Genomic DNA, 72,089 nt, shown 5'->3' with positions numbered 1-72,089 from the left:
GCTGCGCTTACAGGGAAGCTATGCTAGGCGCGTAACTAAAGCGTTCCGTTCGCGTTGCGTCTGCTGCAACAATTAGCTTACACTATAATCAATGGAAGTAGCTACAACAGACGTGATGGCGGCGCATACGTTTGAAAAAAATAGACCAGTCTTCTAAAATGGATTTTACGCGTCGCGAACGGAATTCTTCAGTTACACGCCTGGTGTAGCTTCCCTGTAAGGGTAAAGCTTAGCTGCATGTGTATATTCTAACCGCTAAAGTCAGAATTTATACATAATGAGATGTCCACATCTACAGTTGATTTGGATGCCACTGTTTGACGTTGTTTATGTATTTTACATAGAGGTGTTTTTATTTTCAGGTCATATTTGTTTAATATTTAGTTTTGCCTCAGTGTTTGGTTGGGCTCCTTACTACATTGATTAATCGATTAGTCTACTATTAAGTACTATTGACTTAATTGGCAAGTGTTGAAAATTCTGCAACTCCAGCTTCTTAAATCTGAATGTTTTCTGGTTTATTTATTGCTTGATGGTAATGACCTGAATATCTTTGGCGGGCGGACAAAATAAGGCCTTTGAAGATGTCATCTTGGGCTTCGAGGAACTCTGATTGACATTTTCGAACATTTTATCGACCAAACACCAAATTGACTTAACTGTGGATAATGGTGGTAAAAATTGGTCTCCTAGTTACTTATAATTTTGACAGTGTATTAAAGTACAGTGCTTTGTGTTGCAGTCCACAGTTTGTCCTACACTAGACAAGGTTCTTGAAAGTAACCCAGGCAAGTTAGATGGCATCATGGAAGAGATGAAACAGATTCTCACACCTATGTCACAAAAGTGAGTACAACATTTAAAATGTCTCTATTTATACAAATAATATTGTTACATTTTTTTATTCCTACAATACTCCTACAAGTTCTTTCTAGAATTCACTGAACACTGGAATTCTCTTTCTGTGTGAAACAGAGAAGCGGTTGTCAAACATTCCCTGGTTCATAAAGTGTTCCTGGATTTCTTTCTCCATGCCCCAGCCAAACAAAGAACGGTAAGCATCACACTCTGCTTTAACACTGTCACTGCTTTCCACTGCTGTTTAATGGGGCCGTAGGTTACTGTGCATCTCCTAACTGTGTTCCTTGTGTAGGAGATGATCGAGTCCATCAGGGAGTCGGTCGTGTACTTCGCCCACACACACGATGGGGCGCGGGTTGCCATGCACTGCCTGTGGCACGGAACACCCAAGGTGAGGCCGAATGGTCACATGCGGTCAAGCATCCATCCATCCGTGTTTGTCCGTCATGTAAATCGGTTGTATCTATTCTTTCAAATGAACATTCACTATGCTGTGCTTGCTTTTTCAGGACAGGAAAGTCATCGTCAAAACCATGAAGACCTACATAGACAAATTTGCCATGGTAAGTTAAGTGGTCTTAGATTGTTTTAAGTCTCAGCTCATAGAAAGCAGAGATTTTGTGCGATTTTATAATGTGATGCATATATGTGTGTTTTCTTTTTCTCTCTCCAGGGCGAGTATGCACACCTGGCACTCTTGGCTGCCTTCGACTGTATTGATGACACCAAATTAGTCAAGCAACTTATCATATCAGTGAGTCATTCCCAAGTTTGACCAAATGCTTGACTACTGTTACCTGTTTCACTGAAGTAATTACATGTTTGTGATCAAGAGTCGAAATTAAGGTTCCTTTCATAGAAGTCTAAATGTTTGGACAACATATTTGCACGAAATCACGCTTGTAATTAAATTCATGTGTTCATATTAGTCCTTACACACCAAGGATGACATTCTGACATTAATTTGTCATGGCAACAAATTTCGTCCTCGTTGTACAAAGACTAATAAGAACACGTATTTATTTACCATCATGATTTCATGCAAACATTATGTCCGAAAATTCAGACTTCGTGTGAAGGGGCCTTTAGTGTTTGTGACAGAGTGCACTCTGTTCTTCTACAGTATGATAGCATGCATATTCCAGCGTTAACCCAGCTTTTACCCTCTGACCTGCAGGAGATCATCTCTTCCCTCACTGACGTCATCAGTAACAAACATGGCAGGAAGGTGTTGCTGTATCTGCTCAGTCCTCGGGACCCAGCTCATCTGCTGCCCGAGATCATCCAGCTGCTGGAGAAGGGAGACGGCAACGCACACAGGTCTGGAACTGCGTGCCGCTGAATAAAACGTTCAGCGTTGTTATTACAAACAGGATGGACAAAAAGTTTCGTGGCACCTACATGTCGTGCTTTTAATGTGGGTGGTGGGGGTTATTATTTAGACCGTCACTCCAAATAGTTAATTCCAAGAACTGTCAGGCTAGTTTGTATTAATATCAATATAATGTCATGCTGTAATAATCTAATGAATATTGTGAAGTAAGGTAATAATAATCTAGATATAATATAGGAAAGTAATAATAGTCTAATCAATATAATATAGTAAGGTAATAATCTAATGAATATAATGTAATAATATAATAAATTAATGAATGTAATGTAATAATATCACAATGTAATGAATGTAATGTAATAATATCATAATTGAATGAATATAATGTAATAATGTTTTGAATGATGTTCATGTGCTCTGTGCTCCTGCAGTAAGAAGGACACGGCGGTGAGGCGGCGTGAGCTGCTGGAGGCCATCTCCCCAACGCTGCTAACACACCTGACGGAAAACGCACGCACCATGGCCACAGACAAGGCCTCCTGCGTCGCCGTGAGCGACATCCTGGGTGCAGCGCTCGGCGACCTTCGACCCGCCATGGAGGCAGTGGCCGATCTAGCTGCCGACGAGTTTGTTCCTGGTGGTGTGGACGGACAGGTGTGACCACTCAATATGTCTCCACTAAGCTCTCTTTCCCTGCCTCTGTTGTTTATTCCCCATTCTACGTCACGTAGTCTGTGAAGACGAGAGCGTTTAATACTTATTAGTGTCTGTTTTTACTGGGGCATTAGACAGCTGCTCGTAGCTGGTCCTTATGGATGTGACTGCATAATTAAATGGCTTCGAGGCCTGCGATATATTGTGTGATTCCATCCTGATGTCCTCTGTTGCAGCTGCACATGGTGGAACACCCTGCGGGTCATCTGGTGCTGAAGTGGCTGATTGAACAGGACTCCAAGATGAAGGAATCAGGCAGAGAAGGTGAGGGCTGGGGGACCACTTGCAGGCTGTAGCTGCAGCCAAACTGGTTATTTATCAAACGGAAATGTGTTCACATAGGTAGATGTTGCCAACTTGTTGCGCATGAAAATTGCCGAAATTACAAAGAAGTGTAAATACCTTTTGGATGTTTCATTAGATGGCCTGTGCAAATGCATTTTGAATATTAAATGTAGCACTGGAGGCCAAGGCAAGTCTTTATTTATACATCTTTGATGCAGAGCTAGTTCAGCTTCACCAGTTTTTGCTTGCAATGTGCCATGCAAGTAATGTGTACAAACTAGAACTCTGTAGAATTGAGTGCTAGGTTTTTAATGTATGAGGTAATAAAGGCAGTATAGTTGTGTGCCAGATGGAGCTATTTAGATGGAGCAGTTTAACACCACTAGAGATAAAGTTGATATGAATAACTATATTGGGCCTCTGGAGGGAGCTGTAACTCTAGAAAACAGCCAAAGTCTACACCGTCATTTGAGTTACTTTACAGCAACACAGTCAGCCTTCCATACTGTGCTCTGTTTTCTGTTTTCATTTTTCATGATTCAAAGAACCATTAAGTCCATTTGCTTTAAAAAGCAAATTTATCATGGCCGGTGTGTTATTTTCTTATTGTTAGAAGGGCTGCAACTGCAACTGATGATTATTTTCATAGTTGATAATCAATTAGTTGTTTGATTGATAAAATGATGGACAATTTTAAGAAAACTTTGAACAGTGTTTCCCAAAGCATGAGATTATTTCTTCAAATGCCTTGTTTTGTGCACAAGCCGCAGATATTAGTTGGAGATAGATTTAGTTTACTGTCATAGAGGTGTAAGTAAAACTGAAAATATTCAAGTTTAAGAATCTGCAATCAGAACGTTGAGGTATTTTACTGAACATAATGACCTAAACTGATTAACCGATTTCCGAAATAGTTGGCGATTAATTTCATAGTTGACCATTAATCGATTCACCGATTAATTGTTGCAGCCCTAATTGTTACACGTCTGATCACCGTCTGCTGTGTCTGGTCACTCTAAACCTGCTGAAATTTCTGAATTTTATTCCATTTCATCACTTCAACACCATTGATTATCTTTTAATGGAGTCTTGATCCCCATCGCATGTGTTGTGTTTAATTAGTAGAGGCACAGCCTTGAACTTGCATGACTTTGAACCCCTGGCTGCAGAATTGAGACCCTAAATCAGGGATGGTAACTTGTCATCTTTTGGCGAAATTCCCCTTTTTTACTTTAAAGGGATGGCGGAGGCTTGACCTGTCCTATTTTGCCTCCGATTGGCTGACCGTGATGTTCTTACCCCAACCCTAAGAAGTCTCACTTCTCATGTGTAAAACTAACCAACACATTAAACCATTTGCCCAGGGATGTGGGGATGGGCTGGTACACTCTTAAAAACGAATGTGTTGAAAATAACACGTGTGTTGTTGTTTTTTTTAAACACATCTCTATGTCTAGATAGGGACAACTCAGTTTGTGTTGTTTCTAACACATTAGTTTTAAGAGTGTAAGTGAGTGTTGACCAGAGAGTGTCAATCTAATGGACTATCTGTTCTGTCTGTCCACAGAACGTTTCTCCAGGGTGTTACTGGACAAGGTGGGGCTAGAGAAGATGAAGGGCTGGACTGCAGTCAACCGTGGAGCCATGGTCCTTGGCTGGTGAGTACACATCTACTCTACTGAGTAAAACACATGAAGTGAATGGAGTGGGATTGAGAAGACCCTTTTATCCAAAGCGACAGGGACTCACAACATGGGGTTTGGATTTCCAACCTGAGGTGCGTTCAAATTCCTTAAACGGAAGCAACGTGTTCGTCTAAACAGATGCATGTGAACTATTTTGTGTAAACATTCCATCTCAAGGGTAACTCTGTTCCACTCCCAACATGTTCACAGAGAACTACCTCCTCAAACGGTCGCGGAAAACTCGAGGCAAACAGTAAACTGTCTGCAGACGTTCGCCAATGTTCGACTGTGTTTGCAGATTTGTACGCATCCCTGTGCTGACCATTTTTCAGGCGATGATGTCTCCACCACTCCATAGGGGCCTCCTGCTACACGTTCAGTACTGCACAAACAACATAACTCTACGAATAGATACTACACGTAGCACACAGTCGATATGAAACAGTACATTATACTGCCATTCTCACAATAAGCACGCTACATCAACCACACAGAGGTTTTCAGTGAAGTGGAGCTACAAGTTTCAATTGTAAGAACAAGAGAAGAGTTCACAATCCTCCACCAAGCCAGATTTCTTGCCCTCCCTTAAGTTTCTAAGGATGGATTAATCATCCAGGCTTTATGTTTTTATCCTGAAAAGCTTCATTCCCAGCCATCAGTGCTGAGAGAAAAAGCGTCCGAGCATGCTCAGTTGCCCCACTTCTCAGGACTCGCACAATTACGCAGGCTCAGGATGCCAATCAGATGCCCGCCCCGAGCTGGGATTACCTTTTCTCCACTCCCCCCTTCTTTTCTTCGCTGCTCTCATCCTCGCCCCCTCTATTCATCCCTCTATTATTCACCTATCCCCTCTCTGACTCTCCCTCCTCCCCTCTCTAGTCCTCCTCTTCATGTAAAACAGACGTTGAGCAGTGTTTATGTTTTTCATGTTTTTTTTTTCTTTACTTTTCTCAAACATTTTTCAATTCAGGAAGTTTGTGATTCCAGAACAGACAGATCAGTATTTGTTGTTTTTGAAATTGAACTGATAATCTCACTGTTGAATGGCTTAAACCCCATTATTCTACACTGCACAATTTAAATGGTTACATGCAGTGTTGAATGGTCTTTTTTCCTATGAATTGCAGCGTAAACATTGTGTTTTGTGTTTGACTTACAGCCTACTTCAGAGTGCAGATGAGGGAGTGGCTGAAGAAGTCAAACAGGCTCTGAAGGCCATCGTCCCGGACCTCAAGGAGATCCAGAACTCTAAAGGAGTTGAGGCGCTACTGGAGAAGCTTGGCTGAGGGAGGCAGTTGTGAGAGACACTACCGTGTGTAAGTGATGGATGCTCCAACAGACGGATGCCTCGTTTTTCCAAAACATCTAAACAGGTCTGAAAAAACCTGGGTGCTGTTCACAGCAGGCGTTTGCATTTGTCAAGTGTCTCTGCCTGAGAGATGTCTCTCTTTGGACCTTCACTGCCACTTTGGTCCTGCCCTGCTGCCATTTGATGTGTGCAGTCTTGTCGTACATACAGTTATCTGCTATTGAATGGACACAGTTCTTGAACTATTTTTTTTTGTTTGTTTGAAATGTTGCCATGAAATAATGATTTTTATGTATTTAAATATAAAATACATCCATAACAATTTTGGTCCAGTCTTCCATTCTTAAAAGTTTGCATGTTACAAGTGGTTACAATCCCTATTAGGTTTTTCAGTATTTAAACATGTATCTGAAATTTGCCCCCCCTTATAATTACAATGAGAATGTTTTGCATTGTGTGCGCAGAGACCAGTTTAAGTCCAGCGCATACCACTGTATACTGGTTTTCAAAACTAGTCACATGGAAAAATACGTCACCACACCCTCATAGTTAGCTGAAATGGTGTATGAAATCTGGGCTCAATATCTGGATGTTTAGGCGCTCACAAATTTGATGTTTTACATACACATTTATTCATATTCATCTTCACCTTCATAGTGGGTGGAGTGAATGCAGTCATGACCTTGTAATTTAAATCTGGAGCATGTTGTCTGTTAGAAGTCTCATACAATCTGCTTGACTGAGTGCGGAGTGAGTAATTGCTTTTACTCTTGACATATCTTTCCCAATCCCTGGCATCCTTCTAGTTTTTACGGATTCATTTTTATTTTTTTTATAGGATCATCAATGCCTGCATGGATGCTGAACATACTTTTAAATCAAAAGTCAATAACTTTTAAAAGAAATCAATCGAGATGGCTATACTAATTGCGCAATGGCTATTGTAGAATGACTCGACATTTTACCCAATCGGAAAGCATGCATATCAAAACAGAATGTAATCATTAATGTTTTTTGTGGCCTGCTCATAAATCGGCTTTATGTGATCAGGTCTTCTGGACTGACAGATTTCCACAGAGCGGGGAAGTATTGGGTCTTTGTGTATGTCCACCAAATGTTGCCTTTCCAACTGATAATCTGAGCTACCCCCTCCTTCCACGACACAGGATTAGAATTAGGATAGTGATCCATCACATCAACCATATAAATATGTGGGGTTTTTTTATTGTTTGTTGAAGTAGCAAAAATAAAAATTATTTGAAACAGGCATATAGATTTGCCTCATATGTTCACATCATATAGGCTGAGAAGATTTATTTCACTGTGTAGAATATTAGACCCATATAGGCCTAAAATCCAAAGAGATTAGTTCCATATCACTATTCAGCATCAAAGATAATCTTGCAGAAATGAGGCAGGCCTCAGTGAATAGATTTATGACTGGTTTACAAATCTGTCCATGCAAATTATGTGAAAAAAAAGTAGTTCATAGCTGGTCACCCGATTGAAGTGAATAGGGTGCAAACTAATTCTCTAGCCATGACCATCTCAAACCTATACAGATATGTTATGTAATAGGCTAGTGCTTTCTAACGGTCCTAGGAATGGAATTGGCTTTCAGTAAGTGCAATACATAATGCCTCAATCAACCGGGAATTCTGTGATGGCAATTCTCTGCTCCCGGCTCGTTGTCGAACGTAGCATAATTTGGCGGCCAAGGCTCCTGCACCCGTCTAGCTTCTACGGAGCCGTCTGCGATCTTTTTAATAGCTCTCTTGACAAAGCGAAGCTTGCCACGGACCTTCTGAGTGGAGGTGAACTCGTGGGATTTCAGTTTGCTATAATAGTCTGAAAATTTGTTGTAGAGAATAGAGATAGGCATGCCGTTCAGAATGATCCCAAAGGAAATGCAGGCGAAGGCGAAGAGCCGGCCCAGGTGAGTCTCTGGGTACATATCTCCGTAGCCCACGGTAGAGATGCTTACCTAAAAGAAAATCATGGACCCATTAGAAAATGTAAGCGTTTGTCTGCAACATATTTAACAGAATAACAGAATATGCTAGGAGAGAGCACAACACAGAATTAATTTACATTGGGTGCTTAACTGCACAAACATCGATAGCCTTGACCTGTCCCTGACCTCAACACATCGAATTCTCGCTCACCACTGTTACTGTTAAGGACAAATTGGTTGGCAGCATACATTTAAATGGGAGAATTCTTAACTCTGAAGTGATCAAATATTACTGTATATTAATTGTCAGTAGGCTAATATGAAGGCAGGCCAATTACGAAAACGGAATCACCTACCAACCAGCTTATCCAATGCTAAAATGTTATACACACATACTGTATTGAACATCTTTTAAAAGTCAAAGGACCTTTTTCATTAAGACTGTATTTAATGTATATTTGGTTACTTGTAGGCGTGACTGGCCTGTTTGCTCACTTAAAGAAAATGTCATGGCATAGTAGCATTTTGGATTTCCCCTACATTTCTGTGACATGCAGTGGATTGGTTTTAACCTACAGTTTAACAGGAGCACAACTTCATGGACAGCCTTGGAATATGGATTACTTTTGTAAGGGACAAGCATGAGTGGCAGGGCCTATTAATGCTGTTACACTGAGACTTGCTCAAAGGAAGTGTTTAATAGCATTACAGAGTGCAGCCCAGAGACACAATCCTGCTCTGGCCCCTGGCCAGTTGATTTGTGCTTCAGCATCCTGACCACCAAGGATAAGGGAAACTGTAGGATTGGGTATATATCATTTTGATCAAATGAGTGAATTTTGCCATTTAAAAAAAAAAAGAAAAAAAAAAAACTATTCAACTTCTTATATAGAATGCAATGAGTAGTTATCCTCACATATTTGGAAATGCTGCATTCAAGGCTTTTTGAAGTTATCTGTGTCAGACAAAGATTATCTTAAGTCCCATAAGCTCCAAAGGGCAGACACTTATGTGCTACTGTTCCATGTAGAATTGTAGCCTAGACTTATTGTACTAATACTATTTCTACAGATAACAGAAACATAGCTAAAATGATAACTGCCAAAGGAAATAAAATATGATACTAAGAAAGTTATTTATTTAACAAATGAATCAAATATAAATCATTTGTTGATTCAATATGAAATTAATCAGTTATAATAAATCAAACTTTCTGGCATTGGTGTGCAACTATTCTTCTTTAAAACATAATACATAATTTGCTACAAATATGTTTTTGAATAATAATGTTGCACATCAGAAAACTGTAGTTTATTGTTAAAATCAACTGGTGCGTTTCCCAAAACCATAGTTGCTAACTTGTGGCAATGGGTAATTGGGTGGCAATGAGTAATTGCATTGCAACCGACAAAGTTGCTAACTTTAACTTAGTTAGCAACTATGGTTTTGGGAAACGCACCCCTGTAGTATTAAATTGTATTTTTTACAAATCAGATATGCAGTGCATGACAAAAAAAAAATGTTGATGATATTAATTGTGGAAGTGAGTAGGTTAGAATATAGCCTACTCACAAAAATATATATTTTGTTTATGTTAGCCTGTGAACCATATACTCCCTGAGACTAAGACCCCTATGCTTACGGTAATACTGTCAAACTGCCCTATAATGTTGGTCTACATACAGAATTGAACAACAACAACTGTATCTGTAAAAGTGTATCAGTCGCGCTGCTGTATGAAGGTAGGTGTAGGCATGTGTTAAGGTACTTACAGCAGCCCACCACCAGGCATGTGGTATACTGGTGAAGTTGGTCTTGTGGACATCGTGCTCCACCGTGTACACCATGGCGGAGAAGGTGAAGATGCCCATGGCGATGAAGAGGAAGAGGCAGCCCACCTGCTGGTAGCATTGGCGCAGCGTGAAGCCGAACGCCCGCAGTCCCGTGGAGTGGCGCGCCAGCTTGAGGATCCTGAAGATGCGCATGAGCCTCATGATGCGCAGCACCTGGCCGAGCTTGCCCACGCGGTTGACCGTCTCGATGTCGTCGTGGTGTGCACGGTCATCCTTCTCGAGGTACTCGAGGAACATCTGCAGGTACAGTGGCAGGATGGCGATGAGGTCGACCTGGTTGAGCATGCTCCGGCCGAAGCGCTTCAGGTCGGGTGTGGAGATCAGACGCAGGATGTACTCCATGGTGAAGAAGGCGATGCAGGTGGTCTCAACGTACTCCGCGTGCGAGTGACCGCTCAGCTGACCCGAGGGCGTGGTGTACTGCATCTCCTCCACCGTGCTGAGAGTCATAGCCACCAGGGACACGAGCACAAAGAAGCTGGAGGCCACGGCCATGAGCTTGGCTGTGACTGAGGAGAAGGGCATCTCCATCATGTTCCAGATCATCCGCCGTATTTCTCCAAAGGCCATCTCCTCGAACAGCTCCTCATGCTCCTCCGTCTCCACCTCGGCTTCGAGTTCCCTCTGGATCTTCAGCTGGTCGTTCAGCTCGTCCTGACGTTCCTCGAAGGAGATGCGGCAGCATCTGTGTGTGTTCTTGATCCGGACGCCCCAGTAGTTAATCTCCTCCAGGAAGTTGCGAGGGCACAACTCGTCCTTGATCCAGAGCACACCCGTCCGGTAGAAATTGAAAATGTTGTGGAAAATGTCTGGATCCCTGTCAAAGAAAAACTCATTGTTTTGGACAATGTAGTCATCGCATAGGTCCAGCTTCCTGTTGTGGTCGGTGTACGTTGCGAGACGACCTATCCTTGTCTTGGGGTACTTCGCTGCTGCCCGGTAGGAGATCTGGTACACCTTGCCTCCTACATTGATGTTGAGCATGTAGTTCTTGGCTGGAGAGGCTAGCCTCATCGGAGTCATAGCCATTATCTTGTCATCATCTTCATCCTCATATTCAGCATAGATATCGTAGATATCTTTGCTTAGCTCCGTCATGGAGTTCCATGGCTTTACCCAGCTGTGTTGGGCGAATGGCAGGTCGATGTCCTCCCCTGGGTCTTTCACTGTTGGGGTTGGACATCCCACCTTGTAGTTTGGAAAGAGGCTTTGCCTCCTATTCTTGAGCTTCTGCATCCTGCCGGACTTGTGACCAATGGGACTGGTAAGTTACTGTATGTCTGGAGGCATCCCTCAGTGTAACAATGCTCTCTAACACACACACAGGCACACACATAGAACATGTACAGGAGCAGGCTGCGGGTGTCTAATATGCTGACTGAGAGGATCTGGGTGCTTAAAGGTTTAAATACCATTATCCTCTTCCTCTGATCAACTCACTCTGTCTCCGCCCAACCTCTCTCATTCACCCATCGTGAGGAAATCCATAGGGGGTCACACAACATAGGGAGTAACACAACATAGGCCCACAGTTAAACATTACACTTGATAAACATGGGGATACACTCAAATACACACAAATATTGACCCACACAAAGTAATTTATCACTTAGGAATTATGTGTTGTATATGGCATATAGAAAGTGCATCTCATACACTCAATAAAACATTGACCAGTGAGGTGAATTGATTTGAGAAGTTAGTCCATTATGCACTTCTCAAAACACAGTGGCCCTTATGTTATGTAAGTATGGTCACTTACAATTATTCACACTTGATCAAATAATCAAATGAAATATTGAACATCTGACTCTATCCACTGCTGCATGTAGACTACGTATGACTGGAGCCTATGGTGTTTCAGGGAATTCTAGTATTTGTGTCACAAAAAGAAAGCACAAATCAATCAGCGATGGAAAGAGATTTATCACAATTCAGTATCTTTTGCCCTTGGGAATTATGCCCAGGCTTCTTGGGGCATGCAGATTACAAGGCTCAGATTACGAGTTTGTGATGTCATAGGTCAGGTGGCCAAAGCCCTCAAGGTCTTATTTACACTGCTTTGTAATGCCTGTGAACACATGAACCATACTCCATTGCTTATTGCAAACATTCCAAACAGAAAAAAAATAAGTGCTCACATTTAAAATGCTACTTCATGTTCATATTATATTTGTTTATGAGTGAATTTAAAACCACGCTGGCATCCAGATGTCCAGATCCAGGAAGCTTTTTCGTCATTGATTTGGATAATTAACAAACTCCATCTACTCATACCAGACAAGTCTAAACAGCACTTCCAGAAGTACAGTACATGTCAGTTAGATATTCAATTTAACATGAAATGTGTGACTGACTCCAGTAAATGCACTATAGCACACACAGTTAAGTGTTTTTTTACTTTATGTAGCTAAATTGCTTCATCTGTACAAATACATGCCACCAATATGACCAACCCGGTCAGGGACTGGTCTTTGCCACGTCAGTCTACATTAATAAGAACAAACTGGTTTATCCTGATCAAAAAGCATTGGGTCTCAGTATCCTCTATATGTATGCATATAATCTGCCCTGCCACATGGTTTATGCAGTTGACCTCTTAGACACAGGTTGTTATAGGGTAATTACATTGACGTGAACTAGTAGCTGCCTGAACTTCTAGCAGCTTAAAATGTGTAGGAATTTTACTAATACACAGAACATAGGCGATCAGAAGCAGCACTGGAGACTTAGTGGTACGAGAAATGGAAATGGCAATTCCCCACTTAAAATATAGAGCTCACACACCAAGACTTACATAGATATGTATGTATATGGTAAGCTATAGGAAACACAATGTAGCTATGACCACAATCTAAAAAGAGCTTGTGAATCTATAGAAGTTACCCACAACAACCAGACAGACAATATGCCAGGAAAAGGTTAAAGTGACTATACATGAATGTATTTAAAAGGAAGTAGAGGAAGTTCTCTAGAGTAGAGAAAAAACATGTATAGCCTACATCTGAGACATGGTGTATATTTAGAATAAATTCTCTGTTCAAGAAAGGTTCCTGTTCTGGGTGCTGCAGCTATGGGTAGGTGTTTTATTGACTACAGATTCATATTGTACTACCACAAATTAGACCCCATACTGTGAAGATGCTTTGAAGCTACTTGAAATAATTATAGCTTAGCATGAATAATACTAATCTTAACGAGACCCAGTTCATTCTGTATTGAAGTGGCAAAATTACTGTCTACCATCTACTATACAGCTTTGCTGAAATTATTGTGTACTGTAGATGCAATTCAACAAAAGAGGTAAAGTTTGAATGAGCTTTTGTCTGGTTTTATTTCATCTATTTGCAAATATGATCCCCGTCACAGTACAGAGCATGTTTCCCTGTACAATGCTAGAAAAGGTCACAGGTACAGCACACAAACATACAAAATATTTTAACAAATTCCTTTTTTTACTTCTTTAAATACGTTGTTTCCTTACCCCTGGTAGTTAACCCCACCATAGCAAAATTGATTCAGTGAAATGTATACAATCTTATTTACAGAGGAACATTTGATCAAAGTGCTTCAGAGTCCTGCTTGTGGTCTCCACTCAGGGACATTTATGTACACTTTTACAAATGGAGTGACAGCACTCACCTTATAAAGCTCCTTTTTGCCTTCATCACAGAAACACATAGAAAGCTTTATAAGAACACGCTAGGAGGTAAAGTTCATATGAAAAGAAGGAGAAAAAACATCTTATGGACATGAGCATCTAAAATATGAATTTCCTCTCTCAATCAATATTCACATGCGCAAATTAGCGCAGAGACGAATGTGGGGTCCTCAGCCAGGTGTCTTGAGATGACAGGACCTTAGACAGGAAGTGATGTGGGCCATTGGAAGCGGGCAGAAGGTACAGTTGATGTTGGTAAATCCAATAGCTCGTGTGTGATCCAACACTTTGAGGGTGGGGAGCAATTCAACTTATATTCTCAAAAATGTTCCTCCATCTCTTCTCCACCCGAAGAAAAGAAAAATACAACTCTCCAGAAGGCATCTGGTTGTAGCTCTGCTTGAGCAGCAGTCACTGGTAAACAGGAGGGGACACTGGCTAAGGGTGGAGGGTTAGGAGAGGTCATCGTCTGTGCTCACCACTGATATCTAGGAAGGACAGAGACAGGTCAGCATTAGTATTCTTTGTGGTATGGAATTAAAACCGAAACATGTTGACCTTTTTAAGGGCGATAATTACAATGACAACGGCAAAAAAGTATTGCTCTAGTTAATATGAATGACAATGGACACATAAAAACTATAACGATAAAGACGCTAATATCATTATATGGTGTTATTTTTATAGTTAGTTTCTTAAAAGGACCCAACATAATATAATATATAGGGCAATTCCACGCAAAACTTTCACATCCATAACGACAACACAATGCCATCGTATTTAGTTTACGTTATGGACGTGACAGTTTTACGTGGAATTGGCCTATTTACGTGGAATTGCCCTATTATACTAAAGTGTCAGTGAAACAGATAAGCTAAAATGATGATCGAAAATAGAGCTGAACAGCTGCAACTGAATCTTCTGGGGCAACAAAGTGCTGTGATGAGCAACTGCACATCATTTTTGTGGTTTTACTGCAGAAAATGCCAGCTCTCAAGAGAGGCCAGGGATTGTGTGAATTAAAAATACTGAATTCTACTCAAGCCCTATTGCCCTTACTGCTGGGTACGTGTGTCCGACGGAAGCTGTGTGTCTGCTGATGTCGATATTAAGGTCCTCCTCTGTGGTCTTCAGGTAAACTGGATTGTCAAAGTTCATGCTTTTCTTATTTTTCGTCTGCCAATTTCTCCACATAAGATAACCACCAGCAACAGCCATGGCAAGAAGCACTGCGGAGAACGCACAGGATTGACATTAATAATGGATGCCTAGTTCTACAAGTTATGCAAATCAAACATCTCAACTCAAAAACTGTAATTGAACATGAATACACCAACATCAATCGAAGTGATGCACTCCTAATGCACGTCAATATTTTATTTTCACACATATTGCTGAATGAGGCAATCAAGTAGCAATCCTTTGATGTGGAATGTCAGGGTTAACCCATTTCACAATTGTGACCGAAAAAAAAATGTGTAGGCTACTTATAAGCCTCTAAAACTGTAACTGGGGAATATCCCAATACTCTTTCAGTAAATATTGAAACAATAGTGTGTTTCAATAAAATGTGTGCACATGACCAGAGCTGTTTACTTCCTGTTTGCACCTTGAGAAGAGGATGACTGCCTCACTGCTCCCAAATAAAAGGTTTTTAAAGTATGTTAAAATAAAAGGTTTTTAAAGTATGTTAAAATAAACATAGGACAAATATTTTTTGTACACATGGTCTTTAAGGGTGTCTAGTTATGATATATACATGTATAATTATTCAAATGTCTTTGGTGTGTTTGCAGAATGAGTAAACATGTGGGGTAGAATGTTGTATCTAGATGCACACATACTTCTACACCCCCCCCCCCCCCCACACACACACACACACACACACAAATATACACACAGATATACACACACTCACACACAGACATACACATACACACACACATACACAGATATACACTCACATACACAGATATACACATTCAGACATACATGTACACACTCACACACACACACAGACACAAACACACACAGATACACACACACAGATATAGACTCACACACACACAGATATACACACTCAGACACACACACAGACACAAACACACACTGTGTCTGTGTGTTGTTTATTTATCAGGAGCTTCTGCTAGTTAAAATAGAACCCTGAATGTGTATGTCTGTGCGTGCGTGTCTGCATGTAGTTGTGAGAGTTGATGTATATGGTCTAGGGATCGACCGATATATCGGCCAGCCGATATATTGGGCCGATATTTGTTTTTTTTTTATGTGTATCGGCATCGGCCGATAAGCGGCTGCGTTCGCCAATTGTTTTTTCCCGCATTATTTACATACAGGCGTCCACAGGCAGGTCTGTGTTGCTGGAGATGCTGCAATTCACGTGCAGACTGCCCCTCCCCCAAGAGCAGAGAGCTGAAAGCCTGCTCTTCAAGACAACAGTAAACTTTAAACTTTCAAAGCATCTTAACTGTTTGACTTAGCTGAAATATTGCCATACACTTTGAAGGTGGAAGCAAGTTTGTGGGTCCAAATGGAAAATGCGAATGATATAGGGCCTACTTTATTTAATGCTTAATGCCTCGTTTATAAAACTGCTTGCCATTGTATTTAGGTAGCTGCAAATAGCTAAGTTGTGGGCTAGGCTATCCATATGCATGCGGTAGCTAGCTGTTACAAACACTGATCATATGTAAGGCCAACGTTGTTCCGTGGTATTTGTGGGAGTTTTATTCAGCGACCACCTGTGTTGGACGCGTGTGGTGTGTCTCCCTCCCTGAATGCCCCTCTTCTATAAAACTGCTTGCCATTGTATTTAGGGAGCTGCAAATAGCTAAGTTGTAGGCTATCCGTATGCATGGGGTAGCGGTGGTCAATCATATGATTACAGTAAGTAATGCCGACGTTGTTCCGAAGTATTTGTGGGAGTTTTATTCAGCGACCATCTGTGTCGAGTTTTGGACGCGTGGTGTGTGTCTCCCTTCGAGCGGGCGGAGTTGCCATCGCAGTGATATCAGAGCTTTAATAATGAGAGACGTATTATATGTAGTTGAATATTAATTCGTGTTGTTTAGAGCCGTTTGCTAATGTTATCATTATCAATCCAGTTCAATGGTGGTTCGTCAGCTACCAAACAGAAGTTTGTGTGTGCGTCTGGTCTCACTCGGTGGGACACACGCATCACAGCGATATGAGAGTGCTGCGCTACCTGAAGGAGAGATTTTAAAACTGAGAGATATGTTTTTATACCTTTTGACGTTTGACGTTGACGTTTAGAACAGAAACATTTGACACCACGTTATTTTCCTCTGCTGATTTATGTTCTGTGGTTGACAAATCTGGCAGCTTTTTTTTTAGAAAAATATAGACATAGAAAAATTGAAACCATGCAGTCTTAAATTACAAATCAAGTACTTTAGTTCAATAGCTAATTTTCAGGCTTATTGTTTTCTTAAAATTATTTAAATGTGTTGACAAAGGACATTTTGTGATGACCTGAATTAGGTCTTATAATATGTCAGCAAGCAATGCATCATCAAGGCTGTCTTGTAAGATGTTGATGAAAGCATTTTGCACAGTTAACCATTCAGTGCACCCATCCATAAGTTCAATGTTGCTTTTTTAAATTGAGACTTATAACATTTGTTATCATCATTTGTGTAATTATGTGTCATTTGTATGATGTAAATTTAGGGAGCAAAATAAAAGCAGTATCGGCTCCAAAAAATTGGTATCGGTATCGGCACTAAAAAATCCATATCGGTCGATCCCTAATATGGTCTGTGTGTGTATCTGCATGGGGTGTGAGAGTTAGTGTGCATATTGTGTGTGTGTGTGTGTGTGTGTGTGTGTGTGTGTGTGTGTGTGTGTGTGCGCATATACATACATATTTTTCAAGATTACCTTTATTTTAACAAAAAAGCAATTTGAGCAACCTTTAATTGAGTGACAATTGTGACCGGTAATAACTCATTTTCATCTACTTTTCTACATTTAAAAAAAAATAAATATTGATCACTTCAAAGGGTTGCTAATAACACAATGATTTGCATATTTGAACGTCTGGGAACAATTTGGGCTTAAATGGGTTAAGCCTCAAAGCATCAGGACCCAATTTACACAACTCTTAAAACTTGTCAGCAGAACCTCTGCACCAAATTATTCAGCTCAGCTTGTGAGTGGACTGAAAACGAGTCGGACCTAGGGCAGAGTGTTTCCACCGCTAGCTGGGGGGGGGGGGGGAGCAGATACTCACACACGGGCAAAATGGCCCAGGCAGCTGCGGATCCCTTAGCTGAAGAGCTGACCTCGTGCATTGATGCACTTACATTCCCTTCTGGGAATGGAGACGGATGGAGAGAGAGAGAGAGAGAGAGAGAGAGAGAGAGAGAGAGAGAGAGAGGACAGAGTTAATATGGGAAAACCCCAAGTAGCAGAAGAAAAAAAGGACAATATGCCACCTTTAATTCAGAAACAAAAGATCTATAGTATTTTGCAGGACAAAGACAAAAGGGCAGTATTAAGTTTAAAGCATTTCTGTGCCAGAAACAAGCTGGCCTGCTATGCGCTTAGACTATCAGTTTGATCAAAGCTTGGCTAGCCATGCTGATGCAGAGCCAACATTTCCACAAGAGCAAGTATTCAGCAAACACTAATGGAAGATATGAGTAAGGTAATCGACAGTATTTGATACTGTTACTGTTACCGATACTGTTCAAGGGTACACTCTATCCTATAAATGGACAGATTCGAGAAAACGTGCGTGTGAGGGTGAAGGTCTACTTATTATTGTGAGTCATTTGTGAGATTGTAGGCTTACTAAGCATGTTAAGGCAAGATCATTGGGTATAAATCTAGACTAATCAGCAGAGTGCATTAGGGATTACCTTGCATTGTGGAAAACAAATCATTACCACCACATTCACCATATTTACAACTGCCATTCTGTTTCTTTGGAGAATGCAAGAGCCGTTCTGTTCAGGAGAACACAGGATGGGAGGGGAAAAAATGACTTGCATGATAATTAAAAGCATGAGACAGCATTCCATCACCACCACTAATAAGAGAATCACCAAACCCCAGCAGCACACCACTAATTGAGTCAAGTCATTAACGGAGAGTGAGTACCTGCAACCTCTACAGGGTCATGCCGTGACCTCATTTACCTTGAGGGTGAGCCGAGGATGACTGTACCTTCCCAGCATCCTTTTGGGCAGTTGGGACATTGACTGTTTTGAGAGGGTAAGAGCCAGAGAGCAAAAGTCTCACGTAATGCCAGAACTGAGAAAAACTGTGGTACTGCGACTTGTTTCAACACTGTTATTTGCCACCTATATAGCTGTATTACAGTGTATGCACACCCTCAGTCAAATGACTGAAGAAACACTGTTCATCTGTGTGAAGACTGCAGTAGTAAATAAAAGATGAAGATAAAGAGGAGGAAGACGGGGCAGCAGAAGAGGAATCCGCACAGCAAACACTACAACACTTCCAAAACTGCAGCACAAACAAGGCACCCTGCTAGCTGAGCGAGGATGTCTCTAAACAGCGTCTTGGGAATTTCTTTCAGTTTAGGGTTATTTTTGTCTTCAAACAGAAATAACAATGTAGCAGGCAACAGCCAGAAAAAAATGCCACTACACATTGACTGTAACTTGTATGAATGTTTTGTTCCAATATAACATTAGCCATCTCGGGAATATGCTCGCTGTGCAATCAGGCGTTCAGTATGACCTGCAGAGCACACTCAAGCTCAAGTCAAGCTTTGGGCCGGGCTTGGCACAGGACTGACCTGAATCAACCACAACTCCTGGACACACACTCGTGCTTTTAGAGACCTCATGAATACAGCTCTGCGCCTGAGAAGAGGGCTACAGGAATCTCTGCATCAATTCATACAGCTTGTGCTTGACACCCCTATTGAATGTCTGCCTCTAGCGCAGGAGCTCAGGGCCTTTTGAGTCCTTTCTTATCCTAAACTGAAGGAATCCATGACAGAATACGCCATGGCATTCTCTAGCCATTGCCACCAAAGCAAATACAGGCCTTTCTGCAGCTGACAGTTCTATACTGCTGAAGAGCAGCGTGGGGATAAAAGACTGTTACAGCGCTGAATTTTAAACCATATATGCATTCATGAGGCAGCTGTGATCTCTTGGCCCTCAGTTTGCTACCCCCCCCCCCTCCAATCCCATCTCCAATAACCCCCCCACCCACCCTCTTTTTCCTTGGCTTTCCTTTCGTTCAGAACTCTTCCAACAAGCCTGAGATGCCAAGTGCTATCCCCTGTACTACTAAATGCTACAGGACTCCACAAGAGTGTGGGGAGGGGGAAGACGGGGGGTGAGGGAAAGGAAAACATGAAAAACAAATTCAAGCTGAAAGTGGAGCCATCACTCAACCCCGAGAAAGGGGTAGAGGGGGATGACGACACCGAGAGCTTGCACTGGGGAGCTCGTAGCAGAAAAGAACAGAAAAGGAGCTGGAAAGAATGCCCCCTTTAAAAAGGGAGACTTACACCCCTATTGCTTGAGCAGTTAACCTCCCACAACCAGTGGCTCTGTGCTGGGCTACTTGCCTGGCTTACACGTCCGGCCGTCGGCCCCAAGCTTCCAGCCATCGGGGCAGGCGCACGTGTATTTCGGGGAGTGCTTGTTGATCTGCGGAGCTGGCAGGCACATGTAAGAGCAGCCGCCGTTCTCTTGCTTCTCATTGCACCAGTTCGTTCCTGCAGGACAAGATCACATTGAAAAGGGGGAGGGTTTTGTTGTTGCGGCTGAAAGAACAAAGGATTCCGCCGAGTGGCGTTTGGGTTTTGTTGCTTTGCTTCTCAGCAGGAGGTTCTCCTCCACTGCTTTGACAGACAACATGTTGACTGAGGTGGTCTGTGCTGATGCTGTACTGATGTGGGCCGACTGCGGAGTTTCTCCTCCACTGCTTTGACAGACAACATGTTGACTGAGGTGGTCTGTGCTGATGCTGTACTGATGTGGGCCGACTGCGGAGTTTCTCCTTCACTGCTTCGACAGACAACATGTTGAGCATGAGGTGGTCTCCGCTGAGGGAAACAGACCCTGGACTGCTCCCAGCTCCGACTCAGACCAGATTGGTTCTGGTTCCGGCTGCCACACCGGTCACAATGTGCTACAGGGGGAGGGGGGACACCACCCGTATGGAAATCCTAGTCAACCAATTTTACACTGTACTTTCACTTGTCACTACGTGGACACAGTGTTCTGACACACTACATGGATTCTGTAAGTGGTAGGAAATGAGAGGCAAGGGGAATAAGAGGTCCAATTTAATAGTGTGTGACAGGGAGGACTACAGTAATTAAAATCTGTTCAACAAGACTGAACACGCTCTCAAGTTGAAGTCTCATATGGTCTGAGCCAATTCAGTAATTGAAACTGACAAAGTGATTGAAGTTTAAAGAGTAAGAGACAATTCCATGGTGAGGCATCATGTTACACTGAAAACAACAAGTTAAATATTTTAACAGTCAATTAAAAGGTGGACTCACCTGAGAGTTGAATAAGCTCATGATAAACTATAATGTCCTGAGGTTCATTTAAATTACTGGCCAAAACTGTGACATCAGCTCCCGTGAACTTGTTTGCACCATAAATAGCCTCATTCTCCCCATCTGTCCAGAACACACGATCCTGGTAGCAAAATAGATTAAAAAAAAATTAAAAAATCAGAATCTTACACGAGTTGTACGCAGTGCAATAGTTCCACTTTCAGTGAAATATCATACAAGGCTCTCAGTAATAGTCCGAAAATAAGTAGGTTACAGCAATACAATTCAATTAAGAGACTGACAAGATTCTTTGCATGAATCACTACAATGATACTAAATACATTCTCTCTTGCAATCAGTGGAGTACAAACAAAACATTGCTTTGAGACATTCATAGAAATAAAGTCACACCAAGGCACATCTGGTTGTGTTTTTTTTACCTCAAAGACAGTGAGGGCAAATGGGTGAGCCAGGTAGTTAGAGGACTGAAGTACTTTCTGGCGGTTGTCTCCATTGAAGTCAACGCTGCACAGCATGTGCAGCTTGGAATCCACCCAGTAGAGGCGGCTCTTGATCAGATCTGAGGATGAATTGTTTGTGTAGAGCACAATGTGGAAGATTAGTTTACAATACACAGTGAAATGAATGAGGATGTTAAAAACTAAACAGTGACCACAAAAACTAAATGAAAAACTAAATTGCTTTAGTGCACAACATTAGCCAAGTTTTTGATGCCCATTTGCTATGTTTTTTGAATTTAATACCATAGATTTGACACAAAAGTGAACTTCTCAGATATTGTGTTCTGACAGCAGCCCGTCACACAAGCACTGTGGCATCAGTTCACCCACCCAGAGTGATCCCATTGGGCCACTGAATGTCCGTCTCGACTAGCACCTGCCGGTCAACTCCATTCATGCCAGACTTCTCAATCGTCGCTGGCTCTCCCCAGTCTGACCAGTACAGAAACCTACAGCAGACCAACACAACGTTATGATCACATCATAGTCCCAGTCAACGCCGTTAAGGGCCATCCTCACCAGGAACAATAATGGCAAGAAAGTATCGCTCTAGCTAATGTGAACAACAATGTCCACATAGGATCAATAATGATATTAACAACATGAAAAACAATATCGTGGGGGTGATAACATGAAAAACAATATAGTTTTCAACGAAGCCAATCAGCCCTCCATGCATAGGAGGCACGTAACATACCTGAGTACATTTCAAGGCCTCTGAATATTGAGATCAGAGGCAGTACAACTCAATCAAGGCAACAAAAAAAAACAAGACATTATCTCAAAGTACGTATAATTAAGTATATATACTATTTTGATCCCGTGAGGGAAATTTGGTCTCTGCATTTATCCCAATCTGTGAATTAGTGAAATACAAACAGCACACAGTGAGGTGAAGTACACACTAACCCGGAGCAGTGAGCTGCCTGCTACTGCGGTTACAGGTTAGGTGCCTTGCTCAAGGGTACTTCAGCTGTGGATGTGGGCATGGGAGAGCAGTGCTCAACCACTTCCCCCGCCCACATTTTTCCTACTGGTCGGGGCTAGTAGACCACGGCTGCCCCCAAGGTCAATGGTTAACCAGGCTGCCATGTGTGATGTTGTACAATGATTGAAGGTAGAATGAATGGGATAATCCCCATTGATATCTGCTATGTGCTGTAGGATCAGGACATCCTTACTTACCCCGAGAGGGGATCAACAGCAATGGAGGCTGGCTCCTTCAGGCCACTGTCAAGCAGGACTCTCTTTTTGGTGCCATTGAAGTTTGCCACTGCAATGCTCTTGCTGCCCAGGTCAGACCAGTAGATGTTCTTATAAATCCAGTCCACAGCAACTCCAACAGGCATCTGAACATCCTCAATGACCTTGATGTGGCTCGAGATCTCCTCTCGCTTATCTAGTCGTGTGCTGAAACACAGTAGGATTCGTTTTTTTAAACACGGATACCATTGTAGTATGCTTTGATGCTATTTAAACATTAGGTGGTTGTCTTTGGACTGCAAAGCCAGGTGTGGGGAATTTCCTCCTGATGATTTATGCACATCTACTGCTTAAAAACAAGAGCTGTGAGCCTACAAGAATCACCTTATCACAACAACTTTCCTTATTAACCACTACCACGAAGAGCACCACTGCATTAGATTCATTCCCTTACTTTGAGTTATATAAAAGGTTTGAGGCAAGCCTCATAATTGTGGTCAGTGTTGCATAACAAGGCTTCATTGATATTTTCACTTGTATCAATTTTCATATTTGAATATCCTGACAAGATTGTCAGTGAAAATGCAGTCTTTGACCTCCCTAGGTTCTGTTATTCTAATCCTAGTTATTTAGACAGATTCATTTATGGATGATGATACTGATACTACTACTACTACTACTACTACTACTACTACTCACCTGAAGATGGCTTTCTGCCCAAGGTCTGCCCAGAAGATCCTCTGTTGGGTGAAATCAGCGTCTAAGGCCACAGTATTCCTCAGCTGCTCTACGATCTGAGTGTACTCCCTCCTCTCCAGGCCCAGCTTACGGATGTCCCTCCGATTGGTGAAGATCAAGCAGGGCTCCTTACCTGCAGGAACCCATGCCACAGGAAACACAAGCATGGTTGTGTGAAAAGGGTTCATAAGAGGAAAGGTTCATGCAGAGCCAGAGTAAGGGGCATATCAATCTCTCATCAGATTACCTTTTACATCACCATTTACAATATTTTATTAATTACACATTCATCCAGAGAAACTGAGCATATTTTAAAATCACACGTGTACTCTTTGATTCCATCAAACCCATGACCCACCTCATCAAGCACACCAAATTAAATCACAAAAAATAATTACATTTTCAAAACTGTTACAAAGATGGCCTGGAGAAAGCCTGCACGTTTGGGCAAATGGTTACTTCAATAGCACACAAACAAAATAAATACAACAACTTTTATTCACTCAAGTTCTCCTCTATCTATCTATCTAGTTTATCCTCTGTGGTCCATTTACAAAAAGATAAGTAGAAAGTGCCGGAATATTACTTTCTTGATAGAGCCGAGAAGCCGCTTGTGTTACCCCACAGATGCATGGGACAGCAGATTTCACAGCTTTATGGCCATCTCCCAATTAGACAGTTGTGGCAATTACGGGCAAACCCCGATCGACAACAAAATGTACCAGAGAGGACTTTTAATATGTGGCCATTGATCAGACGCATCTGTTACACTGGGACGTGGGGAACAGATGGAAACAGGTTAACTGCTAAAACTGACTGGCTCGGGTGCTTATACAGAAGGCATGGGGTTACTTACCGACAGCCTTGCAGACTCCTGTGGTGGGGTCCATCTGGTAGCCACTGTGGCACTCGCACTTGTACCCTCCTTTCAGGTTAATGCAGATCTGGCTGCAGATCCCTGGGTTCTGACATTCATTGATATCTGTGGAGAGATGGAGGAAGATTACATTGATGGAGATTTATTGTGTAAATTCATGTACACACAGTTTTTGTTAAGCAAGTAATGTGAAGATGCTCTGGCTAGCGCTGACGTCGCTTTTTCTTATTAACTGATACATTATGTCACCTCTGTAGCTACAAGGCTCTCAGGAAGTTTAGATTAGATTACAGATATAACCACATTTTGATCTTCTCTATTCCTCATGTCGAGACAGACTGGGACAATTGAGGAAGACCATTTACATTTTCAGTGTTTTACCAGGAATTACTGTTCTCAGAAATGATTACAGGGTATTCTACAGTGATTATTTAGGTTTAAGAATCTGAGGCTTTTCTGAATTTAAACTGACTAAACACACACACACACACACACACACCTCCACAGGTCTTGCGATCAATGAGCTGAAGGCCTGGAGTGCAGTCACACTCATAACCAATCACCATGTCCCGGCAGATATGGGAACAGCCGCCATTGTTGAGCAGACATTCGTTGAGATCTACAGCAGAGAGAAGGCAGATGTGACACATTGTTGGCACCTGTCTAAAGATGTACAGCATTTGAGGGAACAGTTATTATGATATTAACATAATGCATTCCACACACTTACTGTAGTCTCTGAGCAAAACTGCATGCATCACATTATGAAAGACATACCACTCCTGTGACTGACACCCATTCATTCCTTCATAATTCAACATTTAAACTTTGCTTCGGCTGCCTATTAGAGCCATTTTGTTAGGCTTTAAGCCACAAAATGGCCATTAAGGTCTGTTTTACCTCATTTTGATGGACCGTAAGCACATTTCAAGATTGAAACTCCAAATTACCTAAGTGCGTTGCTTAGCCTACACTATGTGCACTCTTGCTTTGAATGCCATGGAAACCAAGGGTACTGTACGCCCACAAGGACCTGTTCAATCAAGGCAAAACCCAACCAGTCTTTTAATGTTTCATATGAATGGGCAACAGACTATTGATAAATTGCCAGTCCAGTGTGTTCATGTCTGTTGCTCAAAAAAAAAAAATTACTGAAGTTTTATTATTTAAATATTTTTTTAAAATAAACTTTAATAAAGGATGCTCTGACTAAATTGGACCAGTTTTCCCACTGACCAACAGCTTGAAATAAGTACTACTGTGTAATTTCTGTAAAGATCCACACCAGATTTAGTAATAATCCATTGAAGACTCAGTGACACAGAGACTGTAATAAAAACAATTTAACAATTGGCCATTTGGGAGGTGAAGTGTCCTTGAAAGTGAGCAATAAGCATTATGCAAAAATACCTGTACTGAAAGGCAGAGGTGGTGGACTGGTAGAGATAGTGTGTCCTTGAACCATTAAAGCAAACATGCACCTATAGGGCAAATATTAATCCTAACTGTATGTAGGCCACGGTCCAAAGACAGGTTTGCCCCTCGGCTCAAAAGGTGTGATAAAATAAATAAATAAATAAATAAATAAATAAATAATAAAATAAGAATACAAAAAAGCTCCAAACGCCCACATGCGCACAGTGTGCTCTCTAATAACACAAACAGCGCCAGCCTGGCAGGCTGCTGAGTCGGATCCCCATTCCTTAAAACCCCTCATAACTATTGATGACTCCCCGTTCCCCTCGCCGTTCATTTTTAAAGGCTTAACATTCTGCTAGTGCGACGGTTCTCTACTCCAGTGGTAATGCACAAGAGTGCAGCGACATGGAGAAACACATCCAGACTAACGCTACTCACTGCACTCCTTGATGGGTTCGTCGCTCCAGTCGGGACAGTCTCGCGCCTTGTTGCACACTTTACTCATCTCGATGCACTCCCCGCTCCGGCACTTGAACTTGTCTTGGCCGTGGCACTGGGTCACTAAACACAGACAGAGGGGACACCGAGGATGACGACTATTCATTACAACCTACACAATTACCGCATCTTGATTCTAGTTACGGTTTAACAATGTGAGCAATATATTGAACTGACCAGCTGATTGTATTGCATTTGTTGTTGTGCTCATTAATTCAACCATAAAGTATATTGGACTTGGGCTGTAAAAATTTACACATTTTTAACTCTCCATGTCTCGTATGTAGGTGTACAACAAAAATTATAGGACATGTGAAACAGTAAGGCTGGATGCCTTGGATTTCAAACATTTGAGACATCCCTGCTTCAGGGGACACCATGATGAAATATGTATGGCACGTACAGTAAGTGCGTATCAACCTGACCTGCAAAAACGTCATTTCAGTAGCAATCCAACATGGGCTTCTGACCTGACCCACTTTTTAGGCAGCAACAATTCACGCAACCTCAATTTCACCAAAACCACATTTAACCTCAATTGGGCCTCAAGTGTGAAACGAGATGCGTTCTTTGATATTTTTTTTTATTTCCATGTAGCCTAGCTTTGAAAAACATTAGAGAAATGATTCCCCACTCAGCTTTGCCATTCCAGCTGAGACACACGATTAGACACACGGCCTGACGCTGTGGCTGAAAGCAGAGAGAGAGAGGACGTGATTACTCACGGTTTTTACAGTTTACTTCATCAGAGCCATCAGTGCAGTCGCGGATGCCGTTGCACTGCCTGCTGCCGTGGATACAGATGCTGTCCTCACACTTGAATTGGTCGGGCCTGCAGGAGCGGACAGCTGGGGAGGACAAACAGAGGAGGTAAACACACACGCTGACGCTCCTGCAGGGTGATGACCTCTCATCACCACAGCCCCACACTCACGCTTAAGAAATCCCACCATATGGACTCATGTTTGCTTTTCTGTCTAGTCATTTGTTTTAGTTTCACTGCAGTCATAAGGGTCATGGCTACAATTGCATACATCTGTTAATAAATTCCAGTCAGTAACCACGGAAATCAGTACACCTACTGCAGTCTCAGATACAGCCCCAAGTGACTTCCTTTGAGACCACATGCGGTGCAGAGAATAACAACTTCTGGGCAGTTGTTATGCTCCCAGGTGGAAGACACGCCAATATGACCTTTGCCACTGCTGCCAATGTAATCTTCTGACAACAGGAATGCCTACTTCAGCACTCCTCCCCACAGAGGTGCCTGCTACTCCTGGAGATCCGTTCCTCATTCAGAATTCAGTTGCAGTCTTAATCCCCACATACCCTTGTGTTCAGCAAGTGGCTTTACCATCTGAATCAGGTGTATTATTATAGGGATTAGACCAACTCCGTGGGGGGTGGGGGCCTCCTGGAGGTAACCTTTAACCTCTGCCACATCCCACAACGGTTCCCAGAAGACTTACGGCAGTTCTTCTCGTCGCTGCCGTCCTTGCAGTCCGGGTCGCCATCGCAGCGCCATTTCCTGTGGATGCACTCGCCCGAGCTGCACTGGACCTCGCTGGACGAGCACTTGGCGGGCGGTGTGGGCCGTCCGCAGCGCTGAGGCGACTCGTCCGACTGGTCCTGGCAGTCCACGTCGTCGTCGCACACCCAGTTGCCCGGGATACAGGTGGCGTTGCCGCACTGGAACTCGGTGGGGCCACAGGAGGACGGTGGGCAGTCCTGCTCGTCGCTGCCGTCCCCGCAATCGTCCTCGCCGTTGCACACGAAGTTGGCCGAGATGCAGCGGCCACTGGCACAGGTGAACTCCAGAGGAGCACAGGTAATGTTACCTGAACAAAACACCATAGGAAGATGCATCAAATTATAATAAAGAACAAACTAATTATAATATACATATACAACAAAACTACTGATGCATTAGCTACGTATACAGATGTATACGTATATGTATACCAGCATGGCTTGTCCAACCACAACTAACTGCTGTCTATGCTTCATCAACTGCACAATCTCAAGGTGGACTTCAGGTGACATGACCAGAAAAGGGAAGACTGCTCAGTGCTCAGGGGAAAGAAACTAAATTTGACACAGACTAGCACTACATCAATGGTCTATGAATAAGTCACTGGCCTTTAAAGCAGACGTTGGTGTGAAATTATATCCATGACATTTGCCTTCACACAAAAGCCTGAGAGGAATATATATGGCATCTTGATGAGATAAAATTGGACATTAATAATACATATTGTTAACATACATAACAAGTTCAGGATAGACGTTGACAATCTTCGGATGGTCAGTCTTACCACAGAGCAGCTCATCCTCTCCGTTGTCGCAGTCCTTCTCTCCATCACACTTCCAGGAGACGGGGATGCATTGCGTCGAGCCGGCCCCACAGCTGAACTCATTCACACGACACGTCCGGGTGTCTGCGTGACCAACACACAGCAATTAATGCACTCTCTCATTCATTCATTCATTCATTCAACACACACACACACACACCATTTATTCAGACACTAAGGTTTTATGAATCCTTCATTCAAAAACCTTTCAGAAAAAGTCTGCATGGTCTCCACAGAGGTGCACTAATGTTCAGTATAATTAGCATCAATGGACATTTAAAAGGCTTTTAAAAGGCTGGATTGGACTCAGATTAAAGTGGGCCCCACGCCACCTCACACCCTGAGGACGTGCAACAGGCCCACACCTCCCACAGTGTCCAACACATGCCACAAGCTATTAGTGCACAGGGAATGCCTAAACCTCCCAGGGTTAATCATGCCAGCCTTCTTAGACAAACACAACTATGCTTGTGCGGTCGGGGAGCACTGTTACACAATCAGCTGGAAAATTTCTACTTCTTTACTGTCTGCCGTGTGTTTGTCAACAAATTCAGTGAAGTGGGTAGGTGTGGTGTCATTCCAGCATATTTCTAAGAAAAGTCATCAATCATTATGCACACAGCAAATATCTAACAGGAAGAATGGATGGCCCAGTCAGTCAAATTGCCCACTCAAAAAGGGTAGAGGCTTGAAGAAATTGGCAGTGACTCATTTGCTATCTCGTAGGGGAATTACATACAGACGGTAGCTTTCCTGACAATAAAGCACAAGACACACCACAGTGACACTCCCACATATACACACACACGCCAGCGACTTTATTTAATTTGTTGCTGACAAACCACTCCAAAGTGCTGATTAGCCACTATACAGTACGAGGTCTCGTGGAGTGCACCCACACACACAGACCGGGGGAAAGGTGTTGCCATGGACCCAACACGTGGCTGTGTGGAGTACAAGCACACATACAGTATATTAAGCCAAATGTTCTGGTCCTCAACATAAAGTGGTAGTTGATGACTAAGGTTTGAGCTCTCCGAGGAACTGGTGTAACCTGAGCTAATGCACTGTTGATCTACAGCCATTTCCACAGGCTGGAACAGCTGTTGCTTTTTCACAGCCAAGGGCTGACCGCGTGACCGGACTGTTCCTCAGGCGCCTTTTGTATGTGCGATAATGCACGTTTGTCAGAGAGGAAGGCTCATTCATACCCCGTTATCACTGCACATTGGCAAAATAAAAGCAGACAGCACTCCCTGAGGCCTGTTTGAAAATCAATAGTCAGCTCTGCATCCAGAGACGCAGTGGTCTCACGTCCAAGACATGATCAAGACGGATGTATGGTTAAAAGACCAGGGAGGATTTTAAACAACAAACAAGCTAATAGGATTGGGTTACCCCAAAACGGTAGGCAACACAATTAACTAGGATAAATTATATGTGATTAATGCTGTTATTCCTTGGACTCTCTTGGCAGGCTAACAGAAGTAATGCCTAATTGATAGGAGGCCAGGAGCCAGAGGAACAACCCCACAAAAGACAAACAAGCATCACTTACGGCACACTTCAATGCTCTCGTCGGTGCCATCTTCACAGTCAGGTTCGCCATCACAGTGCCATCGCTTGGGGATGCACTGGCCATTCCGACAGACAAAGTCCACCTGCTCACATGTTTTCCTTACTATATCCATGAAACAAAAGCACACATAGAATTTATATTTACATTTATTTTTTAAAAAACAAAAAAAAAAAAAAAAAAAACAATACTTCAAAGCGACCCACAGAATGAGGAGTAACATTCAAGCTACAGTGCAAAGGAGAGCAGGGATCGACATTAATGGTTGCCCGGTTGCCCTTGGCTACCAAATTGTTACAAGTGGTGCTACGCTCTAGAATCTTTAGTGGGAACCGGACTTGGTTGGCTTTGGCCATCAAAACCTTACCTATAAAAGTTAACATTGAGCCTTGGAGGGAGGAGGAGGAGGGGGGGGGGGGGATCATTATTATGATCAAGTACAGTAAGTACATATAGGTATTTATATAATCTGAATTCAAATGAATGCATAAAGTAAATACAAAACACACACATACACACTTTTAGGCCTCACTTCAAAAACATAATGCAGGGAAAAACACCATGCACACACACACACACACACACACACACAAACTCTTACAAGCATTAGTCTTCTGAATCACAATGAAGGAAAACAAAGGCATGAAAATGTCACAAACCCTTAAGCACCTGATCTGAAATCAGGATAAACATGTTCACAGTTTGTGTTTGCGTCTGAGTCATCAGGACCTTGGAGCAACAACTGGTGCCCGAGCTGCTTGTATGCCAACATCTTATGAATCGTGAGCCCCAGAGTTAGTGCCAAAATTAAGTCAGACTCTGTCTGTTTCAATTCCACACTCAGCCTTGCAAATCTCTTTCCTGAGACCCGTGGGCACAGTCACAAACAGTGGATTTGCAAAGACATTATCTTTGTTCTGAGGATGTTCTTTGGATGTTCATTATCCTTGTTCTGAGGTTCATTTCAATGCTTATTCCTTCTGTAGGCTATGCCTTGTTTACAGAGGAGTGTAATTAATTTCAGGGTAATTTAACAAGGTAAACACACTGAATACACATTAACTGAATTCAGCAACAATGTCTAAGAGTATCAAAGTCTTCCATACTTAGCTTGTATGGAAAATATGAGGTCAACTGTTCTGAATGGCAGACGGCAAACAGCCATAAGGCAGGCAGCCAAAGTAACTGTTGGGGCCGGCCAGCACCTGATATTTACACCTGCTCACTCAACGGAGACACCCTGGGCAAGGGCACTGAAGTTAGCACTGGCGGCCAGCTTTGAGGAGAACTGTGCCTTCCTTACGCTACGAGGCCCCGGGTTTTTAGGGGTCTTTTTCCTGTCTGCTTTTGTGCCCCGAGAGCATACTCAGAGGCCGTTGTGGCCTGTGGCTGGAATGGTAATAAGTGTCAGGAGTTGTTCCTCTGCCATCGATCAGTATTCATGTCACAGGAGGGACACTCGGAGAGGAGTGCTGAAGAGGGGGCAAATTGGGAACAGCTTTTCCAGTCGCATCCCAAATGCAAATGTCACAATAGTCAACGTTTCCTGGCTCAATACAGTATTTACTACACATTTTTATGCAGTATTTTTTATATTCAAATGTATTGAAATATACAACAACACGATGAATTCATGTCCACTATAAAGCTGCAAATACACAATTAATGACCCACACATTAAAGGCACACTATGCAAGAGTTTCACCTTTATGAAGCCAATTTGATGGTAAACGAACTTGTAATAGGCAAATTGTTCACCTAGCTATACAGCATAGACGTAGCGAATCCCTACCGAGAAAACAAGCCATGCAACTTTCAAGAGTTGCACCCCGCCAAACCTCGCGAGAATCGTGAAACATTACCTTGTCAGTAGATATAGCTCGAGATAGTTTTTGCCTGTTGTTAATCCTTCACCTCCACAACAAAAGCATTTGCACTGTGTACAGGGGGGATAAGTCGGGAGAAGTTTGCTATTCACAATAGCAGAGGAACATATAAATACATCCCGACTCTAGAGGGAGCTGTACACTCGCCAAAAATACCTAAACCTGCATAGTATACCTTTAATGACAAATGACCCACATCTGAATTTGAAAAATTTCTTACAAAGGATCTGCAGCATTGTGAACAGAGTGGTGTTGACAGCCTATAACAATTTGATACAACCAGCTGAGCAGAGACCTTGAATTTGCATAGAGCAGGATCAAAGCAGGCAGGAACAGCAGCGCTCACACACCACATGGAAGTCCCAGGAGAGCCCTGCTCTGGTGCATGGAGACGTTCATGCAGAGAGAGAGACACACACACACACATCTTTTGCTGTGCCTGAACGCGTGCCTCTATATGCTTCATGTTGCTTCAGATAAAAGCTTCTGCTAAATGTATCAAGGTAAAAAGCTGGCAGAATTTCTTAGCAATTCAGCATGGAAATGCCAACATTTCCAATCATATTTTTGCTTAAACTTAAACTTAAGAATCCTTGCCATTTTCCTCAGACAGTCAAACTAGTTCAAATGAGCTGAAATGTTTTTTGCAACTCTGGGAAGATCCCCACTTTTGTCACCCAACTGCAAAGTCACATGCGCACTTTTGGAAGGGGAGGCAAACTCCATGTACGGATAAGGCCCAGTCAGTCAGCTGATCTTTACTCAACACAGTGGACGGCATCCAAAGCAAAAACAACCAGCTGCAGCCTGGCGTTTCTCACGGCGGTTCAACAATGCACGTGTGGAATCCTTCTATCAAACACACACTGCACTTCGTCTCATTCTCATTTCGGTGCCAGGCCCTTCCTCCTCCTTTCATATTTGTTCATTTATCCCTCCCTCCATCCCTCAGCCCAGATTCCCTCCCTTTTTCACCCTCCTCCCAAGATTCATGACCCAGAAAACACATAGATGGAAGATGTGCCTCATACAGATGGAAACCTCTGCACTGATGCCATTTTTAGCACTCGTTTAACATCCAGGAAGAACATGGGATTTGGGGTTTGGGGGGGGGGGGGTATTGGCTCACTATCGAACTACTGGGCTGGCAGTGCACAGGGGCATCATGCTGACCGGTCAATACAATGCTCACTCGTGAGGGACACAGGTGCTGAGCTGCTCGACTGAGCGGCGAAGCAGAAAACCCTGCAGAGGACCGGGGGGGGGGGGGGGGGGGGCTACAGTGCACAGCCAAACCTGTAATGACCTTCTGCAGCAGTTAGAGATGGGGGCAAATTACTTCTGTGTCCCTCTATGTATAGTAACAAAGGTGGCTTGTCTCTCTCTCTGTGTCTGTGTGTGCACGTGTGTTTGTGTGTGTGTGTGTGTGTGTGTGTGTGTGTGAGATTATGTATACCTTACTCTCAATTGATTGAATTTTTTTTTTAAAGAATGTTTTGCCATGCATTTCTGATTGACTAAAAGGGTACATGAGTGAGGTGTGCACAGAGAGAGAAAGAAAAAAAAAGAAAAAAGAAAGAAAGAAAGAAAGAAAGAAAGAAAGAAAGAAAGAAAGAAAGAGATATAAGACTCACCACAGGTGTTCTCGTCGCTGCCATCGGTGCAGTCCTCGTCTCCATCACACTTCCACACAGAGGGGATGCAGCGGCCGTTCCCACACTGGAACTGCGAGGGCTCGCACTGCGTCTGCGTCTGCATGCCTGAGGAAGTGGAGGGGAGACGGAGGAGAGTACCTGATTACTTCCAGAAAGACCCATCCACAGCCCCAGTGACCACAGTTAATGTGGTGTTATTAAGGTCTCAGTACTGGACAGGGACCCAACAGAACACTGAACAATGAGCGAAAAGACGGAAGACAGTGACTGCATTATAAGGAACACTGGGGCAGATATCTCCATGTTTTTGTGCTCAGTGTAGCAACTATATAATGTTGCATAGGCTCATATTTGTGCTCAGTGTAGCAACTATATAATGTTGCATAGGCTCATATTTGTGCACAGTGTAGCAACTATATAATGTTGCATAGGCTCATATTTGTGCACAGTGTAGCAACTATATAATGTTGCATAGGCTCATATTTGTGCACAGTGTAGCAACTATATAATGTTTCATAGGCTCATATTTGTGCACAGTGTAGCAACTATATAATGTTGCATAGGGTCATATTTGTGCACAGTGTAGCAACTATATAATGTTGCATAGGCTCATATTTGTGCACAGTGTAGCAACTATATAATGTTGCATAGGCTCATATTTGTGCAGTGTAACAACTATATAATGTTGCATAGGCTCATATTTGTGGCTCTGGATATTTGACCCCTGTTATATCCAGCCAATAGCATAAATCCAGGGATGCCTAGACTATAAAGGAATATTTAAACAAGTTGTTGCATATAATTGAAATGATTAAGCTGTGTTGCAATCACATGGAACAAATATCAGGGCAGCACACCAGTTTAGAATGAGATGTGCTGTTAAGTTCAATACCTTAATTATCAGAAGGAAAGATACACGTCCTTCATTTCATGCTCTTGCAAAAAAAAAGAATGAACCTATAAATGTTTTAATCAAACAAAACACCTGTTTTCAGATCTGTCCACTGAAGGATCTGTACCTAGTGAGCAGTTAAGGTCATAACTGAAAATTCAATTAACAATCTGATCAGGGCACATTTTAAATATTCATAGCAAACTACCCACAGTACAGCTCCGCAATCTTGCATGTCTGCATTATTTAAATGTAAGATTTTACTGTATTTTTTTATGGCAAACTTATGATTTGTGCGGACCCAATGATAGGGAGTAGCCCAACTCAAAAAATGTTGTTAGTATTGTAATATTTACTTAAGCCATTCTCAGCTCTGACAGATGTTTTGCCACTACAAAACTGAGGGAATACTGATGTGGCCTGAGGGTCAAGCGCCATATGCAGTCTAAACTAGCGTGAGCAATGTCATGTGACATTCTCCCCTAGAACCATGGATGGCCATAAAAAGGAAAAGTTGTTTATTTGGGATGTTCATCCAAGAGGAAGCACAGCAAGACTAAAACCTACCACAAACATCAATCGTCTTGAACTCTCAAGGAGACGTCTTGATTTGGCTGATTACTACTGTTCGTTTCTGCTAGTAGGTGTATTGGTTGAAATAAATCAAAAAGCACCTTTTATTTCGCAAAGGTAGGCCTACGCCATTGGCGCTTGAGGAGTGTGGTGATTTCCACTACTCTGGTTTAACTTTAAAGACAGACCCTTTTTTTTTGATCTCGTGCGAATTGCTCAGTCTTCCGTTGACTGAACAGCTGTCCGGAGGTGTAGGCTACCTAACGTTTGTGTTGATTCACAATAGGCTTTGTTGCGACAACATCCCTCCCATTTTATGGTTGGTAAGCTGCGTATTCTACATTGATACCTGTAGGCTATTGGTTACCGAACATGAAGAGCCTGCTTTTTATAAGAATTATAGACTAGGCTAGGCCTACTTTACAACTCAATATCAAGTAAGCCTACCGTAATCAAAAGGGCAACCATGCTTTTGCCTGGTTTCAGTTTACCATGCAGCCAAGACACGTTGTTTGGGAAATGATCACACAAACAGGTTACCTGACTAACCTGTAGTGTTCCAGTGGCGTGGACCTGCCCCGCCTCCGTTTGCAGAATGTGAAAAATAGTGCGGTGCAGAGAATGTGATTAGGCTACTGACGTGTGAAAATTATTCAAGGACGCAACTTCAGCAGTCTGATCTTGGCTACATAGGCCTACGTTAAGTTATGCAACAGGCCTCCGACAAGTCAATCTGCCAACTAATTTTGTTCAAAGGGAGGAAGTTTGAATCAAAATTATTCAGGTAGTGGCCTGGAAATGCTGCCCAGCTACAGGGCCTACTATCATAGGCTAATACAGAACTGCGAGGGTAGCGGAATCGGAGACTGGCCCTGGTTATTCTCTTGGGATTCCAAACCAGGGCAAACGACCCACTAATTGAAGTTACCTGCTTCTTAATTAGACAACACCCTCCTCATTCACCTTGGCACCTTCAACTCAATGAAGCTAAATATGGGGTAAGCCCACGGACTGGGCATTTAATAAGCTAACCAAATCAATGTAGACTCGGCCCCATCTTGGCGAATAAATAAATAAATTATCCCGAGTGTGAACTAAGCTAAAATAGACTATGAAAAATAAACGTATTAAAGCCAACGCACACAAACATCAATAGGATAAATGCATTCAGTTTTGGATGAAAAGAAAACGCCCCTACAAGCTCTGCATTTTGTGCGTCTTTTGTATTGAAGATTTAATGTGCAAATTGCAATCAGGCCTATGTTCCGTCGCATTTAACAGAGTCGGTGATCCATTTATAAAATTAAAGACTGCCTGAGTCAAGTCCAGCGCACAAATGAAGATATCTTCGCACAGCAAACACATGCTACTGTGTAGACGTTGGGTATAACGCAGGCTTTACATTTAGGCTACTCGTTGCACTGATTTAATGCCTTCACCATATTCCCACGCCGAAGGCAGCTTAACACTAGGAAATGAGAGCTTTCGATCCTTCGTCAAGTGTGGCTAAAGAATAAGAAACACATTCCCCGTGCGCAAGAAATGAATGTAATGCTGAGTCTTCGTTAACGGCAGCGGTTTGTGTTCATCTTCTAGGCAGGCTACTCACCTCGAACATATCCACACAGACATACTGGCAGAATAAGAAATCCCAGAATAGACGTGACCATTTCGTGGTATTGCTGAGCAGTGCGCCCGTGGCCTCGTCCTCCGCTGATATTGTGGCACAACCGATCCGTCCGTGTGGCGACAAACAGAAACGCCCGCAGACCACGCGCCTTTATCTCATTTAGATCCCCTTTAATAGCTCCAACCTCTTAAGTTGGCCATACAACTGCAGTCCATGTCCTAATTTAATGATAGCGTGAACCTGCAGCAAATAACCGCGCCGGTAGAGTCCAGGCTTTCCTCCTCTCAGTGTCATGTATTTAACTTAACCCTTTGTTCCCCTCTCCCGCATATTAAACAGTTCACACACACTACCTAGACACCCATTCATTGCCTGCCGTTCAGCATCCACATACACATACTCATGCAGAGCACTGTAATTGATGAGATCTCAGGGGATATGCCTACATCTTAAAGTGTTAGGATAAAAGAAAATGTTTTGATTTCATATGAGGTAAAAGCATTGTGTGGGGTACATAATTATCTGTATTTTGTCGAGGATGCTATGGTTTTGTTGTGGTAATTTATAGCCCTGCAATTCATATAAATATGATATTTCTTGCCGAATTATATAAGGAGTGATTGCTATTGGCATTAGAGTCAGGCAGTGGTAATCAGGAGCCTACATTTGCAGATGGAGAACATTTAGCTTACGTTGTTGATTCACCAGACTGACTTGATCAGAAAAGCCTGAAATCAAAATGAGTGTTTTTTTTTGTCAACCCAGTCTACATATTCAGCCACTTCAGGACAGAGGGGTGACATGCTACCCTAATCAGTGCTGTTCTGCTTATCTGGAACAGATGTTTGGTGACGGAGAATGCACAAGAATAACAGTTATATAATGACCTTGAAGGCAGACATCCAGCAGTCAGTGGAAACATACTAAGTTTAACACACCAAACCCTGGTGGTTAGCCAGGTAGGCCTACATCAGAATATGCTTTGCTCTTTGATTATGAAACTGAACCGTCAAGTGTTGCCCTAACACTGTTGACATGTTGTACTCAGATAATATTTAATATAAAAAATATTAAAAGTGGATCAAGAAATTAGAATTTATTCCTCATGTACAAGTTACTGAATCATAAACATGTGTAATAATAAGACAAACATTCAGAGTATTGAACATACCTGGTTGCTTGCTCAGCCTCAGACACAGAATGTCCACACAGAATAGGATGGTTTTACTATCTTTCCCTTAAACACCCCGTTTAGTTAATGATTTCAGACATAGGGTATTAATGACTACATGGAATGTTGTGTTTACACTTGTCGGGATCTATGTAAGTATCTATGAATGGTTGGTCTATCACCTCTAGGAGTTGCCTGCAGCCGGATCAGAATGCCAATGTTTCTGAGATGTTTACTAATCTCTGAGACCATTAGGCCACTCACTCTTGAGACCATTCAAATGAATCCAAGCACAGCAACAAAGAAAGTCACACAGTACTTGATACCCTTAATTTAATTTCCTTGCCTTTAGTTTACCTCTGTGAAAATGCATGATAGAGAAACAAGGAGACAAAGAATAGAGATATACGAAAAGACAGATGGGGAGTGAGAAAAGTCAACGAAGTGGAACGTAGCAACCCTGGAGTGGTTGTAAAGGCATGCTCTTTAAACAACTGATTACTGCAGAGCAATGAATGCATAGGGGCCAGGGCTCTTAGTTTAAAAGGCGGGCAAAGGGCAAAATCTACAAACAAAAAATCTACAAACAAAAAATCTACAAAGTCAAAAATATTTGGTTCATACAGAAATCTGAAAAGCAAGAGACTTACGCCTAAATCTCATGTTGTTTGAGGGAAACTGAAGAGATGATAAGGGGATCTCCTTTAAAATGTTCTTTTGATATGGGAATATCATCTCGTGAACAGTTCCAGCTCTCATCTGGCACAGGTCTACTGAAGTCTTATACTCCTGGGCCAGGCCTACCATCTATAAAAAATGAACACAGGATTAGTTTTTTGTTTTTTTAATTATATTTTATGGTTTTTTTTTGCTTTTATTGAGATAGAACAGTGAACAGAGTGACAGGAAGTGAGTGGGAGAGAGACATGGGACGGGTTCCGGAAATGACCGGGTCTGACTCAAACCCTTGTTCCCGTGGGCACCGTGGGCCCAAATGTGGCGTGGACGCTGTAGCCAGTTGCACCACAGCGCCTCCTTGAACACAAAATCTGTTGTGAGCCTGTATTTTGTAATGGATCTGATAGAGAGAATTATGCATAAGACTGGTCAACTAACGCACCTAGAGTATGAACATAGTTAGCGGTGGTAGTGTAGTGTTTCAGGAGCTGGGCTAGCATGCAGTAACCTGAACGTTGTGGGTTCAATTCCCGGCTTCCACCGTTGTGCCCTTGAGCAAGGTACTTAAAGCAACACCAAAGAGTTTTTTGTACCTTAAAATAATGTTTCCAAAATTGTTTCCGTGGTTCATCAACTCGTAACAGGGTGAACGGCACTTCTGCATTCGCTTCGCGGGCCTCTATCGGCTATATCCGCACTATGTAAGTTTGCCAGATCGGGTAGCGGGTTTGTAGTTCGATGGAATGAGACATAAGAAACTACAAATTTGACTTGTATGATGTTGCAATACATCGTACTTTCATAAAATCATGCAACATATTCTACCTTGTCTATGGACATCGTTATTTGCAAAGCCGTTGCTGGATAAACAAATAGCGTGCGTGCGACAGAGGAAAAATTCTTTGGTGTTGCTTTAACCTCAAGTTGCTCTGTAATCCCTTGTAATATAGTTGACATATGTCAGTCACTTTGGACAACAGTGTCTGCTAAATGAATAAATGTACATGTTAACCAGCATGTTGGTATGTATGCCTCTGTGTGGGTTTGGTTCCCCCAGGAAAGACTGCACCTAAGTCTGCCTCCATCCTGTACTGTGCTGCACTCCAGCCTCTCCTCTGCCTGCCTGCCAGTCACCTTGCTGTCTTGTGCTCATCTCACTGCAATTTGCAATAGGTTTCTTTGTTCATCGTTAGAGTGGACATACAGTATATACAGTTTCAGTTAATCTAAATGAACATGAACACTTTTCTTTATGATGTATCATAATGAAAAACAATATATGTTTCCTTCATTCTGAACCTATACATTATACATATACATACTAAATTGCATTATTATATATATTTAGCAGAAATGTACAATGACCTAGTATTGCTAAATTGCAAATGCAATGTGTAACATTTCTGTGTTTGAGTAGAAAAGGATAAGGGATTGGAGGCAATATAGACAGCCTGTTCATCTATTCATTGACATAGAAGCTGCTTCTTTGCATATTTGATTTATGATAATAAGAAATAGAAATTATTATACCAAGGCTTTTCAAGAGAAGCCACTCTGATGTTAGTGTGATAACACATTTTTGCTCAGATTTACTATACAAATCCTTTAATTTACAAATATTATTATTAAAATATACTGTAATAATGTACATACTGTTTTGCTAGCACACTTACAAATGCATGTATTTACATAACAGTACAAAGTATGTTTACATTTTACCAGTGTCTGTGTGTCTGAACTCTATGACCTTGGCATTACTTGCAAGTTGCTCCACTAGCAGAGCTACAGGAGAGTGTGTGTCAGTACATGAACCTGTAACCCAGAATAGATAGCGTCCTTCTGATATGAATATATAGGACACCTTAAATGTCCCCTCTATTCAAAAGTAATTTCTCAATGAGCTACAGGCGTTACACCTCAGCAGATCTGTAATGTTATGTGCGGCGTTTCAAATACGCAAAGAACACACACATTTTCAAACAACATAACACTGTGATGTCCTCATAATGCTCCTTCCTTTGTCTTTCTTGAACATCTGTTCCAGCTCAACCTTTTTAACGGGGTCCAGTCAAGGCAGTCAACAGCAGTTTGTATTGCCTTGGCATTTGAGCCCTTGGCCTTTTCAACCCCACGACAAATCTGACATGATTCATCGCCACTTGCAGTTTCCAGACCCTTCTTCAGTCCACTGCGGAGAATGTGGGTATTCAGAGGGAATGAACATAACAGTATATCCTGTTCCTCTGTCCCTGCAGCGTCCACACACACTCACACACACACACACACAGACATTATATGTGTCCTCCCACGTGACGGGGTGATGATGAGGGGGCCATCTGTAGTGACAAGTCTCATCCTGCAGGGGGTGCTTGACTCCAGGCATGGGAGTCTGGAGCCGCTGTGCACAGGCAGGCAGCCAGTTAGTCACTGGTATGTGACATGAGTCCCTTGCAGGCAGATAGGTGAGGTCACCTGGGTGGAGTGTAGCCGTATGGCTTCTGCAAACAGAGCGAACCGTGGTTGGGAAGCGGATGGCCGTGGTAGTACTCTACCAGTTCGGCCAGCGAGGTAAAGGTGCAGTCCGTCTCCAGGAAGAACTTTGAGTCCTGGGAGGGAAGGAACAACAGTCAGGTGGGAGCTCAGAGTGACATGCAGGCTACACATGTATGATTACTGAGCTGTATTAGGATGTCATGGTATTGCACTGTTAAATATCATCACTACATGACACATACATTATGGTTGTTTTGACACGTCACCTTGTCTGGGTTTAGAATGATGATGGATGTTATTCCCACAACAACTCACCTCTTCAAAGAGTCTGTAGTTCCTTGCTTTTATTAAGCTCACATCCCACACAACAAGCACCTATGTATAGAAACAAAAGTGGTGAATAGATGCACATTTTCTCTCACATACACCACACACACACACACACACAGACACACACACACACACACACACACACACACACACACACTCAACCTTGCACAAACAGTACAAATAATAGTATTGAGAGAAATGAACCTTGGATGTTTTAGTTCCTGACTTGCGGAAGCAGTAAAGTCCATCTTGCGGACAGCTACCACACCAATCTTTAAACATTCTGTAGGAGACAACAAATGAAGGTTAATTTAAGCACCAGAGGGCACTATGAGAACCTTTGTTTGTGTACATACACACACACAAAGAGTCCTATTAGAGAGTCCATTTAGGGTTAGAATTATTCATGATCTATGTACTTTTCCAAACAAACTGCTAGGCAAGCATAGTCCTCACTAAAATTTGTGAATGGTGCAAGCTAAAACTCCCCCTAAGGGCTTGTTTATGTAACTCCTCTCCTGCACCAGTAGGTAGCAGTATAGTGGCAGAGTGGAAACAAGGTTTCGCATCTGCCTACATCAGGATGTTTGTGCATTGAAATAACAGTGGAATTTCCATTCATTTTTAAATATACTCACTGACGTAAATGGCACTGTCATTTAACATATACTAACATCCGTGCACACAATCTTTGCAAAAACAGTTTTGCAGGGCAATAGTTCATACACCACACTGTCAAAGGTCAACAGTCCAGGCTTGTAATGGAAATTAATTAACTGTTCATTTGGGTGTATTTTGACATAAATTGTAAGTCATGACATCCTGTGTTAATACTGGCTCTAGAAAAAAAAACTTCCCCAAACTATGGTATAACCTTATGGTGTGGAGTACAGTGGAAGGCCTTACCTTTCAACAATGCTGGTTTCGGTTGTCTCCACAAACACTGAATCTGGCAGTTGCACCTAAATAGATATATGTAAAGTAAAAATGAAAACAGATATACCGGTACATGATGTACAGTATAAAGTAAACATGCAAAAGATCTGCAAACACCCTATATTAATGTCCAAAGAACTACAGACGTCCCTTCACATTCCTAACTCCGTGTATACATTCAGTGACACTGTAGTGCACCCCTATGGTTCAGTGTTCAGTGCCAAATCAACTCCAACAATGCTTCTAACCTGAACAGTTCTAGTCTTGCTCAACACGCCTTGCTAAATGTTCCACTTGATGTGCTCTCAGACTCAAATGTGCATGTAAACCACATATGAGAGCTTAGGTCTTATTTTGATATAGTCTCGGCATATGCAGCTTTGACATATATTGGTTTCCTCCAGAGTAAGATTAGGCCATGGTTTCTCTGTAGCGTCTTTATGGCTGACACACATCAATAAAAATGTGTGAGTGTGCAGCTGAGCTGCAGTGTGGACAGGAAGCCCCTCTGTGTGTGTGTGTGTGTGTGTGTGTGTGTGTGTGTGTGTGTGTGTGTGTGTGTGTGTGTGTGTGTGTGTGTGTGTGTGTGTGTGTGTGCGTGCGTGCGTGCGTGCGTGCGAGTAGGTATATGTAAGTGTGCATGTGTGTGTGTGTGTGTTTGTGTGTGTGTGTGTGTGTGTGTGTGTACGTATGTGCGTGAGTGTGTGTGTATGTGGGTGTGTGTGAGTGTGTGTAGGTATATAAGTGTGTGTGTGTGAGCTTCACTTACGTTCTCATAGTCGTCGTCAGAGTCGTCCTCCGCTCCCCTCTTCAGCTTCGCTAGCTTCTTCACCACGCCGGGCATCTCGTCTCCCAAGGAGCGAAAGCTCTGCCCATCTGGAGACGATCTTCTGGAGAGAAAGGCAAGTGTTGACCATGACCTCAGTCCCATTTCTGGTGGACCAACATATTTTTAAACATTTACAGCCTCGTAGAAATAATACGACTATTTCAGTCATGTTATGACAAAGATTTCCTCATTGAGGGCCATCAAAAGTTCAGCTGAAGAATAAACCTCTGGTTCCTTTAGATGTTTATGTAGATTTTATATGCAAGTACTCTACATTTAAAGCTTATTTATTTTTGTATCTTTACCATCTAATATAAATACCTCAGACATACTGTAAAACTGACCTTGTGAAAATAACTCCTCTATATTTTATTTCATTATTGCTGTTTGCCATTCATTAAATATATTGAACATGGCCTATGGGTGGTCTTTAGCAGTGTTTGTTCTACAGACATTAAAAAAAAGGTGCCTACTGCAGTGAAGGTCCTCTTGGAGTGAGCATGGCTTGGCCCGGAAGAGGAGGTTTGGGAGGAGTTAGCTTGGGTTTGACCAGAGAGAGGTTGGGCGAGGTGGCGTGCGGCTGGCTCGGGGGCTTGGCACCTGGGTTGGGAGGCATGGGAGGTGGGGGCTTGTGGAGGAGGGCGTGGTTGGATACAGAAGGAGGAGGGGGTCTGTTGGGTGGAGCGAAGGGGGGCGGCTTCTTGACGAACGGAAGTGTGGCCGGGGCCGGAGCAAACTCGGAGGGACTGGGCTTCCGGTCCCGGCTCTCCATGAGGGGCATAGTGGAGGCCGTCCGTGTGCTGATCTGCTTCTTCAGGCTGTCCAGGGATGGAAGGGGAGGGCCCCGCAAGGCCGCGGGTTTGGGCACGGGGGGTGTTGGCGTGTGGGGCATTGGTGGGAGAAAGCTCGGGGGTAGGCTACATGGGGTGGGCACAGGGTAGGATGGGGGCGGCTTCTTCGGGACGGGTGGAGGTGTGGGTGGGGGCCCCTTAGAGAAAGCGGACAGTGAGTTTGGGTGGGGATGGTAGGGCACGGGAGGAGGGGGGTACGAGGGAGGGGGCGCAATGGGTCGACCTAAACAACAAATAAAAACAACTAAAGTTAACCTTTGACCTGAATCAGTACTCAAGTAATGTAGGCATTTACTCATGAAAAAACAGACTGCAATGCACAATACAGTATTTATTTTCATGGTTATGGTTATGGTTATATGATTTAGCAGATGCTTTTGAAGACTACATTAAGGAAAATAGCAATAATTAACAATAATGTCAACGCAATATCAATGATCAATAGCCTAATAGAAATAAACATCATAATATACAGACCATAACTAAGAACCACTTAATTAAGTGTATGCTAGACCCCTCTTGAAAGACCCATTTTCATATATGCACCATAAATGTTTTCCCAGTTCCGTTGATTGTACCTGAAGTTGGAGATGGTCCATCAGGCTTCAGGTAATCCTCTTCATCGGAGTCCTCCTCCAGGAGGTAATCTAAATGAAAAACATTAACTAATGAAGATTTGACACCTGAACAACCCAATTAAAGTACTAATGAAAGTACTTTCTTTCAAGTAATTGCACATCTCAGAGAGAAATGCATTGCACAATTACGTAATGATCTCTGATTATGCACTTGAATACAGCATTCCAGTATCAAAATGAGAAGACTACAAGTGATGATACATGGAGCAACTTTTTGAGCAATCTTGCTGAGCAACCACATAAATGTTTCCATATGTCCATATGTCACTGGATGATCACAACAACTTGCCTTCTGATGATTAATGCTCTCCAGAGAAACATTTGCTTCCCAATATCAATGCCAGTACAACGTTTGGCCAGCAACATTGCTCAAAAGGCTGGCTTGTGTTTCCTCAGCTCAGGAGCCCATTACATTCTATTATGACATCATGGTGAACTTTAGAGAACTTACCACCTTCAGGATTCTCAGCAGTGTGAGTGATGTCCAGTGGACACTCAATTGGCCCATAGAAACTCTCCGCATCAGAGTCTGAGTCACTGTCCAGGGAACAGTAACAGTCAGTAACATTAAACCATTAAACCCATCCATTCATCCATCCATCCATCCATCCATCCATCCATCCATCCATCCATCAAACCCTGCATCCAACCATCCATCCATGCATCCATCAAACCCTGCATCCATCCATCCATCCATCCATCCATCCATCAAACCATCCATCCATCCATCCATCCATCCATCCATCCATCCATTTGAAAACAAAAGTGTTGATTGTGTGCATAGGCGAAGAGGGAAGTGAAAGCTCAAGAGATCTAAAACCTCTATCCAGCAGAAGATAGAGTGCACATTAAGCAAACATTCAGTGATCGGAAACTGTGTGTGCGTAGTTTCCATGACTCCCTAGAGAAAGCTGCTCGGAACAGAAACGGTCACCACAGCATGTGTCATTTATGTGCAACAACTCAAGCTGCCCCCAGGGGTCTCTTTTTCCCCATGTCCCATTTGTAAGAAGGTAGTAGCTTCTGGAACTGCATTATGGGGGTGAAAAACATATTCTGGAGTACAAATGCACTATGAAATTAAACAACTTATTTGTCCAGTTCAGATGTCCAGATGCAAAAGCAAACTGCTAAATACATTCTCTCAGGTAGGCAAAGGCAATGCAAAGCAGAGGGTGTGTGACGACTTCAGCCGAGGACTAGCTCATTAGTTGAACTATGTCAGATCTCAGTATGCATGCATGTGTGTGTGTGTGTGTGTGTGTGTGTGTGTGTGTGTGTGTGTGTGAGTGAGGAGGGGAGAGGGGTTGTGTTTTTCACCTCGGAACACAGGTGTCTCTGCGGTCATTATAGTGGTCGATTTCTCTCCTCAAATGACACATCCATTTCTGTCAACAAATCAAATAAATTGAAACATATGACTAATATGTAACAAATGACTAGTTTTTTAATCATGCCTTGAAAATGACTATTCTATGGCCTCAACATGTACCCTCTTTAGTGAACACAGATGCGGCCCTTACCCTTCTCTCATCCTCGCTGGCTGCAGAGAAGTACCAGGTTCTGTGTCTCTTACTGAAGTGCACGACCTTGAAGGGGAACACGTTACTGGATGTTGTCTCTTCCGCTGCTCTCATAACCCTGCAAATCCAATCACAGTACATGAAAAATGAGAATTCTAGAAGGAACAACGAAATAGTTCACTCCTCAACCGGTTAAGGTATTACTTTGTAACTTGACTTATGCTCACGATTTCATGCTAAAACACATGTTCGTCTTAAGACACAAAACAACATGTGAGGGCATACTGTCAGATACAATCCTTCTCTGTCTTCAATTATTTGGTTGTTCTTTGCTGTGATATGTCTTGCTTTAGGCCTACACAGCCTAGCTATGGAAACAGGCTACGCAGGCAAAGCCCAGCATGATGCAACCATGTGAAATGGCTATTTATACACCGCTGCCGCCGCGTAGGAGTAGTTGTGGTCAATAATTAGCCACGCTGCCTTTGACCCCCGTGCTCACAACAGGGAGGAAGGAAAAGACAAACTGGAGTGAACTATGGACAGGGACAGAAACTTTTCTTCAGAAAGTACCCTGCTTGACGGGGATATTTCTTGTTTAATTCGGGGGAAATCTTGCCAGTGGTCTCAAACAGCACCCTTTGCTGGCTCAGTAGGCCTACTTTTGAAACATCGAAACATAAAACCATACGCATGTAGGTGTTAAAATAATACACACTCCTTTTGAGCAAAGCGTTGCATGGCTTAAGTTAAATGCAAATTAACATCTTCAGTGAATATGTTTTGGTGTCTGTTGCAAGTTGCATAACAAGATGACTGCATCACCTCAGAAGTTTCATCATGATCATGCCCATCTGCCCATTTAGTCAGTAATAAGACACTAATGTCTCTCCCACAAACATAAAGATCTAATCAAAATGCCCCTACTTTTTTGAGTGGCAGTGCACATATGTGCTCATATATGCACTGCACTTACAGTGGGTCTAATGTACACTGTTCTCTGCACTGCAGAGGAGCAGAACATGTTCAGATGACTAAAACCGGACACATTCCATCAAGTCACGATGCCAAAAGGACTCATATGTAGCTCCACCAAATGCATTGAAATGAAACTGGTTGGCACTATAACCTATGTCGTAAGAGGAAGTTCCATCTATATAAAAAAAGTAACAGTAATGTGGTTAGTCCAAACAGCATCCTGTCAAAGAACCAGAGATAGCCTACACTTGTAGAGTATAGACGTAAATTAAATGTCACGGATGTAATGCTAAAATTCCTATAGATTACACCTATAGATTACACCATATTTGAGACCACATTCTGAAACGTTATTTGTCTAGGAGGTACAGTGCCTATAAAAAGTATTCAGCCCCATGCTAAAGTTGACTAAAAAGAGGAATAAAAAAAAAATCATCTTTTGCACATGGATCTTAATGCCTTAATTAAAAAAATGAGGAAACATCCAACCTTTAAGGACACCAATTTTCTTTGTGTCTTAATGTATTGTAAATAAATATATGTTCTTCATTAAAATACATGGTGCATAAGTATTCAGGCCAGTTATTTAATGGATCCAGGTATACTATGCTTCCTGATAAAGTTCCCTTGGCCTTTGGAATTAAAATAACCACACATCATCACATACCCTTCACCATACCTAGAGATGGGCATGGTGTGTATTTCAGTTAGCCTATTAGCTGGTTTGATGCTCATTGAGCTCAATGCAAATCAAACCAGATAATAGGCTAACTGAAATACACACATGCACCTTGCAATCACATGTCCACAAGGAAGCCCTGGCTCACTAGAACACTCTGCCTATAGCAAACTGTAGGCATTTCTCAAAACAGAGGTATTGCAACAAATTGATCCACTTATCACACACGGTCATGCCAACAGTGGAGTTAGTTCTCTACAGTAAGATCATGTTCAACAAAATAAAATGGAAAGCTTCATGTGAATCTGAGTCAGCCCAACAGCTCTGCAGGTAGGCTCTAATAGAAACAGTTTGTTTCTGTAGTTCCCCCTCAAATGCATATTCAAAGTAAATGAGGCATTAGTACAAACCAGACTTAGTACAGCTTGTACAGCCCAATATGTGTGTGTGTGTGTGTGTCTCTGTGTGTGTGAGTGTGTGTGTGTGTGTGTGTGTGTGTGTGTGTGTGTGTGTGTGGCATGTGTGTGTGTGTGTGTCTGTGTGGCGTGTGTGTGTGTGTGTGTGTGTGTGTGTGTGTGTGGCATGTGTTTGTGTGTGTGTATGTGTGGCGTGTGTGTGTGTGTGTGTGTGTGTGTGTGGAATGTGTATGGTGTGTGTGTGTGTGTGTGTGTGTGTGTGGCTGCAATACAGCCCACTAACAAACTGCTGAACAGGACCCTCAGCTTGACAGAGTTCAGAAACGTTCTCCTTCAGTCGCATACTGACCTGTTGTAACCACTGAGTGAGAAAGCCCCTTGTGGTGTGGCGGAGGTGCTGGTTTTAAAGTAGTACACACATCCTTTGTGAATTATTATGTAGCGTAAGGGCCCTGAGAACAGGAGCAAGAGAAGAAAGATGCTGCATCAGATACAAATGTTGTATTACACTTTTTCTATTACAGACTGACAATACTCAAACAGGATAAAATGGAATGAACTGAATGGGTGATATAATAACAGACAGACATCAGGAATCTTAAAATGTATTAATTTAGAGTACTGGAAGACTACTTAATAATTGTTACAAATATGAGAGACATTAATGAATCCTAAAGTTACAAACTTGAGAGAGAGAGAGTGACCAAACTTGACCAAAAGACTCACATTTCATGAGACTAAACTGGCTCCCGCCTTTCTTGTGGAGGTATCCGGATGTGGTGACGCCCCCGGGCATTGTCAGAAGGTTCTGGGCCCCGATGGCCCTCATGGGAACGGGCCAGGAAAGCTGAGGTGCTGACATGTTCCTGCGGAAAAGGTGGACAAACGCTGGATTAGAACATGCTCAGATTCTATTGACAAGATTGAATTGCTAAGATTCTATTGACACATGATATGATACCCGTATGGTGATTCACAAAACAAATCTAACATCATGGTCAAATTATATATATTAGCCTATATAATATTGACCATTGACAGAGAGCTCAAGAAAACAGTCTCTCTCTCTCTCTCTCAAGTTCACAAACGCAACTTTATAGGCACAGTGAAATAACTTACTGGAATGCAAACGCTTACTCTCGGGTTTCCTCTTATCTTAGCAACAACAATGACTAAAAAAGGCGACAAAGGAGACAATATGTCGTTGTAACAGGACTAACTCTGTGTGGAAGATCAAGCCCTGTCTTTGTCTTCAGAGCTTCAGAAGACACTTGTGGTCAGTGAGTTCATCCCAAGCCCATCATTTGTTTATCAGAGGAGAGAAGCTCACCAAGGGCACCTCCCAGACCAACTCACCACTATTTCAGCTCCGAGCATGAAGAGGAAATCTACACTTAGTCATTTGACTGAAAATAAAAATGCATGTCATTATGCTGTAAGCATTTCTCATACTCCGGTTAAATATACAAAGTAAACAAAGGCATTGTAGATATGAATGAAGTGTAAGAGAAAGGAAAGACAGCCTTTCATTTGAAACTGCATTAATTTGTGCCTGATCCGCCATTTAAGCCATTCCTCAACTCTCTCTCTCAGGAGGATACATGACCACAGAGCCTCAGTTGACTAGTTATTTACAGCAAATTAGATTAAGAAGATAGGCGCCGTTCAACCACGTTACTTTTAGTCTTGTGCATTTGCGCACGCCGTCAGGCAACCACACAGCACCGCTCTCACTCTCTCTGGGCCACAGGGCCCGTCTCAGTCGCTCAGACACGTCAGAACGCTGACTCACCAGTGCCAGGGGTTAAGAATAACACTCCGTCTGTTCCCTTTTCCCCCCTCTCTCCATCCACTGAGGTTCTTACCTCCTGCTCCTCTGTCTCCTCACACTCGGAACTGGGGAATTCTCGCCCATTCTGCTCCTGCCTCTCCGCTCTGCTGCTGCTGCTGCCTCTGCTGCCTCTGCGCCTCAGGCAGGGCGGAGGACTGCGTGCGTGTACGAGCGAGAGAGTTTTTTCCACCACAAAATAAGGGCCCGGTGTAAGTCAGAGTGCCTAGTGCCTGGACCCAGCCAGCCAGCGCGAGCTGCTGTTAGCGCCGGAGCCCCCTCAAGCTGACTAACCTGAGCCTAAAGCGGATGCGTGCGCTCAGTCAGGAAGCTGGGACGCTTCCCCTGGAATGCGCGTGCCCCCTTTGGAGTTGCTGATTGTTTCGCTAGGTCTCCCACTTCCCGTCTCCCTGATGACTCTGGCTGTGGGTCTACTCAGTTTTGCGGCGGCGCTGGGTAGCTCCGAGCAAGACCTGAGACCAAACCGATGACGGAGGCCCGAAAAAATCCCCTAGACTGACCCGAGAGGTATCTGATTTCCCCTTGACATGAGCCTGGAGATGCTGGGTGGGGTGGATAAGGAAGATTAAATGCTATGGGACAAACACAGTCAGGCTTTCTGACTGAACATGGGCCCAGATTGCAGGGGTAATTTAACCCAGTAAGCAGAACAAAGGCTTAAACCTCTCAGAAGAATGCAGGAATGTAGACTACTCCTCCGAGTAACGGAGTCTCTAACGGGAAACATTTAAGGGCCTCAAGCTTTCTGTTATCTCCAAATCAGTCTGAACTTAAGGGATAACGACGGATGTCTTATAGTGGACTGTGAGACTAAAATAATAAGATGAGTTTAGTCTATGCTAAACACTTGGGGCTGTCCAGCGGAACTTCAGGGCCAAAAGCAACATCCATTTCTACTCCTGTGACAGTTTTTGAAACGCTGGGTTGTCCACTGAGTAGATTAATGAAGGGAAGGAACACCAACACAGTCACACACTCTCTCTCGCTCTCTCACACACACACACACACACACACACACTCTACTCCTTTGTTGGCTTTAAGAGGTCTGCATGTCTGACCATAAGGTTTAATTTAGAGCTCAGAGGATTTCTTAACATCTACATCTACGTGCACTTAATGGTCAAAGTTACTTCAAAAAGTATGAATCTATTGTACACAAAACAAGCTATTCTCCAACTAACAACCCACGACTGATGTATCACAGAATGACCCAACACGGCGTTAATATATTCATATAATATATTCAGAATGACCCAACAAATCATTTAATATATACACATTTACGCATCTACAACCACGACCACTGTGTCCAGTATAACATGAACATGAAATTTATAATGTTATGATGCAACACAAACGCTTTAAAACAGGCTCTAAAATCTGCAAGTTGTACCTGTAGTTGTACCTGTATCTCTGACAAGCTTCATGACTATGCAACATTAGCACCTGGCTTTTTAATACTGAAAAATGCTTTCAGTTAAAAACTTCAATTTCATGATGTTACAAGTGAGTCCATTCCACTCTGCCACACAGTGGGTTTCAATGAGTCATACAGCCATGACACAAGATGACCATGCATGTGTCCATTCTGAGTCCATTCAGGTCATCTAATAAGCAATAGGTCAATCTGAGATGACACTTGATGCAGTGATGACTATTCATGCTTTTTGTACAACTGTTTACCACAGAAGGGTGAAGACCAGAAGTGTTGTCTTTGAAAGGTTGTCTTAGATCCTCTCAGACCCTGGCATCTTTCTCCATTGTTCACAGATAAATGTGAGGAAAATGTGCAGACAAACATTAAAATCAGAATAGTAAATGTAACATTATCTTTAACTTCTGTGTGTGCAGTTCGAGGTGCAGACTGCATGCAATATATATTACATGTTATTTTTATATCCTTTATGTTATATCCTTTATGTTTTGTCTATTACTGGATGTGATGGTGAAACTTGAAACAAGAGTGACTTCAAGAGTAACTAACGAGAAGGTTTAAAGCCAGTCAAATAATGATATCCTACTATACAATTGGTCAGTCAACCACAACCACTGTCAGATTTCTTTGGAATTTGTGCAATAGCAGGGTCAGTTTAGAGTTTATCGGTGTCATTCTAATTTCCACAGACTCCAGGACCAGCTGACTTTTGTTTATTAGAAAGCCTTCCTGTCCTGATTCTGTGAGTTGAGATGCTGTCATGCTCATAGTAAATACTGTCAGATGATGACTATAATGGTTTATTCCACTCTGATTTCCTTGCAATGCTATAAGTTGCCATAAGTTGGGGTTGGGTCTCTGCCTGTGTAGTGGTAAGCAGGCCAGTGGAATCGGTAAAACTCTAAAGGAAGGTCGCGGTACTGAAAGACCCAAAAGGACAGCTCGAGGAATTTCCATGGCAGTCATCGGCAAGCCACATACAGCCAGAATTTGCTGAGTTAACAAAAACATTATTTCTTTGTAACATGCAGCGCATGTATAGAAATGAAAGAGTAATACAGAACTTTTTTTAACAACCCTGTATTTCCATATATCTCACCATGACAACAGCTCTCTTGTGGACAGCTAATCAATTAGTTGTTAAATTGCTGCTTCAATTACTAGTATTTGTATTGTTTTATTTTATTTTATTTTTTTACAGCACTTTGGTCAACCTTTGTTGTTTTTAAAATGTGCTATATAAATAAATTGGCATTGACATTCAATTTATAACATATAAGAAAATGGTGAAAACTGCCGATTGGTGTTCCCCAAAGCCCATAATTTTGTCCTCAAATCCCTTGTTTTGATATTTGATATAAAGATATTTACTGCCATTAAGGAGTAATTAAAACCAGAAAAGATTAAAATCAGCAAATTTGGAGGTATTTTCCTTCAAAATGACCCAAACCAATTATCCATTTTACAAAATAGTTGGAGATTAATTCAATAGTTGACTACTAATTGATGAATTGATTAATTGTTGCAGCCCTATGGACGTAATATACACAACCCTCATGCTCTGCTGCGCGCACATGTGTGTGTGTGTGTGAGTGTGTGTGTGAAAGCTCTCTAAATTTTTGACCCCAAAAGCACTTGTGATCCATCATAACAATGACAATGACAACAGTTCAAACAAATATAGCAGTGATTCATAGACACACATATAAGGGATAACATAGTATGGACCTGCTCTGAATCATGAAGTTGTAATGTTGTGGTGTTTGTCATTCACACTATTTAAAGCCATTTCCTAAGTGAATGTAGCTTATTTCAGAGGACACATCTATATGATATGGTTCATGGCGTAATGACATGAAATTGTTTGAATAGGCCTGTCTTGTAAAAGTATTAGCCCTACTAATACAGAATAACAAAAGTAAGCAGTCATGGTCATGGCTAAACCAATTAGCAATTTGAACAGTGTACGCACTGGAGTGGCTTCCTTGCATTTTACAAAACAAATTCATTCCAGAATAGTGCACTATCCCACTGATCCAGTGTCTGTGACCGGGCCTACTGATTCACTGTCAAGTAGCCTCTTAATCCAGTGTCAGTGAACTACAGCCTGTAGCAGGAACATAAACATGTAAATTATCAGCTAATGCCGACTCCCTGGCTGGACTAAAGGAAGGGGAAACGGGTCTTTAACTGAGGTCTCTGACCTCGCTGAATCAGCTTGACCCTGACCTGCGCTGCACTCACATTGAGGCCATTTGTTCCACATGAGTGTCAGCATGACTTCAAAAACAGTGGTGGTTAGGATATACAGCATTGCTCCCCGCGTTGTCACTCTATTTAGTCCATGAAGACGGCAGTGTCTTTAAGTTGTCCACGTGGGAAAGGTCAGCTAACTCTACACCATTGTGCAAAAGTCATCCTGGCTTTCAAAATAAGGGACCCCATTATTTGACAGGCAGTGAGGGTACGTTTCCATTTCTAACAGCCTGAAAGGGAAGCCAGAATCCTCCTCTGCACAGTGTAACAGCTCCGTGTTTACTGGTTAGAGTGGATACTTGGAGGAGTTTGGATGAACAATTGGTGTTGCATGTAAACAAATGAGCAGTCTATTGAGGGCATTCATTCAAGCGCATTACAAAGAGGAAGCTTTGGTAGGAACATTCTCTATTCCTTTGTGTATTATTTTCAGGTTGTTCTTTGTGAAAGCCTGACTTTGCACCACGGAAACAGATTCTTGAGTAGTCTTTCTGCCATTTGCTACACTTGGCTTTCCCCCCCTGCATCACTTCCTACTGGCTCCAAATATGTGCTTTCCTCTTTTAAAAAAGGAAGTTGGCTCTTAACAATAATTATAGCCTTTCTGAGAATAGAAAACCGAAAGCCTTGTGCTAAGTTCAAGCCACAAAAACTGAGACCATATTTTTTAAAGTTGTGATTTCATTGCATCTGCATTGGATGAGAAGCCATTTTAAATCAAGAAGCAACACACACACACACAGCACAGTGACTCTCATCTGATTATCAAACAAAAACCCTTGACGGTAGTGTTAAGGGAAACCACAACAATGCTGTGACCAACAACAACAAGCCACTTCCAGAAGCATACATTCACCTCCAATATTCTCAGCATAGGATGTTCTTTACCTTCGCCTAAAAATCTGTTATTTTACTGGAAGAGAAAGACTTAGAACAAGTTAGAACTTAGAACATGTAGAACAAAAATCATATCTTTCAGCACATCCCGTCATTAATAACTAGGGCCACACACTGAACTGCAGATTGGTATTAAAAACAAGCCAGTTAAATATCTACTTACTTATAGCGATCAAGACACATTTTCACACTAGGGTGACTTGAGCCAACGAATCCCTTCTTTTTCACCGACAGAGCCATAGGGTCTCGCACATCCACTCAACCATGTTACTGTCCAGCCAAAACGGTGCCGCTGGACGGACAGACTAACGGAAGCTAGTGACAGTCTGGGAGCTAATTGATAATGTCTCAGTGTCAGGAGATTATGCACTGTGAGGGGCCCTGTAGGGCTTGTCATATCCGGCCAGCCCCTTGTCTCGCTCTAACCCAAACCGCACTTAGCCGTCATGTCACAGTTGCTGTTTCCTGTTCTCTGCCTATTAGGCCAGCACAGAAGACTCACGATCCTCACAACATGGCTTCAAGGGGGCTAAGTGGCCTGAGCATGGGACTTTCCACCACAGACGCCACACTGAGTCATTTGAATTGAAAGACAAATGGGGTTGAGCAAAGCAACTGCACTTGTATACAGGTGGTGAATTTATTGGGAATAGATTGAGACCCACTGCCAAAATTCACCTGTTGATATTGGTTATGGTTTTGAATCAGAGAACACCTGATCATCTCAGTTATCCTCTCAGAATCATCAATGATTGATGGCACGACCTGACTCTCGCGGTCAAAACACTCTGTATTGCTAGTATATGCTGAACGATATTGTTTATGATTTCCACCACTGAACTCAGTTTAATGTTGTCCAGTTGTAGACATAATCAGACAAAGAGCCATTGTAACTTGTAGGTTAAATGTAAGGATCAATTTCAAGGATTTTTCCTATAGCCTTATAAAACTTGTACCAGTCAGGGCTGAACGGATCATAATGAAATGTTTACTAGTACAATTAAAAGAAAACTACAATTTCTACAGCATGTAATATAGTCTTTCTTATAGTAAAGTTGAATTGCTGTAACAGAGGCTGATGCTTTGCTTACAATAATTACATTTCTGAGTATTTATTTAGCTTGAATATCAAATAGCGATGATATCAATTTTAAGTCGAACTGAACTGTTTTATTTATATTCAATACATGTGCTTGCTGGTATGGTCTGTACCGTCAAAAAAACAAAACAAAAAAACTATCAGAACTCTCAAATCTCAAATGATTTAGATTTTATTTTCCAAATGATCTTTTAACAAAAAATGAAATTTCCAGATATTCACTAATTGCTTTCTTTAATCCACCTTGCCATAGCCTAGTTAAAAGTGGCACTTACACAACCTAGGATTCTGCCATACTAGATAAAAGTGGCACTTACACAACCTACAATTCTGCCATACTAGATAAAATTGCCTCTTACTTAACCTAGGACTCTGATCTCTGTTTCCTGTTTAGCTACAAATGCACCAGAGTCCTGACAGCCTGTCCTGTAAGACTCACTCTGATCCACTAGCTATGGTCTGATACATCTCACTCAGACCACACACTCACCAAAACCAGACTAATATCTCAGCATTCATACGACACCTACCTGGTCATTCACACAACCCATTTTCAAATGACAACAACCGGTCCGTCCCATTTGAAAACAAAAGACTCACCCATTGAGGATCTCTGAGTGTGTGTGCTCTTGCTTCATGTCAGCGGTTTGCCGTGAGAGCAAGGCCGCTTCCTCTCTATGTGGCGAGGGCTTGAGCTCAGACCCTCCCATCTAGATGCCTAAAGCCAGGGCTGAATGTGCTCCGACCACAGCCTCTCCACGCAGCAGCAGCAGCGGCCCAAATTACAAGCCTGCAGCTGGGACTGAGCGCCAGGACACTCTGGGCCCAGATGCGGTGCCTATTTAAAACACTTACATGGGCTGCTGACCAGTCTCTGCGTCAGGACGGTGCTTTGGAGGGGCTCCACGGTGGCATTCTTCAGTGGCAATTTTGAGGCGCACGCATCATAAAAAAACAGCGGGTTGCAGAAAGCATGATTTTAAAAGCGCACAGCACTTACAGTAAGCCTCAGACCTACAATACGCATCTGAAGTTCATGGTTTCACATTCATAGAGTACTTTTAGTGTTGCTTAAGGATCAACACATTTGGATGCACACTCAAGAAATGTATTGTGGTGTGATATTATAAGGTACAGTACACCGCTAAACAAATTAAAAAACCATCTTCGTCAACAAATCGAGAAAACCCTAGGCAGGGGTGTCAGACTCATATTAGGCAGTTGACCGGATTTGTTAGAATGAGATCTCATTCATAGTAATTGCCATGACTGCATGGGTATCAATTATTTTTTGATGATATACTTCTTTACTGAAACCTGTTGGTGGGCCGGATCTAGCCCCCGGGCCGTAGCCACCTTTGACGCCCCTGCAGTAGAGCATGTGATACCAAAACTCCATTAAGCATTTGCATTTGCTATCAAGCATCTGCATTTGTCATGCATGGTGTTGCACTGCACTGGGTGCACCTTGTGTAGGAGGAACATTCATAAAATAAGTAGGCTACACAGAATATATTCTCACTGACACAAGATGAAACATGGAAAGGATCTCACGGTATTTTGAAACTGATCTAAATACAAAGCACCAGCCAGCATACTTTTAAGTATGCTAAAAAGTGTTCTATAAAGGATAACTATCATTTTACTTCTACTAACAATAAATTATATATGTAAACCCTAACTCAAGGCAATTGGTTCTGCAGTTCCTTCCTGTTAGCCTCTTTTGTGATACCAGAACAAGACCGGCCACAGTGGAAGATGTTAACTCCTTAAGTTCCTCATTCTAGTTTACCACCAGCTAGCTGTCCTCACCAACAGTGAGTGAGAGACCCACCAGTCTCATGGTTAGCTCTTTCAGCTCCTTCAGTGAGATATAAAAGCTTTTGGCCAATCAGATGCATCACTTCAAACAGAAGACAGTTGATTAATGTGGCAGGTAGCTAAAGTTTAACACAGGGCTATAGTAGCCTAACTTGGTTCTTTGCTTATAGCTTTACGATGTCCATCAACATTTGGATTAGCCTATTCATTTTTCACTATTTGTACGCTTCTCTCTGCTTTGGTTAACCTCAGCAATTGAAAGTGAAAACAGTGATGGGCAACATACACAATTAGGCCTAATTGTTATCCGCTAAATGGCCTGCCCATCAAACAACTGACCAACATGTAGCCTGACTGTCATTGTAGCCTAAGGTATGGGTAAAGCAAAACATTACAGTAAGCTATAGGTTAATATCTGAAAAATAAAAAGAACCCAAACATTTTCAGGCGATAGCCCATGTCTTACATTTGACTTACTAAAATAGCCAGAACGGTGATGTACTGGGTGGATGTCACAGTACATTTGTTTCCCGTCATAGTGGAAAGCCAACAAATATCATAACAGCGACATTGAACAGTGACCACTGACAGTGGACCGTTCCCGACACGGGCATCTGTGGTCTTGGACGAGACCAGGAATGGCATCACTGAATTTGTCATCAGCAATTTCCATTTTTTCTTGGATTCTTGGTTACTGTATTCAAACAGAAATGTGACCATTGCATCAAAACCAAACAACCAAAACAAAGAAACCCAATATCTGTCTGACAAAAGGCACGTCTCCAAGTGTCTCTCTAATCATGCCTGTGAACGCTAATTTCAAATGCCTCTCATCTTCATAGGCAACTTTCATCACTCATCAGGCTAATGCACAGAATGGAACCTATTTGTTACTAAAATGTAACGAAATGTAACAAGCAAGAACCAACAAGCAAAGAAGGAAGAAGTTACAGTATGCTGAACTGGTATAGAAAGGGAATGTGGCTGGCAAGCACACACAAGACTAGTGGATATACAGTGCATACGGAAAGTACTCTTTACTTTTTCCACATTTTGACCAAAAAATCCTAAAAATTCTACACATAATACCCCATAATAACAATTTAAAAAAAAGTTTGTTTGAGATTTTTGCAAATGTATAAAAAAAATACAAAAACGAAGAAATCACTTGTACATAAGTATTCACAGCCTTTGCGATCAAGCACAAAACTGAGCTCAGGTGCATTTTGTTTCCACTGATCATCCTTGAGATGTTTCTACAGCTTAATTGGAGTCCACCTGTGGTAAATTCAGTTCATTGGACATGATTTGTAAAGGCACATATCTGTCTATATAAGGTCCCGCAGTTAACAGTGCATGTCAGACCACAAAACAAGCAAGAAGTCGAAGGAATTGTCTGTAGACCTCTGAGACAACAGGACTGTTTTGAGGCACAGATCTAGGGAAGGGTACAGAAAAAAATCTGCTGCTTTAAAGGTCCCAATGAGCACAGTGGCCTCCATCATCTATAAATGGAAAACATTTGGAACCACCAGGAGACTTCCTCGAGCTGGCTGTCCCTCTGAATGATCAGGGGAGAAAGGCTTTAGTTAAGGAGGTGACCAATAAACCGATGGTCACTCTGACTATGGTTTATCCGGTTATGTTGCAGATCGGATCATAAACAGCCACAGCAACGAAGAGGAGTGATGGAAGAATTTGCTGGTATTTGTTGGTCTTGGTGCTCTCATAAAAGATTTGCGTTTTTTCTGGATATGCTCATCGGATCATAAACGGTCACAGCAAAGAGGAGGAATAACCGAAGAATTTGGATATGCTCATCGGATCATAAACGGTCACAGGAAAGAAGAGGAATGACCGAAGAATTTGTTGGCAGAGAGCCCATCATGAGTGGATCTGGTCTGGGAGTCTTCACCACTGTTGAGCCTTCTAGAGGTGTCATGGGCTTAACTTAAGGAAACACAGATGAAGAAAGGTGCCTGCTTGATAACCAGTGAAATGTTCTCAAAGGGCTGCTCTGATGGCATTGTTCTGTGTTGGTAAGGTTGCTTTGTTGGTGATTCTGTCTTTGATGGTAAACAGGCTTGGTTGATTGGTCTCTGGGAAATCCCCTCCCGACCTACTTAAAAATATTGGTAATTTTAGGCTAATTGGTTTTACAATATACTGTTAATTTTAATGCTAATGTAATGTTTATTGCAGTCACTTTGGACAAAAAGCATCTGCTAAATAGCATTAACAAACACAAGCATAAACTTAAACCCTTTCGAAGAAAAGGAAACTTAATAGGCTACAGATCTCCAGAAACAACATTTGCCCCCTCCCACTCATCCTGAAGAGGAGGCTATAATTAAACACGCATCGAGTGGAAATATTGACGACTCTCACAAGTCGACATCCCACTACATTTTCACTGTTAAGTCCACGTTGGACGCTGTGGGCAACCTCCACTTCCAGTTTCTTTCTCAAAGATGTACGCATGGAAACAAACAAATTTTCTCTTCTCTCACTTCTGGAGCATAACTCTTACAGCAGTGGGGAGACGGGAAGCCTAATTAATGTGGTACAACTTCCCTCTTCTCACCAGTTTATGTCATGTAAGCATTTTCCCGCATTAGAGGGTGTGCAACACATAAAGTTGTGCAGTTGCCTTAGTTTAAGCCACAGACGCGCCAAATCAAAATTATAGTCAATTTGTCACAAAACTGCCAGACCTTGAGACTACAAACCAAAATGGTCTTTGTCAACTTTCAGCTTCTTTCAAGTTGGCTACAGTATGACCGTATCATTGAACAGTACATTGTGCCCGGGCAACTGTCATGACAGCAGATTTCAGCACGTTGCTGTCTTGGTTAAAGCAAAGCTCAGCAGAATGGACATCCTAAATGTATATCGCTAGACGACTGAGAGTAGGCAAATTGGCAAACACTGCTCTCTACTGGTTAAGCTTATTTACAATGTGCCTATATAAAGACACAAAGAGCAATTACCATTTCATAATTTGCCACACGTTTTAAGAATTGATATGGAAGCATTTTTGTGAGTGAAGCCCTATCTATTTTTCAAGGACACCGTTTTGTGGGCATTTATGTTTGGTTATGTTAATGACTGAATCTCTCAGAAACAAGGTTTGCAAGTTGGCCAAAATTGTAGAATGAGACTGTGTCTCCTAGGAGGAGAAAGATAAAATCACATCAAGATATATTTTATTACACTGTGAAGTCAGACAATTCCATTATACTTTGATCCCATTTTGGGGTTAGTTTGTATGGAGGAGAATATGGAGACCACTTTCCAGTCTCTGAATTTCATTTAACTTTGAATCGTTCTGGACAGAAGCCATTTTCCTCTGTTTGAGTGTGGGGGTTGTTTAATCAGAACAGATCAAACAGAGACTCAGGAAAATGGCAGTGGTTTAATTGGACCACAGAACTAAAAAGGCACATACTCAGTACATATCCAGTCAATTAACTAAGAAGGTCTCAACAAATGTCTCACGTACTTAGTGTAATTGAAAAAAGGATCGTAAATGACATGAAACAAGTAAACCAACTGAGATGCCACAGCGCTGTGCATCGTATTTTCTGTTTTGTCCTCCCATGCTTGCTCTTGTAAATTCTCTGAAGTAGTTTATGAGACTCAACTTAGCCTGGATATAGAGAGCATTTACATCCACTAGTTTGCCACTCAAAATAGGTTCTACATAAGACAACTGTTGAACCCTATAAAAAATATATGTTCTGTTAAATCCAGTTGTAAGGACTTCATTTGTCTGATGTATCATATAAGTACTGTATTTAGCCAGTTATACACGGTCAAAAACAGATGTGGACACCAAACAAATAAAAATGTTGCCCAACATGATTGGGTTGACGTTGTCAACCCATTCAAATGTTATACACCTAGTTGGAGAGGAAACTGACCTGTTTTTAATATCTTGCTTAGCCATCTGAAATCTACCATCAAAGAGAGATAGGCGTTGCCATTTGTAATCTACCATTACAGAGAGATATTTAATCATCCAGCATTACATGGGTCCATGAAATCAATTATAACGAAACAAACTATTTTCTTCTCAAGCTGAACGACAAGACACATAGAAAAAAAGAAAACACGTGTCTTAAGAACAATTCACACTTACACAACACCTGCAGGCCTGTGGTGAACTGTAGAGTTAGCAGTGTGGGTTTCCTGCTTATAGGCTAAGAGCTCACAGTGTTTGTTCCATCACTGCTATTAAACCCATTGCCACAAGCAGTCTGACTCGCCAACAAAAGCACTGAGAGTTTTTGCTGCAAGAACACTGTTCATTGTTTCCATCATGTATGAGGTTACCACGCCATCGCCCTATGACTGACCTGAGATTCCGGTGTGGTGCACACATAGTACAATTCATACATGCCAACACTCCCGTTTCGCCCGGGTTTCTCCCGTATTTCAAGGTCATCTCCCGGCGCCCTCTAGGGAAACTCCCGGAATTTGCATGCATGATCATTAGCCTAAACTTAATTTTAAAATCACGGATCCATTCATTTTTCTGTTAGTCTGAAATTTCCCGGGTTGCCAAATTGGGTATGATACATCCTATACATAGCCTACACACAATGACTTGGGCTACTTTCAATTTCAACCCTTTTGTCGTAAAACCTGGCAACCCAAATTAATTATAATTAGAAGTGATTATGTCATCTTAATAATGACATAATTATAATATATATATATATATATATATATATATATATATATAATATAATATAATATGATATTATATATATATATATATATAATATAATATAATATGATATTATATATATATATATATATATATATATATATATATATATATATAGTTCGTGACTGAGCACAGCAGATATGACCAGTGAAGCTTCCATGGCACCTACCAGCAACAAACGACGCAAAACAGTATGTAGGCTACAATATACAATATGTAAAATTGGCTTACGCTATTGTATTTTAATGCCAGTCATAATGGTGGTACTCGGAGAGCCAATTGCCTACTCATTGTGAAAAGTTTGAGAACCACGGATTTGTCAAATTGTTAGAAGAAATGTTGTGATTAACACATCACATTATAACTGTTATTGAGTGTTGTTGATACACAAATTGTGTCCTCGGAACATAATCTTTGGAGCAGCTTTGGAGTTTTGGCGGGAGGCAGCAGGCGGATAGCAAACTGGCATGCGTAGCCTAATTTCGGTAAGGTTAACCGAAATGCAGATGCAAATGCAGAATTAAATATGCAAAAACTGATTCTGTGCAAACACTGCACCCCCCCGAAAAAAAAACCAAATCTCCCAAAAAGCTAAATGTTGGCAGGTATGACTTATTATACAGGTCAGATGAGAGTACTTACAACTTCTGACCAGCAGATGGCGACGTTTCCCCCAGTCCAGGCCTTATGCACTTGATGCTCCTCAACATCATCTCATTCTGCACAGGCATCTCTGCAGACTCATCCCTAGATTCTACCAGTTTTGGGTTCTTCAATGTTAGTTATCTGCATAGGTCAGTAGAAAGTATTGAGAAGTACAGAGGCCTGAAATGTCAAATAATGTAATAATGTGGATGTTATGATACATAATGTCCTCATTATAATCTATATATGAGGTTAGATATCTTATGACTATCACATGTGATGCATCATAAACCTATTAATACCACAAAAATCATCATTGCATCCTTCAATGCCATGCAGTTATTGATATTATCCATGGAAGTGACAATGAACATCAATTATTTACTGCAGAAATTGATTGTGTAATATATGAACTCCCTGAGGGTGCTTATTTTTCTGTGTTGAATTTGTGTGACCTAACTCTGGGCATGGCCTAGGCGATGTGCGCTAGGGCAGTGGTTTTCAAAGTGGGGGCCGCGAGGGGATGCCAGTTGGAGGGAAAAATAAAAGCAAGAAATAAATACATTTGAAACATTTAAAATAGACTATGAGGGTTGTTATACAATGCCATTATGATAATGTGACGCATATCTGAACATATTTCCCATGATAATGACTGGGAATAATAGTAGAGTGATGGCTCTCATATAGCAGAAAGCCCCAAATAACATTTTTACACACTGTATGCTCCATTGCGATGTGGTTGTGGCTAAAATAATTATTAGGATTAGCTTAATGTATTTTTACATTTGGCGTAGTATTGTCGATGGGTTTAATTAATAAAACATCAAGGGGGTCCCTGGCCAGAACTTAGTGGTATTTGGGGGGCCTTGTCGTGGAAAAGTTTGGGAACCCCTGCCCTAGGGGACATTTGTCATGGAGGTATTTACTCCAAAGTGGCAGAAACTCAAAACATGCACTCGAGGGAGGGAAGGAAAGGACCATGGTGACGTTCTGTGAGTTGATTATTGTTTTTGTAGAGCACACATGCTTTTTCAGGTTCTAGAATAGAATTTGGATCAAATTCTCCGGTCTGGACAGGTCAGCACCAACACAGGACATGTGTGACTGTGTACCGTCTGCCCATATAAGGTTCTTCCTGCCTGTTCTGTCCTGTCTTACCCAGAAGAGGAGCCTGTAATTATCCAAGAGGAGGCCCAGTCACAGAGCGTTGGCGGCAGCAAAACCAATGCCACATGGAGCTCCCTGGCACTTCCTTTAGAATTTTTACCCTCATGTCCTTAAACCTTATACTGTAGGAAGTGTATGACCCACCTTTTAAGGTCACGATGTGAATGCTTGTGAATGGAGACTTTGTCCTTCAGGACATCTCATTGAACAGTCCTTGCTGAGACAATAGCTGTGTAGTGATATAATGAAAAGGACAAGGTCTATATCCCTGAAAAGACAGCAGTGTAGCCTAGCAAACATGCCATGCATGTCCTGTCATAGCAATTGTATAGGCCTACATTCATGGGCATATTTCATGATTGAGCCTACGGTTGTATTACAAAGTTGATACATAAATAGTGTGTGTTTGAAGCGGTAACCTGCTGGTATTGCAGTATATACATTAGGATGGTAAACCTCACTCCAGACGCCTTACGCCCGTTTCACACCGGGAACGAGATGTGAACGTTGCGTGTCAGTTGCGTGCCTGCTGCGTGGTGTTTTCTATGTCTTTGCTTACCAGAAGTGTGTCTGATGCAGTGCTGTGGCGGCCTTTTTTTAATTTCATTTATATAGTATATTTAGTATTTAGTTTTGTTAGTTTTCTTGTCTTCTACTGTCTCTATTGTACAGTGGAGTTTTGTTATATGTTTATACTTATATTTACCATTTCTGCTGTAAGTGCATGTTGTGTGTGTCTGTATGCTACTGAGACCTTGAATTTCCCCTTGGGGATCAATAAAGTATCTATCTATCTATCTATCTATCTATCTATCTATCTATCTATCTATCTTTCTGCCAATTAAAACGTCTCTCTTTCTCACGTAATTTTTTTCTTAACTGTTTTGAATGGAAACGCTTCCAACACGCTTGTGTGGCGTGAAAAATAGGCGTTTTCAGCGCGGCTCGACCAAATCGCGACACTACCCTCCATGAAGACGATTTGATGCTATTCCATTCCCTTTTGTAGATGGGTGGAAACGGCAGGGCAAGAGCAGGTAGCCTAGTAAACAACCAACCAATAAACTTCATAACTTCATAACACCCACCATCTATATTAATGTAGCGTCCGAGGGAAGGCTCACTGAACACTGTAGTCATTTTATGAAAAAAGGTTGAACAAATTGCAACAGAAGAAAACTTAACTGATTTTGTATCCTCAATATGTCCTGAGTAAGGGAAAAAAAGCCCCGAAGAATCCCAAATAGGGGAAAGTTTAGAAAAAGACCTAAATATATATATAAATATATAAATATAAAAATTAAGATTTTTTTTTTTTTTCCCGTCATCTACTTCCTGAATTTTTGGTCAATGATACCCGGGACACCGAACCACCGGGGCACATGAAATTTGGTGGGTATGTAGCCCCACTAGACTTTTACGGAAAAATTTCATTTAGTCCCCGGGGCCACTCCCCCACCCCCCCCCCCGCACTGGGCCCCCGAAACCCAAAAAATGCAGTTTTTCCTAAATAACTACCTGAACCGTGGCACCAAGGATGAATAAATTTTTATGGTATGTTGGTCTCAAGGGCCCACATCAACCTAGCCCATAATCACTCATTTGTGTTTGCACCCCCCCGGTAAAAAATGAAAATGCAATATCATTCTGCTTTAATCGCCCCTCTCTTCAGTTAAGATGTTCAGAACTGCACCAAATTTTATGTGTATGATTAACCTGACATTCTCTGGGGGTATAAGTTTCGTAGAATTTCATCCATGGGGGGGTCTAAAAAAATTAAGTTATGTGTACATTTAGTGACTGTACACTCATTGGCCTGTAGATGGTGGTGCACACATATACACACGCACACACACACACAGGCACGCACATACCATCAGTATCGGCAATTACAACGGGCGATACATAATTACAAATTCAGTAGGATTAAAGGAAAACCAAATACTCATCATAATAATTTGGCTGCATTTCCCATATTGGCGTCACGTCGTTGTTTGTCCACCAGATGGCGCATCGTTGCAGTGAGACGTAATTTTGTTGGAAGTTAAAGGAACCATATGTAAGATTGTGGCCAAAACTGGTACTGCAATCACTTTCAAATTACTGTAGAGCGTTGTATACCCTCCCCCTCCCCCCTGACTCGAGGTTGCCAACCCGGAATACTGAAACACTACTGACTTTGTGATTAGTAGATAGGTGGAGGGTGGCGCATCAGGCCAAAACACAACATGACATGACAAAACACAACATCAACGACAGTTGAGGGCTGCAACTTCACTTTTTAAATGACAATATCCTGGCAGGACTACTGCTATCAGTGATATAAGTATTTGAAATGAACATGATTTCTTAATGTCTAGTGACATATCAGGGCCATTTTATGATTAATTGAAATACATTTCTTACATACGGTTCCTTTAATCTAAAGTGGGTTGGAAAGACACTACGCTTCCTACAAGACAAGACTAGTTTACCGCAGAGAACGTCTAATAAGGGTAGGATGATTTCTGCATGACATGTAATTCCCATTTCTTCTTGAAGCCGAAATAAATCTGAAAATGTTTATCGGACATGCTTGGTTTTTACTGCAGGTAGGCTACGTTAATCTTAAGTTATATCAATAGCCTAGAGTAGGTCAAATAATGTTGCATTGGTTAAGTGATGGAGGCCAATTTGATTATTGATGTATTTTTCCCCATCTTCCTCCATGCCATGCACAATACATTGCCCACTATTCTGTAAAGGTGAATCTAGTGTAAAGTGGATACATTTTGGCCTATACTGTCCGGGGAAAACAAATTAAACACCATAAACTATATATTTTCTATAAGCATATACCCTCTAGAGGAGATATAACACCATTTAAGACATTTCCCCATCTTCCTCCATGCCATGCACAATACATTGCCCTCTATTCTGTAAAGGCAAATCTAGTGTAAATTAAACACCATAAACTATATATTTTCTATATGCATATACCCTCTAGATGAGATATAATACCAGTAAAGACATGTATTATCTTCCTCCATGCCTTGGACAATTTGTTTGTCAAATGTTGCAATTAGTTTTGGGTCACTATACATTAGCTATACATAATTACATTATGCCCTGTTTGCCCATGTTAACAAACAATTTCAAAAAACTTAATACATTTTTTGTTTGTCTTGATGTAAGTAATCAACTCAGTAATTTTCATGGTGATATGTAAAGGTTAATTTTTTTCCCCCTATTTGCGTGAGAACAATACTGTATAGGCGCATGAATAGGGTAATTTTCTAAACTTTCCCCTATTGGGATTCTTCGGGGCTTTTTTTCCCTTACTCAGGACATATTGAGGATACAAAATCAGTTAAATTTTCTTCTGTTGCAATTTGTTCAACATTGACCCCTATTTTGTCTTAAAATGACTGGACTACTAATACATATATATTTTTGAATGAGACAATGGCTCTCCGTTTAATGGCAGTTCACCACAACTTACAACAACGAGATCTCCTCCACACCGGAACCTCAACACCCCTAAACTTGTCATTCCCATGGTAACTGATAAACAATTGGCCATTCTCATATTAAATGCTACATTAACAACCTCTCCAACTTTCCTCCACGCTTGATTTCGCATGAAGTTGTCCCTGTATGATTCTAGGGACTGCGACACATCATACAAACGCGGAAATGTAGACACTGCTATGATTAATTTTTCGTCTGCCATGTTTCTGTAGGCCTACGTTGTTTTGGCGGTAACCACACTACCGGAAAATTAGGTTTTATTTAGGCTACGTGATGATGGACCTCCCCTGCGTATTGCTCTGCTATTGGATATTCGCCTCGCGATGGACGGATTCATTTGCATAAAGTTGGGGATTGCTGAACTTTTTGACATGCCACAGCCATAGCGCTCGTTGCACCGCATACCCAGAATCCTATGCGGGTGCGGAATTCGCTTCTCATAGAAATGAATAGGGATACTGCGTTGCGGAGTTCGCATCGCATGCTAGTGGATCACCGGCGTTAAAGGTTGTATCAGCGTTTGCATGGTAACGTCACTTCTGTTGACGTTCAAACAAAACAGAGAGCTAGCTCCCTACTCGCTCCCCCTCCCTCCCGTGCAATTGAAACTCTCCTGAACGCGCATCTCGTCGGTTATTGGTTGGAACACTTTATTTTGCCTTTGAGTGGTTGGCAACACTTGTTGGTAGCAATTGTTTTTGTGTGCAGATCTCAGAGCCTAGGCTGCCTACAGAGACACGTTTTTTTGACAGCCTGCTTATGGGACGGGCAGCTAGCAAATCGTTAGGAAAGATTAGATGAATGTGATCATTTATGTTTGGGCCTTTTGTGGGCCTGCAATCAACGTTTAAAAGACGTGCTAGCAAGTGATGCTAGCACCCTGGGGTTTTAGCTCAATTGCTACTGTTGCACGCTCGATTTCCAATGCAAGGTGCTGTAAGTTACGGGTTCGAGTGCAGGGCTGAGCTGTGCGGTCAACACAGTGCAGACTCCAGATTCCTGCCCACTTAAATGTCCACTTTGCGCTTACCAAAGTCGTAATTAAACATTTCCACATCCCATCCACTTAAACGTCCACTTTCTGTCCACACACATTTAGTTAGCTGTTCAGAGGAGTCCGTCTCTCATCGACTGTGGACGACGTCAGATTGCTCAATCAGAGCTGCTGTAAAAATAGATGCATTTTTAGGTTTAAGGGTTCGTTTCAAAGTAAACAGTGATTTTTCATTGTCTGTTTGTTTTCAAGGAAATCTTATTTCAGAACAGTAGAAGTTCCCCGCCCGGCTCACTTAGCATGTTTATGTTCAGCATCCTACAACAAACCCTCATCAGACTCCAGATCGAAAACAGAAATCTGGGTAAACCAAAACAGAGACGCCCAATAGTCTTTGACAAAACAAGTCTCTATGTACTTCTAGGTTTTTCTCTAAAGGAACAGGCTGAAGACCCCATATTTCTGTGAGCAATCTGTCAGAAGAGACTGTGTATTGTAAGCAAAACCTCTGTTTTCTGACACAAAATGAGTCTTTGTAAATGCGTGTTATCAAATGCTTTTACACAGAAGCCATAAGACACACAGGGCTGGTCGAGATCATCTCATTCTAGAGAGTGCAGTGCTTCAGCAGTGTCAGCGCGCGTACACACACACACACACACACACACACACACACACACACACACACATACTGTACACAAACACACATATCACAGGTGTTTATTTTTAAAACTTCCTCCTGTAGCGACACCTCAAGTGTCTGTGTTGACTTTCACCGGAAGCAGAGCAGACAGTTTTGAGCAACAGGGTGCATAAACGAAAACTTGAGGCTTTGGCCTGTGCAGTAACACCAGATCGATTTGGACACATGGGTGTGGACTTAATTGACGAAGTCGAGTGATTACATGTTGGTCATATTTTCTGGCGGCCCTGATGTGGTCAAGTCCTTTCACAACATACACAGACGCGTTCCGCTAGTTTAGCCTACTTTGCTTACAGAGGCCATTATAGGCTGTCTGTCTGGGTTTGAAATTGAGCATGCAACAGTTGTGTGTAACTCCTGAAGGTAAAGCTGTATCGTAGTAAATACACACTTCAGACTAAACCTAAAATATTCTTTTGAGGAGTTGTAATCTTCTCGTGTATAATCTCTGTTTCACTGCAGGCATTTACACAGGCTCACACCCACACAGAGACATACATACACACAACATGCATCCTCCCTCTGCTTACACACACACACACCAACACACACACACACACACACAAGGTCACAAACAGTGAGCATGTCCTCTACACGGTCCCAACCCAACACCAACAACACCAACCCACATGAAAATACAAGCAAACCAAGACTGTATGTTCTAACCATATCTCTTATACACACTGAAATAAGCACAGAAATAAATGTGTGTGTTTGGATACACTTATAAACATGCTTTCCATAATGTGCACTCTCTCTCTCTCTCTCTCACACACACACACACACACAGCACCCCCCCTCCCCTTGCCATAAAAATGCCTGGAGCCTTAGGCTGCGAGGACCTGCTAGTGTTGTCTGTGTAGAGTGGGCTTCCAGCAGCATGGTGTGGTTAGGTTTTACTGCAGCCCGCGACAGACTTCCCCTGCCCTGCCACCCGCCTCCCACACACTGAGCCCTGGCTACATAGCCTAACAACTGCCCACGGCCTCCACCGCAAACTATTTTTGACGACTGACACCCTAATAACTCTCTCTCACACACACACACACACACACACACACACACACGCATCGTCTTCAACACACACATTGAAACACAGAAACAAGCACACATTAGGTGCAACGAAAGGGCACCTTGCACTGTCACACACATTATGTGTAAATATGCACAAGACACATATTGCACACACACACACATGTACTGTACGGTGTGTGTGTGCAATATATACAGACATGCTCCAAACACATATTGCACACACACACACAAACTGTATGGTGTGTGTGCAATATGTACACCCGCTTATGTTCGATGATGTTATGATATCGTATACATTATACAAACTCCACATATTCAACCTCATACTCATAGGCTCCTTTTCACACACACAAACAGACACACACACACACACACAAACAGACAGACACACACACACACACACACACAGACACAGTCAAAACAGCAGTAAGGGTGGGACACAACTGCTTTTAGCAGCACCAGAGGTCAGACGGACGACTGCTTTGTTTTTGTAGCTGATCACCCGCCTGCCAGTATTTAGTAATACCGGCAAGCAGGCCCTCACACCCTCACCTGGGTTTGATCATAGGCTCCCCAACCACACGGGTAATTTCATGACATGTCTGGCCCACACACAAAGCCTTATGCAGTATGTTACTTGCAGACGGGAGGGCTTTTCCATCCAATGTTAGAGCTGTGATGTAAGAATAGACTCAAAATAGAAAACATGCACCTATGGCAGACATATAGGCAGGGCACAAACTAGGGGATGAGTCACAATGTGCTCATGAATAACCATTGAAAATGTGCACATTAAAAATCAGTGTCTGTATCTATTGTGTTGCTTATTTTTATGGGGCAGGAATGCTACCTCACGCAGACTTAAGTCTTGGTTGACGTCCAACAATTTATTGGATCAAGAGCGTAATAGGAGCCTGCTAAGACGATTATGCAATTTTCAAATCCTTGGCCATGGCATTCTGACCTGTAACAGGTGGCAGTTTAGTTTTCACTCACTGAACTACCCTTGCAGGATCATCATGTTTGCCAGACTTCAATTAGTGCAGTTGTTAGGCTATAGTACTTGTGGGGCACCTTTTTTAATCCACCTAGAATACTCAAAGGCTAACATGGCTGTCTCCACTAGCTTGTTTTCATGGCTGCTGCTCCCACGCCTTGCGTGTTTTCTAAGTGGAATGCTCTCTATCCTGTCCTCTCTGTTATGGCCTACATGCAACATGCACAACATCTGTGCATGGCTAAAACAGGCATGAGGTTTACTCTGGGACATGGCTAGCATGTGATTGTAGCCATAAAATACATGCGGTGAGAGCACTGAGGAGCTTGTTGACATCTGTTCCTAGATGCCTGAAAAAGATGATTGTCCCACAACTGTCTGTTTTATCCTTTTTCCTCATGTGTTTCGCA

The 72,089-nt window shown here is 42.2% G+C and overlaps 4 protein-coding genes across 12 annotated transcripts in view; 1 reads left to right on the top strand and 3 right to left on the bottom strand.

Annotated features, from left to right (window-relative positions):
- The window catches only part of pum3 (pumilio RNA-binding family member 3), a 9,793-nt gene extending 3,284 nt beyond the window's left edge, over positions 1-6,509 (top strand). For both annotated transcript variants that reach the window (XM_076303159.1, XM_076303160.1), the window contains exons 9-18: positions 743-846; positions 976-1,054; positions 1,154-1,252; positions 1,371-1,424; positions 1,535-1,615; positions 2,039-2,181; positions 2,626-2,848; positions 3,085-3,172; positions 4,761-4,851; positions 6,038-6,509. In XM_076303159.1, the coding sequence (XP_076159274.1) occupies positions 743-846; positions 976-1,054; positions 1,154-1,252; positions 1,371-1,424; positions 1,535-1,615; positions 2,039-2,181; positions 2,626-2,848; positions 3,085-3,172; positions 4,761-4,851; positions 6,038-6,164 (1,089 nt within the window). In that variant the 3' untranslated portion in view covers positions 6,165-6,509. The remainder of the gene's footprint in view (positions 1-742; positions 847-975; positions 1,055-1,153; positions 1,253-1,370; positions 1,425-1,534; positions 1,616-2,038; positions 2,182-2,625; positions 2,849-3,084; positions 3,173-4,760; positions 4,852-6,037) is intronic.
- A 1,323-nt stretch (positions 6,510-7,832) lies between these two features.
- On the bottom strand, positions 7,833-11,230 carry kcnv2a (potassium channel, subfamily V, member 2a). Its single transcript, XM_076302459.1, has 2 exons — positions 9,914-11,230; positions 7,833-8,171 (listed from the first exon to the last, which is right to left on the bottom strand). The coding sequence occupies exons 1-2, from the start codon at positions 11,228-11,230 to the stop codon at positions 7,833-7,835; spliced, it is 1,656 nt and encodes a 551-aa protein (XP_076158574.1).
- Positions 11,231-13,329: 2,099 nt separating this feature from the next.
- On the bottom strand, positions 13,330-37,280 carry vldlr (very low density lipoprotein receptor). Of its 3 annotated transcripts, XM_076303156.1 has the most exons (20): positions 36,994-37,280; positions 33,899-34,024; positions 30,361-30,483; positions 28,764-28,886; positions 27,918-28,286; positions 27,174-27,296; positions 26,389-26,511; positions 25,031-25,150; positions 24,511-24,636; positions 23,616-23,787; positions 22,899-23,123; positions 22,044-22,162; positions 21,633-21,772; positions 21,193-21,334; positions 20,248-20,397; positions 18,836-18,898; positions 18,557-18,643; positions 17,926-18,006; positions 14,715-14,884; positions 13,330-14,143 (listed from the first exon to the last, which is right to left on the bottom strand). In XM_076303156.1, exons 1-20 carry the CDS (start codon positions 37,052-37,054, stop codon positions 14,108-14,110), a joined length of 2,679 nt encoding a protein of 892 aa, XP_076159271.1. In that variant the 5' UTR covers positions 37,055-37,280; the 3' UTR covers positions 13,330-14,107. The 3 variants fall into 3 exon arrangements, with proteins under 3 accessions (XP_076159271.1, XP_076159273.1, XP_076159272.1); XM_076303158.1 differs by lacking the exon at positions 18,557-18,643; XM_076303157.1 differs by lacking the exon at positions 18,836-18,898.
- A 2,886-nt stretch (positions 37,281-40,166) lies between these two features.
- On the bottom strand, positions 40,167-62,210 carry sh3bp2 (SH3-domain binding protein 2). Of its 6 annotated transcripts, none has more exons than XM_076303150.1 (13): positions 55,137-55,373; positions 49,263-49,402; positions 48,886-48,988; positions 46,464-46,581; positions 46,261-46,328; positions 45,392-45,477; positions 44,881-44,949; positions 43,925-44,525; positions 43,392-43,509; positions 42,593-42,648; positions 41,891-41,969; positions 41,672-41,731; positions 40,167-41,469 (listed from the first exon to the last, which is right to left on the bottom strand). In XM_076303150.1, exons 1-13 carry the CDS (start codon positions 55,211-55,213, stop codon positions 41,332-41,334), a joined length of 1,713 nt encoding a protein of 570 aa, XP_076159265.1. In that variant the 5' UTR covers positions 55,214-55,373; the 3' UTR covers positions 40,167-41,331. The 6 variants fall into 6 exon arrangements, with proteins under 6 accessions (XP_076159265.1, XP_076159270.1, XP_076159268.1 ...); XM_076303155.1 differs by lacking the exon at positions 55,137-55,373 and adding an exon at positions 62,035-62,210 and having other exon boundaries at positions 40,168-41,469; positions 43,392-43,512; XM_076303153.1 differs by lacking the exon at positions 55,137-55,373 and adding an exon at positions 56,603-56,637 and having other exon boundaries at positions 40,168-41,469; positions 43,392-43,512.
- Positions 62,211-72,089: the final 9,879 nt, after the last annotated feature.

Source organism: Alosa pseudoharengus, unplaced genomic scaffold (genome assembly GCF_046254945.1).
Source record: "Alosa pseudoharengus isolate Yale_2024_CS ecotype anadromous, Long Island Sound unplaced genomic scaffold, YU_APseudo_1.1 YU_APseudo_1.1_scf_24, whole genome shotgun sequence".
NCBI classification, from domain to species: Eukaryota; Metazoa; Chordata; class Actinopteri; order Clupeiformes; family Clupeidae; genus Alosa; species Alosa pseudoharengus.
This window is presented reverse-complemented; position numbering and strand designations above follow the sequence as displayed.

Bases quoted from the DNA above. Each gene is read 5' to 3' on its own strand.
- vldlr (XM_076303156.1), bottom strand. From the start codon at position 37,054: ATGGTCACGTCTATTCTGGGATTTCTTATTCTGCCAGTATGTCTGTGT. The intron at 23,124-23,615 runs GTGAGTAGTAGT...ACTGTGTTTCAG, and splicing joins GGGCAGAAAGCCATCTTCAG to CACACGACTAGATAAGCGAG. The intron at 21,773-22,043 runs GTGGGTGAACTG...ATTCATCCTCAG, and splicing joins GCCCAATGGGATCACTCTGG to ATCTGATCAAGAGCCGCCTC.
- sh3bp2 (XM_076303149.1), bottom strand. From the start codon at position 55,213: ATGGCTCTGTCGGTGAAAAAGAAGGGATTCGTTGGCTCAAGTCACCCT. The intron at 49,403-55,136 runs GTAAGTAGATAT...CCTTTTCCGCAG, and splicing joins ATGTGTCTTGATCGCTATAA to GAACATGTCAGCACCTCAGC. The intron at 41,470-41,671 runs GTGAGTTGTTGT...CTTCCCTCCCAG, and splicing joins ACTACAGACTCTTTGAAGAG to GACTCAAAGTTCTTCCTGGA.
- kcnv2a (XM_076302459.1), bottom strand. From the start codon at position 11,230: ATGCAGAAGCTCAAGAATAGGAGGCAAAGCCTCTTTCCAAACTACAAG. The intron at 8,172-9,913 runs GTAAGTACCTTA...ATTTTCTTTTAG, and splicing joins ATGCCTGGTGGTGGGCTGCT to GTAAGCATCTCTACCGTGGG.